Source organism: Vigna umbellata, chromosome 2 (assembly GCF_029865625.1).
Source record: "Vigna umbellata cultivar VRB3 chromosome 2, Vumbellata_1.0, whole genome shotgun sequence".
NCBI classification, from domain to species: Eukaryota; Viridiplantae; Streptophyta; class Magnoliopsida; order Fabales; family Fabaceae; genus Vigna; species Vigna umbellata.
Genome location: NC_142166.1, coordinates 51,403,605 through 51,460,585, shown reverse-complemented (window position 1 = coordinate 51,460,585; position 56,981 = coordinate 51,403,605). Strand labels below are relative to the sequence as shown.

The 56,981-nt window shown below is 29.7% G+C and overlaps 6 protein-coding genes and 1 long non-coding RNA gene across 8 annotated transcripts; 4 read left to right on the top strand and 3 right to left on the bottom strand.

The window, feature by feature from the left end:
* The first annotated feature begins 807 nt into the window (after nt 1-807).
* Nucleotides 808-5,999, top strand: LOC124830283 (lysine histidine transporter-like 8). The gene is made up of 5 exons (XM_047303947.2): nt 808-1,128; nt 1,591-1,724; nt 4,090-4,508; nt 4,612-4,743; nt 4,827-5,999. The coding sequence occupies exons 1-5, from the start codon at nt 818-820 to the stop codon at nt 5,313-5,315; spliced, it is 1,485 nt and encodes a 494-aa protein (XP_047159903.2). The 5' UTR covers nt 808-817; the 3' UTR covers nt 5,316-5,999.
* On the bottom strand, nt 5,911-8,553 carry LOC124830286 (NADH-ubiquinone oxidoreductase chain). The gene is made up of 2 exons (XM_047303949.2): nt 8,269-8,553; nt 5,911-6,408 (listed from the first exon to the last, which is right to left on the bottom strand). The coding sequence occupies exons 1-2, from the start codon at nt 8,382-8,384 to the stop codon at nt 6,201-6,203; spliced, it is 324 nt and encodes a 107-aa protein (XP_047159905.1). The 5' UTR covers nt 8,385-8,553; the 3' UTR covers nt 5,911-6,200.
* Nucleotides 8,554-10,468: 1,915 nt separating this feature from the next.
* LOC124830284 (uncharacterized) lies at nt 10,469-11,302 on the top strand. The gene has a single exon (XM_047303948.2). The coding sequence runs from the start codon at nt 10,585-10,587 to the stop codon at nt 10,909-10,911; it is 327 nt and encodes a 108-aa protein (XP_047159904.1). The 5' UTR covers nt 10,469-10,584; the 3' UTR covers nt 10,912-11,302.
* A 6,669-nt stretch (nt 11,303-17,971) lies between these two features.
* On the top strand, nt 17,972-24,428 carry SKS5 (SKU5 similar 5). The gene is made up of 8 exons (XM_047303951.2): nt 17,972-18,255; nt 18,386-18,495; nt 20,442-20,712; nt 22,686-22,788; nt 22,886-23,231; nt 23,323-23,688; nt 23,776-23,854; nt 23,954-24,428. The coding sequence occupies exons 1-8, from the start codon at nt 18,097-18,099 to the stop codon at nt 24,164-24,166; spliced, it is 1,647 nt and encodes a 548-aa protein (XP_047159907.2). The 5' UTR covers nt 17,972-18,096; the 3' UTR covers nt 24,167-24,428.
* Nucleotides 24,429-25,668: 1,240 nt separating this feature from the next.
* Nucleotides 25,669-30,718, top strand: ECH2 (enoyl-CoA hydratase 2). 2 transcript variants are annotated; one of them, XM_088107410.1, is made up of 12 exons: nt 25,669-25,724; nt 25,817-25,878; nt 25,976-25,998; nt 26,122-26,227; nt 26,740-26,810; nt 26,996-27,068; nt 27,678-27,717; nt 27,898-27,970; nt 28,322-28,472; nt 29,819-29,889; nt 30,126-30,299; nt 30,409-30,718. In XM_088107410.1, exons 2-12 carry the CDS (start codon nt 25,822-25,824, stop codon nt 30,494-30,496), a joined length of 927 nt encoding a protein of 308 aa, XP_087963536.1. In that variant the 5' UTR covers nt 25,669-25,724; nt 25,817-25,821; the 3' UTR covers nt 30,497-30,718. The 2 variants fall into 2 exon arrangements, with proteins under 2 accessions (XP_087963536.1, XP_087963537.1); XM_088107411.1 differs by lacking the exon at nt 25,669-25,724 and having other exon boundaries at nt 25,807-25,878; nt 25,976-26,010; nt 26,740-26,835.
* Nucleotides 30,719-31,736: 1,018 nt separating this feature from the next.
* On the bottom strand, nt 31,737-38,133 carry LOC148204275 (uncharacterized). The gene is made up of 12 exons (XM_088107409.1): nt 37,865-38,133; nt 37,471-37,690; nt 37,188-37,388; nt 37,028-37,098; nt 36,233-36,395; nt 34,818-35,411; nt 34,283-34,663; nt 34,117-34,192; nt 33,982-34,045; nt 32,760-32,895; nt 32,204-32,317; nt 31,737-32,122 (listed from the first exon to the last, which is right to left on the bottom strand). The coding sequence occupies exons 1-12, from the start codon at nt 37,972-37,974 to the stop codon at nt 32,057-32,059; spliced, it is 2,196 nt and encodes a 731-aa protein (XP_087963535.1). The 5' UTR covers nt 37,975-38,133; the 3' UTR covers nt 31,737-32,056.
* Nucleotides 38,134-43,532: 5,399 nt separating this feature from the next.
* LOC148204274 (uncharacterized) lies at nt 43,533-44,872 on the bottom strand. Its single transcript, XR_015784555.1, has 2 exons — nt 44,187-44,872; nt 43,533-43,959 (listed from the first exon to the last, which is right to left on the bottom strand). It is a non-coding gene; the product is annotated as an uncharacterized LOC148204274 (long non-coding RNA).
* Between the last annotated feature and the right edge of the window lie 12,109 nt (nt 44,873-56,981).

Genomic DNA, 56,981 nt, shown 5'->3' with positions numbered 1-56,981 from the left:
CAAAACAGACAACAAAAAGTATTCATCTTTTCCATCACATTTTCCTTCAGCTCATAAATTAATGCCGTTCCAAAGTATTATGATTCTCACTAATTCGTTATATAATCCTTAGCATAAAAAGTTATGTTGGAGATTAAGCAATAGAAACAAAAATCTAGTAAAAGTCTATTACAAATAAGAATAATATATATTTATATAAAATTTTGATTTGATTTGACAACTCAATATCTATTCTACAAATACATTATTATTCAATATGTAATATTTTTTAACAAAATTTGTAAATTTTTTTATACAACTTTTTGAATAAAACATTATATTTTTTTTCACAAAATTTACAAATACTCTCGTACAAGTTTTTTTAACGAAATTATGAAATTTTTAAAACAATTTTTTGGGTAAAATTCTAATTCTCTGCCGCGAGATACAACTATCCAACATTAAATCACGCTAATATTTCTTAAAAACAACTTTTTATATTATAATATTTTTTCCTTGCAATTTTTTTATATGTTCCCACACGATATAATAATATTTAAGTTTTCATACCTTATATATGTAAGATTTTTAAATGAGCAATAATAGATTCAGATACACAAATTTTTACATTCATGTATTATTTTTTTCTTTTATAAACACACAATTAATTTTTTTTATATGTATTCTATCCTTCCAAATGAATATTAATATATTATCGTACCATTGCTTTTTTAAAATAGCAAGTAGAATTGTATATTGGGAACATTTTCAACATATCCTATATATATAAGGGTGGATGCGAACATGAAATAGAACTCAACACAACACACTAATAACGATGGAGGAAGTGGTGGAAACAAAGGTAAGCATCTCAACTCCAGCAGTTGAAGTTTCGAAAACTCCGAAAAGCCCTTTTGCATCTCGTTTCATGAGCACCCCTTTGGCCAGTCCCATGAAGAAAGCCATTGAAAACATGCAAGATTACTTCGGAGAAGTTGGTCGCTTCACCAAGCTCGATCCACAAGATGATTGGCTTCCCATCACCCAATCCAGAAACGGAAACGCATATTACGCTGCGTTTCATGTCCTTTCTTCAGGCATCGGATTTCAGGCCCTTCTTCTTCCCTTCGCCTTCACCACTCTTGGCTGGTACGTATCACTTTCTATCACACTCATCTTCTAAACAACAACCTCGTACTGGAATCACAAGGTCAATTCATAGTTTGGAATCACTTTAGAGATAACGTCAGCTCATAGTTTATAAGTAGGTGTAAAACTTATCTACAAATTAGTTTTGTGGAGTTGAGTTAGACTTAAAATTCATTCTAATATGGTATCAGAACCATGGTTAGAACCTATTCTAATGATATTTATTATTTGTTGAATATATTGTTCTACCTGTTATCGGGCTGCTGTCGGACCAATCATTGAAAATATCTAATCTCACACTCGAGATGTATATACCTTAACTTGAGTAAGGTGTGTTGGAAGTCCCATGTCGACTAAAGATACTAACTTCCAACGAACTTCTTCTTAGTGATACTAACCCGACAGCAGTTGTTGTATCAACAGACATTTTATTAAATTGCATACACCGGTGTGTTGATGCAGGACTTGGGGAATCACGTGTCTCTGTGTGGCTTTTACATGGCAACTCTACACGCTGTGGCTACTGGTTCAGCTTCACGAATCGGAATCAGGGGTGCGCCATAGTAGGTACCTCCGACTAGCTATGGCAGCATTCGGTAGGTTTTTTTTGTCTGTGTATTGTATTATTTATTACGTACAAAGTGATATTGCATGCTTTATGAAATGGAGAAAAATATAATCACCATGGATAATGAAAAGATTAACACAACTTTGACAGAATGTTTACAAAAGTGAAACAAAAACTTACCAATGAAGCAAAATCGTCAACTATTAGCTAATTAAACTGTTATTATTGTTAATGTTTTTGTTAAAATAATTATTATAAAAACTAACAAGATTGGATGAATAAGAAATGATTGGTTGATTGATTAACGAATATTGAACATTTTATATAAATATGTTTCCATTCATAACATGTATGATGTAAAACGATTTTAACTACTTTTTATTATAATTATTTTGAAAATTACCCCTGGAATTATTTCTAATTGATTAACAATGTTTTTTTAGGAGGTAATAGTTGACCTTTTAATTTATTGAGGTTAATTTCCATAAATTGCCCATATAATTTTTTATACCATGTATCATCTAATTAAAATCAAGAAATATAATTTTTAAAATAATTCATCCATAAAATATTCACCAATCATATAAAAATTTAAAATTAAATAATATTGTTTTTACTCTGCACCACATAATATTTGATTTGTATGCGGGGCCATAATTTTGATGCTTATATATCTAATTCTGTCAGGTTTGTTTAGTTGAATGAATTTGGGGAGAGTGATTGAAATGATTTAAAGGTAAATTTTTTTGTTATTTATTTGAGTGGAGTTGGAAGTAAGTAAGAGTGGATTTAGAAATAAATTTTTTTAATTTGTCACATCGATCAAATCTTACACTACTTCTCACAAACTTTACTTCCAAATCCACTCTCACCTACCTTCAAATTTACTCAAATAAATAACAGAAAAATTTACCTTCAAATTTTCAATCATTCTCCTCAAAATCTATTCGAGTGAACAACACCTTAAATAAATAAAATAAAAGGGACAAATGTCACAAAGGTAGTACATGCGTTATTTATTGAGGTAACTTTACATCATATCATCTCCTCCTACAAACAACATTAAAGTTGAATAATGATACAGATGGTGCTTTTCTCTTTTTGGTGTATTATGGACATTCTTATCCACACTTTATCATCATAAGCATTTAGCAAAATTTAAGATTGATTTATTTCACTATTTAGAAAAAAAGTTACGATGTTGTCTAATGGCTATTATTCATCCTAATGTAATATGATGTGTGTATTATTTTATTTGGAGATTTAAAACAATATAAACCACCCAATAATTGACATGAGATGTGTTGGTGAAGAAATATGTGGTCCAAAAATTTGTATTAGTCCTAATAATTAAATCCTATGTGTAAAACTATCTTTTGAAAATTATTTTAATAATAACTTAAAATTATAATCTTTTAAATTTCATAATAAAGAGAATAAATTTAAAAGTCTGTATACTCTTTTTTTATCTATACGTCTCTTTACTTAACCTCAACTTTATCCTTCCTTTTTTCTCTTTCTTCTCTTTATACCCTCTACAAATCCCACTCTTGTTCCCTTTTCCTTCTCTTTTCATCTCTCCTTTTTTTCTTCTTCTCTATTTATCTTTTGTCTTCAATATTTACTAAAGACGTATGAATATGTGTACGAAGTTATTAAATATACAATTTTTTATATGGTTAATACTAAGTAACTTGAATTATTAAATGTTTAAAATCAACTATAATGTTTATTTTTATACATTTAATATTACTCTTTAGAATTTTCAATTATGTTTTCTTAAAAAAATGTAAGTAGAAACGAACTTGTTTATAGAAAATTTTATGCAAAAATTTTCAAATAAAACATTTAAAATTTTAAAGATATGACATAATAATTTAAATCCCAAACACTAGAAATTTTAGAATTTCTTATCAACATGCTCGAAAAATAAATAAACAATTGAAATTACATATAATAATTTATTTTGAAAGTCTCATGTTAATTAAAAATATATAAATAAATGTATATCTTATTTTATAAACTAATTTTATGAAATTGAGTTAATCTTAAAATTTATTTCTTAACCGTTTTATCTATGACTTATATTTTATTGTATTCAGAATTAATTTTCTATAATAAAAGAACCACAAAATTGTTCCTTTATAAGTGTAAGAAGAGACATATGTTGGTAGCTTTTGATAAAACCCGTGTTTGTTGCACTTTTAAGTTGCCCAAGTTGTCTGTTAGGTCAACTGTATGGTTGACCAGCTGTCGTAAAAGCAACTTGAAAAGTATTTTATAGAATATTAGAAAGATAGATGGTTATGGTTATTACTGGTGTAAGTGATTAATTAATGTTGACCAAAATAACGTGGGAAATTGACAAGGAAAAGGGGGAAATGAAACTGCAGGAGTAAAGATGGGAAAAGTATTGGCACTGTTCCCAATAATGTACTTATCTGGTGGGACGTGTGTGACACTGATAATGATCGGTGCAAGCACAATGAAGATATTCTTTCAGATGGTGTTTGGAGAGCCATGCCCCCTCTCACCAATTGAGTGGTATTTGGTGTTTACATGCACAGCCATTTTGCTTGCACAGTTACCAAACCTCAATTCAATTGCAGGGGTTTCCCTCATTGGAGCCGTCACTGCCGTAGGTTACTGTGCTCTTATATTTATATTATCTGTGGTCAAAGGTAGACTTGCTCATGTATCGTATGAGCCACCAAGGGGACAATCAGACACTACCATGGTTTTTAGGGCGTGGAATGCACTTGGGATCATTGCCTTTGCTTTCCGCGGTCACAATCTTGTGCTGGAAATACAGGTAATAATATCTTTATGCCTGCATCCTCGTACATTTTTGTTTTTTCTAGACACTTAAAAGCGTTTAATATTGCTTAGTTGCTTCCCCTAATTCACTTTTGTAGGGAACCATGCCTTCCGACGCTAAGCAACCTTCACGCTTGGCTATGTGGAGAGGTGTAATGTTTGCTTACCTGGTGATCGCTTTGTGTTTGTTCCCCCTTGCCATTGGAGGTTATTGGGCCTATGGAAATTTAGTGAGTGACGTTTTTAAAACGTAATACCTTAAGTTTCTGACTATTTTCACTTGCGACTGACCATTTACGCTCTTTGATTCCAGATACCTACTAATGGAGGGATGTTAGGTGCTTTACACAAATACCACGAACATGATACGTCAAAATTCATCATCGCTTTGACAAGCTTGTTAGTTGTTATAAACAGCCTCACTTCCTTCCAAATCTATGCAATGCCGGTATTTGACAATCTGGAATTTAAATACACCAGCAAGAAGAACAGGCCTTGTCCCCGATGGCTACGGATAGCATTCAGGGGGCTCTTTGGGTGCCTAGCATTTTTTATTGCTGTAACTTTACCATTCTTACCTAGTTTGGCTGGTCTGATTGGAGGGGTTGCTCTACCAATAACCTTAGCTTATCCCTGTTTGATGTGGCTACAGATTAAGAAACCACAGAAACATAGCATAAACTGGTACCTGAACTGGACATTAGGAATTATTGGGATGATTCTGAGCCTTCTGGTTGTCATAGGAGCCATTTGGGGCATAGTAGAACAGGGCATAGAGATCCATTTCTTCAGTCCACAGTAGAAACAGGATATCGTATTATTGTCAATCACAACATTGGAAGTTTAATAGCAAGCATTTGCAAGGGTTTCCTGGACAAGCATGCAGACCGCACAGAGTCGGGGACGATGCTCCTATCAATGATGAAATCGAAAGAATGCTTGACTTGTGGCTACAGGAGTCATGACGCATTCTATTCTAATTGCGCGATATCGTCAATAACGGGTCAATTTGATGTAAAATATGTGGAAATAAAATGTCTTTAATATGCGGAATGATTCAGAAATGAAAAAAAGTCAATATGTGAATCTGCCCATAAGTATCCCATTTAAAATAACAAATTTACCAGGTATTACGTCAGTCAGATAAAGAAATATTTTCACATCAACCTTCCACAGTGGAGTTAACAAGGGTTACATTCTCCACACAAGGCCAAAACCACAGAAATTGTCCTCAAAAGCTAGCAACACTTCGCATCTACCACACCTTGCGCACAATATCAGTGCCAAACGTATCTCGCACATATGTCGTCATTATACAATAACTCATCTGATGGTATTTGAACTTTCAACGTCAAGGGGTCAAAAACTCAATAGTAACTTGCAAGTTGCACTATGTATACAGAAACAAACAGCAAAAAGATATGCCAAATATATATATTGTGACAAGATCCTAGCCTTACTCAGCCACACTGACTCCAACATTGATCTAGATCAACCAATTGGATAAGATTGTGTTGATGTGAAAACATCGATTATATACTTTAGTCAATTTGGTGGAATCAGATGATACACAATCCAGTGATGAATGAGATGCGGGACCAATGGAAATGGTCAAGAATGGCCAAGACCTTACCGGTGAGGCTGTACGAGAATAGGAATATGCCAAATGTCAATACTTGATGCCGTTTTACATTGACAATGGAAGAAGCATCCTTCGTTTCTTTTTCCTTGCGAGTCTTACTTGCTTTGTAATTTTCATGCATAAAAGCAATAGGATTGTGACGCAGACTAAAATAAAAGCAAGTCGGATGTGCTTGAAGTACAGAGAGACTACCGAAAATACCAAGAAGGCTAAAATAATAAGTTCCCATATTACAAAAACCACCACATCCACCCTGCACCGCAAAAGAGAGGAGTCAAAAAACATCATTATTACATATTATGTCATTAAAAAACATTGACAAACTCATAAACCACCTAAAAAGACTGACAATCAGAGAGCATTGACCACAGATATGGTTTTTGCAAACCATGATCATCTATTGACTATAATATGTTTATGAATCAATGAGACACGAACGATGATACAAATGTCTCTTCACAGATATTGTTTATATGTGCTAAATATACGTGATTGTTATTAACAGTAACATATCTTGATTTATTAGAAATCCTTGTATCCTCGTATCTATATCCTATAATGTATTGGGGCTTCCTAGACCTAAACAAATAAGGGGGCCTTATTTTCTCCTTCCTTCCTTGATGAGTGCATGGATTGAGATCTGATAACAAACCAAGATAGAGAGTTAAAGCTAGAATATGAATTGTGTATTTTGTGTTGACCTTTTACATGTTTCCATGTTTTTGTGATTAGAAAATTTACTTGCACATTATTTGCTAGACTAATTAGATACTCACTGGATGGGCCTAATTAGTAGATGAGCCTAATAGTCCTAGGTCCATGGTACAAGCTTTTGCTAAATTTTGTAAACAGTTGTTGACTCGTTTGAAATTGAAACTTATGATTTTTGAAAAATTCTCTCTATGTTCTTGTGGAGAAAAACACTTGTTTTTTTCATCTTTGAATTGTTCATTCAAAGTGGTGAATTTTTCTTTTGCTTATCAATCATTCATGACTGTGATGTCTTCTTCGTCTTCTAATACTTTTCCACATTTTATATGTTCATCACTGCTCTACCCACCCCCACACCGCACATGCAAAAACCATCTCTTCCGAGTAATTGTAAAGGTGAAACATTAATCTGTGATAATGATTTAAGTTACCTTTACAACCTCAACAAACATATACTGATTCTAAAGGCTTGCGAAAGCTATGATATAATAAGCAAATAAATGTGCGATTAGGAATGAAAATGACTTATGAATTTGGAAACATTTTAGAGAAGAGATTGAATAATCATCACCTCTGATTAGTTTAATTGAAAACTGTATACCTGCCATCCTAACCAATTGTGTCAACACTTGGAATTTAATCATAGGGCCTAGACAAGTATTTCAGCATATATAGAGTGAAGATCAAATTCGATAGCATACTAATATTCCCCTTCCCGTGCACATCAAAGCCCCCCAAAGTAACCACTAACTACGCCAATTATTTTCCATCTGTAACCAGTGAATCTGCAAACTACATGAAGTCAATTTTCCCCACCGCCTAATTTCAATACGATTTGTGCCCCTATAAGATATGTCCTCCTTTCAGCATTAGCGAAAAAATAATATGAACCAAAACCTTGTATTTATGTATGTATTACAATATCATTGTCAAGAAAATCTACCCTATTTTATATAACAAGAGTACGAACATACCCAAATCAAGGAATCAATAACAAATGGTCTGTATGGACAAAAAACAAAACAGGTGGGTCTGGGAACAAATTGAATATTAATCCAAACAACCACGCCGAAACGAATCACCCTGTTCCCCACCAATTTTTTTACTTAATAATTATTCCTAATCATATCATATTCACAAGTAGAACAATATCCATCTCGATAAAATATATATATAAACGGGAAATAAGCCAAATCCTGGTGGGGGGTGGGAGGCAAAACATTCCAGCTAAGAAAATGAAAAATGAAAAAAATTAACCTAGCGATATTCATGATCTCGCAATCCCATGAGTACTATAATAAACATGATAAATAAAATGGGGGTTTTGATTAATAACAGGGCAAGGATTCCTAATTTGAAGAAAAAAAAAACATAACTGAAATAAGAATTGGGTAGGGCATACCTGGAACTGGCGATGTTTGAAGAAGTGGAGGAGAAGAACGAGACAGAGGCCCAGTCATGCTTGGATCGAATCTGATACTCGCGTAACTGTTCGGCCAGATTCGATCGCGTTATCATGGTAGCCTCTCTCTCGCTCTCAGGTTCTCCCTCTGTCTCTTCCTCTCGATTTCTCTCTGTGTTTCTCTCTCCTCTTAAACCAAAAAACTCTGATTCTCTCTCTAGAACGAAAACGTCGACTTGTGACTTTTTCAGAGCCAGAAACGAATTCGATTGTAGTTAGAGAGCGAACCAATCATGCATTCCATTTGTTTTAGTTGAGTGTTTCATCCTACACCTCCAACATCTCATCCTGCACCTCCAAAAATTCCATTTTTAACCTTATGACATATGCACCTCCAACTTTTCAAAAAATTTTATTTTTTAATAAATATATTTTTATTTTCTTCTCTCTCTTATTAAAGACACTTTAATAAATACATTTTTATTTTTTCCTCTTTCTTATTAAAGTTCCTCTGCACCATTTTAATAATAATCTAATTTAATTTAAAATTTAAATATTATTTAATATAATTTTATATTTAATAATTATTAAAATATGATTTATATAATAGTTATATTAAATATATAAAAATCAAATAACTAAAATAAAAGTAATAATGATAAAAATAAAAAAATAAAATAATAATAACAATAATATAAAATTTGCTTTAATATATTCAAATATATTAAATTATATTAAAATATTACAATAAATTAAACAGTTATTAAATTTTGAATAAAAACAAAATTTTTAAAAACTTATTTATTGGATACCGTAAAATATGTTAATAGTTTTTTTTTAAAATTTACTAAATATTTAATTTAATTAAAAATAATAATATTATTTATTATATCTTTCTAATTTAATATTATTAAAATATTATTTATATTTTATAATAATTTTATTAAAAAAGTAAAATAAAATAACTAAAATAAAGTTAATAATAATAAAAATAAAAATAGTATTGAAAATCACATAAAAGATACTTAAATATATTATATTATATTAAAATGTTAATTTAATTAAATAATTATTAAAATTTAAATAGAAAATAAATTTAAAATTTCTTAATCGGATATAGAAATCCGATAACGTATGAATCGGATATGGGTATGCGAGAAGTTTTCAAAATTTTGTTTTTTATTTAATTTTAATAATTATTTAATTTAATTTAATAATTTAATATAATTTAACATATTTAAATATATTAAATGTGATTTTAAATATTATTATTATTTTTATTATTATTTTTAGTAATTTTAATAAAACTATTATAAAAATATATATTATATTTTAAATAAAAAACTATCCAATAAATAAGTTTTTAAAAATTTTGTTTTTATTTAAAATTTAATAACTCTTTAATTTATTGTAATATTTTAATATAATTTAATATATTTGAATATATTAAAGCAAATATTATATTATTGTTATTGTTATTTTATTTTTTATTTTTATCATTATTACTTTTATTTTGTTATTTGATTTTTATATATTTAATATAACTATTATTATGATATAAATCATATTTTAATAATTATTAAAATATAAAATTATATTAAATAATATTTAAATTTTAAATTAAATTAGATTATTATTAAAATAGTGCAGAGGAACTTTAATAAGAAAGAGAAAAAAATAAAAATGTATTTATTAAAGTGTTTTTAATAAGAGAGAAAAGAAAATAAAAATATATTTATTAAAAAATAAAATTTTTTGAAAAGTTAGAGGTGCATATGTCAGAAGGTTAAAAATGGAATTTTTGGAGGTGCAGGATGAGATGTTGGAGGTGTAGGATGAAACACTCGTTTTAGTTTTATGTTCCGGGCTTTCAAATTGCCCGCTAAAAGCCCAATTAATAGGCCTAGTAATTAGTTTCTTTACGGCTTTCCATGGCACATTTTATTTTGGGCTTTTTTATTCTCACTCCCTTTTTACTAAGTTCATCTAAAGCAAATAGTTTCTTATCTATCAAGATTAAAACATATTTTGTTTTTTTTTTCCTCTAAACTAAAATGTCATTAAATATTAACTTTGGGGATGAACTTCTTAGAAAAAATCATAAATCACGAGTATAGTTATAGAAGAGTTTATTTACTTTTTTTAAAAATAAAAATGAATTAGTTATTAATTTTTTCTGAGATTTTAAAAAATAGCAAAAAAGCAAGGTTCACTCACAGGTTATTCAGCTTCACACTCCTTGCGATTTGTATTGAGTGAAGAAAAAAGAAGAGAGGTTCCGTTCTGTATCTTTGTTGTAGCGGTGAATTGATAGCCATGGCTTCCTCCTCAGCTTCTCCGACACCGGGCACCGCCGCTGGAAACTCGAAGAAAGGGTTAGGGTTTTTGTCTCACGCGGTGAAACGGAAGGACAGTTTCATTCAATTCTTCGCAATGACGGGAATCCTTCTCCTCAGCATGCGATCTTTAGGGCAGAAATACAAAATCCACAACCTCCAAGAAGATATCCACGTCCTCAGGGACGAGAACGCTTCTCTCTCCGACCGCATCAAAAACATCAAGCGCGACCTCCTTCGAGAAGCTTCTCTTGACTCCTCCGGCCTCTTTGCTTCTCGCCTTCGCTGCCTCTTTTCCGCAGAATGATTGTCCGTAAGTTTTTGCTACTGTTTTTGATCTCTCAACAAACAATTTCAACTGTTTCCGTGCTCTCTTGTAACGAAATTAGACTTGTCAACAATAATAGCCTTTGAAGGTGCCTGTTGCTTTTTAGGAATATACTGCTATGCTTGTCCTATGGTAGTGATTATTGTTGAGGATTTCAAGTGTTTGCTCTTAGAGATTCATATTAAATACAGTGTACTGTGAGAGTGAATAATGAATAGAAGGGATAGACGATTCTTCATATAGCAGTTTCGACATCTATGTTTAGAAATTGTAATCTTCCGTGTAGAACCTGAGCTTAGATGCTAGTTGAATTTGATGATAAGATAACTTTTCCTCTGAAATGAGATTCAGTGGTTATAAGTTTTGTTTATATGTTAAGGGATTTGCTGGAGTGATACTTAATTGTCCTTAGAAGCTAATGCAAACCATTGCACCTTCCAGCACATCTCCACTGCAATACGTATCTTCATTGTATGATAATTCAGGAACAAATCATCAGTGTTGTCCTCAAACTATAACTTTCTCTAATGTAATAAATCGTTTTAAGTAATGTTTGAAATGTTCAAATCTAGCATTTTAGTCTATCTGATAATGTATGTTAGTAAAGTTTATGTTAGGATACAAGTCCCACCACTAAGAATAAAATAAGACATGGGTTTATATATACATAAATAACTCACGAAGAATAAAACAAGACATGGGTTTATATATACATAAGATAACTCACGAAGAATAAAACAAGACATGGGTTTATATATATATATAAGATAACTCTTTGATATGAGACCTTTTAAAGTGATGTTAAAAGCAAATTCGAGAAAACTTGACACAAAGCAAATAATATTTATCAGATGTGGAGATATATGTGTGTTGAACCTCCCTTCAGTTTAAGGGCTAATTTGAATTTTTTTTATTATTTAGGAGGCTAGCTAATAGGATTTGGAATACTTTTTTCTCGACTTAATTAGGGAGTAATGAAAAGAGAGTAATAGTTCAGAGATAAAATTGAGGGATTACTTTATGCATAATCCAATTGCTCCCCAGGTTTGTCCAATGGCAGCACGACGCTCCGTCTACTTTGGCAGTTGCATAATTTATTATTCATTTGATATTGAATCCGCACTCATCCACCATTTACTTGGATTGATTTTGGAAATATCTTGCCTCCTGTGAAAATCACAATCAGTTAAACCAAAGATTCGCAATCTCTCCGTTTCTCTTTGTTCTCTGGATTTGGTTAAACTCTCCTACACAGTGGTGCCTGTTTTTCCTTTGCACAGTGATTTATATAACTACCATGGTAATCCTTGTTTACTTAACCACCAATTTCATTCTTTCATGTGCTTCGTAAAAACCGTTAAGATCAACCGTTAAGTCCTTGCAATGTTTTGATTTCTTCAATGCTTACAATCTCTCCGTCTCTCTATGTTCTCTGGATTTGGTTAAACTCTCATACACAGTGGTGCCTGTTTTTCCTTTGCACAGTTGTTTACATAACTACTACGGTAATCCCTGTTTGCTTAACCACCGATTTCATTCTTTCATGTACTTTGTAAAAACCGTTAAGATCAATTGTAAGCCTGTTCTTATTGGATGAGAATGGCTCCTGAATGGAAAGGAACTCAGTGTCACAATTTCTTTTGAATTGGTCTATAAGACGACCAATGATAAGGTTCTTTTTATAGACTGAGTTTATTTGGACAAATTTCTCAATAAATTCATTCCAAGTGAGAAAAATAGATATGAAACTCTATGTAAGTTAAAATTATCTTAGTGTACAAGCAATTTTGTTTGTTGAAAACATACGAGAAAGTTTCTATATAGGATAAACTATTTTTATTTTCTCATTTTTCTTTATTAGAAGGCGTCTATCTAGAAATTCATTCAAATAGGAATCACAATTACTTTTAAGGTTGGAACTCGTGATCAACATTCTTGTTATAACAATTTTATGGATAAGGTGTTTGTTCAAAATATTTCTTATAATGAGTGGGGCAACCCTCTTCCTTTTAGTTAGGCTAGTTCATTCTCAATTCTAATGATATTGTTAGCCCGATATGTACAGTAATTTGTGAAAGCTTAGAACTATAGATTCTCAAATTTATAATTGCCATCAGGTATTTTCCAAACTTTTGTTAACTAATGCCCTACAGACAACGACTTAGTTTGATAATCTTTTCTATATTATGTGTTTTTGTTTTTATTTAATTAATATTTATTTTTCTACTTGTTAACATGAGTTGTAAGGTCGTTTGAAGCAAAACTCTACTGATATGAAGCCTTCGGCTTGAATTGAACCTACAATGTATTTTAGATAAAGTAATTGAAAAAAAAAATCATAGGAAATTTAAAATCCTATTTATTTTCTATATATTAATTATGTAAAGTCTTTTACATTATCATTCACCTAGATATTGTAATATGTAGTGAGTTCTTGATTTTATTACGTGTCGATAAATATTTTAAAAGTTAAACCTATCATAATTTCTTATTGATTAATAGTATAAAAATATTTATGAATTCTTATTTCTTTCATGGGATTTTTTTTCACGAAAAAAATCCTTTAAACAAATTCGCTACCAAATTCGCCACCAATTTATCTCAGTGAACTTTATTTTATTAACTAATTATCTGAGTGAGTAAACATAGATAACCAATCATCTGAATAGACATCTGCTGTCATGTGGGGTGGTGGTGACAAATGTGGTGGTTGCTTGGAAGTAGGGATTCATAGATTAAAATTTGTTTATTTATATATTAAAAATAAATAAATAAAAGTAAGAAAAGTCATATGAGAAGAAAGACGAGAAGTTAACTTTATTTTTTGGTCTTCATAATGAGCTTATGGAAAAGTTGAGTTAGCCTAAAACATAATATATATATATATATATATATATATATATATATATATATATATATATATGAAATTATAATAAAAAAGCATTATTGTCAGTCACATCTTATTATAATTATTTTACTAATTGTATTCTGAAAATAAATTAAGTTTGAGCAAAATAAGTTACTTGCTAAATTATCTTTAAAATAATAATGTTCATTGATGAATAATTTATTATTAGGTAATTGAAAAATAGAAGAAGAATGTTGCATCTCATAAACAATGTAACTCTAAACAAAATTATGAAATCATCGATACCTAATTTGTTTTTTTCCTAAGAATTACAAGCATTTGGATTCGACTCCTGAGTTGAGATTAAAAAAGATTGAATTCTTGAAAAGAATAATGTCACTAAAAGAAAAGCAAGTTTAATAATTTGTTTTGAGATATGAATATTGGTCTCAAAATTAAAGTTTATAGAGAAAGGTAGTTAAATAAACTAGTAACAACATATGCACTCCGTGATGACAAAAGGGTGAGATAGAGGCAAGTTTTGTTATTCCACACCAATTTTCAAAGATATTTATATTCGAAATTAATAGGTATAAAAATTTTGTTTCACTTTTATCTTTACCAAATAATGAGTATACATGGGTGTTTTTGCTTTTTGCTGTATTTATTTTCTTACTATTTATACGTTAATTAATTAAATGTTATAAAATAATAAAAATTTATTAGAAATACAATATAATATTATCAAATATTCAATATAAAAAAATTATTTTTCAATATCAAATATTTAGACAAAAATTATAATTGTATATATATTTTAAATTAAAGTATCACATCATTTTTTATAATAAAAATATTTATTAAATTTGTAAATATTAATAAAACAAAGTTGATGAAGTTTAAAAATATTTTAAAAAATTACAAAATATATTAGTTTATTTTTTAGATAAATTTTATTATAATAATTGTTTTATTAAAAATTAAAATTATATTTTAGACAAAAATCAAATTAAAAAGCAATTAAATTTAGAAAGAAAAGATTTAACTGATAAAATTAGTAAAATAATTATTTTGAGTTAAGAAATACTTGATAAAATTGAAAACATGATATATACACCAAAAGATAATCTTCTTATGGAATAGTATGGATAACCCAGAAGAGTAGAAGGGATGTGTACATATGATAATGAAAATTAAGTTTAATCAATATTAAAATATTTAATCAATTATATTAAATAATTTAAAAACTGATGAAAAGTATAGGAAAAGGAAATTAAGATATATTTTTATATAATTTCTTTTTATCCATTCATTTAATTTTCCTCTTGACTAGAAAACACAAATTTATTGTTTATTTTCATTTATAATTTTGTTCCATTTTTAAGAAGAATAAAAGTTAAATATAAAATTGTTATTTCTATTTCTCATATATTTATGTTTCATTTTACCCACTTGACAAGTAAATATTGATTTTAGAGTACAGTATTCCTAATATATTAATTTATATTGTCTTTCATGTAAAAGGTAAATGAAATTATTTAATTTTAAATTTAAACTTTTTGTTACTTTAAAAGAATAAGATTTAATTATATTTGTATTTTGTATAGTTAGCTAATCATCCTTTTTAATAACTATACTTAAACTGGTGAAAATACATACGTGTAGTAACTTTTTTATGATAATAAAAGTAATTCAATTATTATTATAAATTAAATATAAATAATTTTTATAATTTTTTACATAAATTTTTTTGTTGATATTTTTTATTATAAATAATTATTGTAGTTTTAAAAATGATTAAATTAAAAAATAAATAAATAACAGTCAGAGTGAAAAAAATTGAATTTGAAAATAAATTACTTAAATTATAAAATTGATAAAATAATTATTTTAATTTTTAAAAAAATCATTACAGGTAAACTTAGAAATAAAATATATAAAAAGAAATTTTCTTTAATAATGGTATAGATAAATCTTAGCATATGTGGTATGTACAATTTCTTTTGGTCAATGTTAGACAATAAAGAGTGAACTGTGTATACATAGAAACTAATAAATTAAAAGGTGTGTAGAAATTAAACTAAATAATTATTTGAAATATATAAACTAAAACATAAATTTCTTAAACTATAATAATTAAAATGTGCAATTAAACCTAATAAAAATACCATACAATAAAAAACTCTTAAAATAAATAATAGTCACAGCCAATATTTTTTTAAATATAAAAAAAATGTGAAAATTAAATAAATAAAAATAGGTTGTTGCTTTCTACCTCCCATCGATAATTACTTTCCAGAAAAAAAAAATCCAAAACTGTTTATCGGAAAGTGAAAGGATGCTAGAAGAATTTTGGAACGTCCAAGAAACAAGGTAAGAAACAGTCAAAATAGCTTTTATGGATATAAAAATGACAGAAATTGCTACATTTCTTCCTGCACCACGGAATTCCTTCCCACATCCAATTTGTGTAACAAAATGACATAAATATTCTCCATTAAAAAACATTTAACACACTTAAATGTAGTTACATTATAATTAAATATATCTGAATGTATCTATTTATAACATTGACACTAGAATTGATATAAAAAATAAATATAATATTATGAGTTTATTCAAATAATTAAATTTTGTAATATTTTTTGTACACTTTAATTGATTTTTTAATTATCCAAGGATTATTTTTAGTAACATAAATTTTATTTCTTTAAAATATTAATTAATTTTGATCAATAATATATAATACATAATTAATAACTAACACACACTTAAATTAGTAAATTTTACATTTATTAATAATAATAATATAATTAAATATATTTGAATGTACCTGTTTATAACATCGACATTAGAATTGATACTTGCTGTAAAAATTAAATATAAAATTCAATATAATGTTATCATTTTAATCAAATTATTAAATTCTGTAATACTTGTCTACACTTTAATTGATTTTAAATATCTAACTATGTTAGTATTATAAATTTTAATTCTTTAAAATATTAATTAATTTTTACAAATAATTATATAATAAATAATTAATAACTAACACCCATCCACACACAAACACAACACACATCATTATATATTTTAATTATAGACTAAATACAATTTTTGAAGATTAAAAATATATTTAATTCATAATAAAATGAAAGAATCATATGTTCTCGTTTCTTTTTTCTTTCTATATAAAACAATAATATTAGAAGTTTTTAGTATATTATTAAAATTTTAATTATCATTTTCCTATTTATTTGTAAATTGAATTTCAACATCTTAAAACAAATTAAATAGATAAAAGAATCATTTATCACAGTATAAATGGTTTACCTATATTACGAAATTCCACGTAAAACTTTACAAATATTTTCTTATTACAATTTTTAATATAATATAAATTATAATTATAATGCACGGAAATCACAATAGAATACATTACTGATATTTCAATGAACATGAATTAGAATCTCATAATTTAAAAAAAAAATCACTATACTAATTGAATTAGTTAATTTTATAGCAAATACAAATTAATTTTGTGTGCCATTGTACAACCTATATTCTATAAAACAAAAGAAAAATCTATTTTTATAAATTTAAAAAACGGAAAAGTTTTGTCATTCCAAACAAACGCATCATCATGAAGTAACAAACAAAATTCTCTGTGACAGATTGACACAAGTAATTATGAGCACACAAACAAAGTAACAAAAACAAACCAAAGCGGTTATCTAAACCAAACAGGACCGCAATTTAAAAGAGGAAATTGTTTAGGACTAATACTCTGCACATGTCTTTGTTCAATTTTCAGTTTAGAACATCCTCCACAAGTAATTATTTGTATGTTTAGTTGGAGGGAAAAAAACCAAAAATTAGGCATAAATTTGAATGAAAAAAGCTTCAAAAGTACGATTAATTCCCTGTTTGTTTTAAGTTTGAACACATCATGTGTGAACCGTGAATACCCACAAAGGAACCATGTGGAAGACAAAACAAAACTGCATGGTTCAACTATAATTAAGGTAGTACGTGGGACCCACCACCGACACTTGCATCCAATTTCCACTCTCTAAAACAAAACCCTTCACTTTTTACATCCACCCAAATTCCCTTCAATTTTTTTCCCTCTCTTATATTTTAACATTTTTCAATTTTCAGGGCTATATATATATATATAGATACACACATGCATCACTCCCACTCTGTACTGCACCTAAATGTGAGCCATCCCTAATCATTTCTGACCCTTTCCCTTTCCTTCAAACTCTGTTTGTCCCTTCATACACTGTGTTCGTAACTAAGAAAGTGCAACAATGCATCTCAATTTGATGGGAAGAGCCTCTGTTGCTGTTCTTCTGTTATCTCTTCTTGCTATTTCTCACTTTCATTTTTCTGGGGCCGAAGACCCTTACAGATTCTTCAACTGGAATGTCACTTATGGCGACATTTTCCCTCTTGGTGTTCGCCAAAGGGTATGTCTCAATCTCAACCTTTTCTGTCACATTTCTTCACACTCTTTTTCTTGTCTTTTACCATCATCAATATCATAAATATGGTTTTGGATCATAATGAGTAATTGACAAATTGAAAAAAAAAAAACAGGGAATCTTAATCAACGGACAATTCCCAGGTCCAGATATTCATTCTGTTACCAACGACAACCTCATCATCAATGTCTTCAATAGTTTGGATGAGCCTTTTCTTCTTTCCTGGTAACTCTCCATCTCTTTCTTCACTCTCTCTGTTTATTCTTTGATCGAACATTTGTGTTTTGTGTTGTGTTTTATTATTAATTAAGATTAAAAAGTGTGGTCGTCTGAGATTTTTTTTAAATATAAAAGAAAAATGTTGATGTTCTTGATGTCGTGATGTTTGGGTCGGTTGCACTTTTATTTAGACGCTTTGGCTGTTTGTTGAGTCATCAGAGTCTTGCTGGAAAGTGGAAACACTGAAATCTGGCATGTGCTGCATCGAATGTGTGGAAGCGGTTCCAGATCTGGCTTCTTTCTCTTGGAAATATACTAATGAAAAGAAAATATTTCAATTGTTCAGAACAAAGGAGAAATGTTTTTAAAAACGTTAAAAATGATCATATTATTTTTGTGAAAAGGACAAAGCCATGTGATTGAGACACTGCGGTACAGTGTCTCAGTAGGAGAGTAAGGGAGAGGACTTATTATTATCTTTTTAGTGTTTAATAATTTTTTCTATGATAAAAATATAAAAAATAGAATATTTTTCATAAAAATATATTTATGTTTTTTTATTTGTATATTTTTTTTTCTCGTCCAGTGAAAGTGGAATGGAAAACCCTTATCATCACAGCCTCAGAGTCAAGTCAAACTTATGATTTGTCTAGAAGAAACTAGGGAAAGAGGTTCAACACATTAATCATGAATAAAGTTTACAAACTTTATGTTTTCAAATAAATTTAAATTAATAAAAGAAAATGCTTTGTAAATAAACGTGTAAAGGAAAGTTTCTGGAATTAGTATTTGAGTTAATTCTACAAAGTACATTTATGAAGTTATTAAATAAGAATTGAAGTGAATACATTTTAATTAACTATAAAGTATATTTGATAAAGAAAATTTTACTGTATCCACTCGTTTAAGTTTGTATCTGCCTAAATTTCCATTTGAAAAAGGAAAATTTTCTTTCATCAATTTTGTATTATTAATAATACTTCATATAAATTGCGGTTTGGATTTTTTCAACGGAGAAAAATCTCCAGAGCTACATTTAGACATAAATCTTGACTTTTGTATTTTGCATTTCTCTAATTACTCATCTTTTGTAAGAAATAAATTATTTTTTTATTAAATAAAAAATTTATTATATAATTTTTTATATTCTATAATTATATAATTCTTAATATTGTAATGTTATGTATCATAATTATATGATTTTTAAATTTTAACATTCTAAAGAAAAAAAAGATAGATTTAATAAATAATCTCAGGAAAAAAATATTATTACAAAAAACAGAGAATGTATTAATGTGATGGCGCGTTTACCTTTTGTAATTAATGGAAGACAACCATTACAACGATGTTCCCTACAAAAAAGCTATTAATGTGATGGTCCTTTTTTCGCTTTGTGAATCCAGTGTGACGTGTTACCTACTGCAAGTTTGTTTCCTAAAATCACGAGCACATGGTTCCCTGCTTTACTTTATTAACTCGGTATTATTTTGAAGTAAATTTAACTTCCATAATTTGCAATAATGAAATGACTTTTAGGGCGTATTCTTTTTTATAACTTGAGAGAGTAAATTTGAGAGGATTTAAAGATAAATTTTTTTATCGTTTATTTGAGTGATTTTAGATGTAAATGAGAGTGAATTTAGAAATAAAATTTGTAAAAATTGGTATAGAATTGTATTGTCGTAAGAAATTAAAAAAATTTATTTCCAAATTTACTCTCATTTACTTTCAAATTCACTTTCATTTACTTTCAAATTCACTCAAATAAACGACAAAAAAGATTTATCTTCAAATCCTCTCAAATTCCCTCAAATTCACTCCTTTAGATCCACTCAAACGAACAAGTTATTAGTGTAGATTTTAATTTTTACTAAACAAGTAGAAATTATTGTTAAATTGTTAAAAAAAGATAATTTTTGTTTAAGAAATAAATAGAGAAAATAATGATGCAGGAATGGGGTTCAGCAGAGAAGAAATTCGTTTGAAGATGGTGTTTTTGGAACAACATGCCCGATTCCACCAGGGAAGAATTTCACTTACATTCTTCAAGTGAAGGATCAAATTGGAAGTTTTTATTACTTTCCATCTCTTGCGTTTCACAAAGCTGCCGGTGGTTTTGGAGGCATCAGGATTCTGAGCAGACCAAGGATTCCGGTGCCATTTTCCGATCCTGCCGGCGATTACACTGTTCTCATTGGAGATTGGTTCAAGTCCAACCACACGGTAACAATTCCTTTTCTCATCCTATCAAATTCAACATTATTAACTTTTTTCACAATTAATACATCTCATGTAAAAAAAAGTAAAAGAAACGTTTATTTGATTAGTGGAAACAAAACAATGTAAAATACTATAAATAAACTTTATTATTATTATTTTATTAGAGTAAAAGAATGGAAGCTTATTATATTTTCAGTAATGTAAAGCGAGAGATTACATAAATAAAGTAAAAATAGTGAAGTTTAGAACTGTTTAGATTAATATTAAAAAAATTAAAAGTGAAATATATTTGTTTAGTACGATAAAAGTCTAAACATTAGTAAAAAATTAACCATGCATTTAATTATATTGTGAACAATGATTATTTAATGTAATTATAAGTAAATAAAAATTTACAATGTAATTGATTATATTCACATATTTTAATGTTTGTGATATTATTAATTATATTTTAAAATACAATTGATTATATATATATTTTTACAAATATCTGTATTTATATAGCTGTTATTTACTCTCTTTTTTTCAATATTTTTATTTCTCAAATTTTAATTTTTCTATTTATTTCTTCACTCTTTTAACTTTTTTTTCCTTGGAATAAACGAGGAAGAGACAATTTTCCGCACCCTTAGCTTAGAAGCAAGGGATTATCCCAACCTACATAAAGCAAAAACATCCATCACCCTGTCTTTCTTTTATTCTGTCTTTCTTGGAGTGAAGGGCAAGGAAAAATTTATTTACTATTATTATAAGGTTATAGAAACTTTTTATTTTTTTAAATATGATATGTATTAAAATTAAAATTAAAAATTTTATGTTAATTTAGTTCGAGAACTTATTTTATTGATTGTAAAAGTAAATGGTATTCTTTTTAATGTGGGTAAAAAAATAACTAAAATTTTTGAATAAGTGTATGCTAAGTTATAAATATGAGACAGAACTCGTGAAGAGTCATAAATAGCTGACATTCATGACTTCGTTGACTTTGTTGGGTGGGAGCTCCTAGCCCTCCCATGCATTGCGTGTTAATAAATACTCATTCATCACATTTTGGAAATCGCAAAGTTGACATCACATTTTTTGGATTGTGTGATAAGAGACAACCTCTTCATTCGGTCACTGAAAATTGACTAGTGCTGATATTGTAAAACCCAATAATTTAAAAGTGGTTGGAGAAATCGAATCGAATTAATCTATTTAAATATTTCATTATTATTTAATTATTATTAATACATATTTTATATTGAAATATTTTTTTTTATTGAATTATAGTTTAATTGAATTCAAACATAGCTGTTATCTAGGAATCCAACAGTAGCCGAGTAGGAAATTTGATGGGGACTTAACCACTAAACGTAAGTCACCATAATCGAAGAAAAGATAAAAGGACAATAGAAAAAGAATAAACTGTTTAACAAATATCAAGCGAATAATTAGTTTCTTATCCCTTGTATTTCTAATAGAAATTAAAGATACTATTAATATGATAGAAATATTTTATGCTTAGTGTTTTTAATTGAGAAACTTTGTTGTAATAATGTCCCCTTGGATACTTCGTACATAAATAAAATAGCCTTAAAGTGGTTGCTTACAAGATTTTAAAACTTTTGAATTATTGATGATAATTTATTTAATTTAAACACTTTTTGTATGAATAAATATTCTACTTATCTATCTGTTTATCTGTCAAGAATTTGGCAAATTTGCTAATTATAATTACATTAAACCAAGTTTGTTTTTCTCTCTGTCTTTTACTAAATTTGTAGAGATTGATTGGGTCGAAACCATTGTGTATTTGATTCAGCTTAAACAAAGTACAAGCTTTTTTCATGTAAAAAAAAGTGGTAGTTTTTGAAATAATTATATATATGATTTTGGGATAACTTGTTTAAAAATCTACAAACTTGTTATGTATATAATGGCTTGCAATTAACTTGAATGATGAAGAAATAAACGATGTTTTGGATTATATGCAGACTCTGAAAGCCCATCTTGATAACGGTAAGAAGCTTCCTTTCCCCGATGGAATACTTATCAATGGTCGTGGACCTAATGGGGTGGCTTTAAACGTTGAACAAGGTACGCTAATAAACCCTTGATACTTGTAAAAAAATAAAATAAAACTTACGATAATCACGAAACATTAAAATATATGTGTTTATGATGTTCACAACAGGAAAAACTTACAGACTCAGAATATCAAATGTGGGGCTGCAACATTCCCTTAACTTTCGCATTCAGAATCACAAAATGAAGCTGGTGGAAGTGGAAGGAACACACACTGTACAAACTACGTACTCCTCTCTTGATGTTCATGTGGGACAATCTTATTCAGTGTTGGTAACTGCAGATCAACCTGCTAAGGACTATTACATTGTGGCTTCCTCACGATTCTCATCCAAGGTTCTCACCACCACTGCAGTTCTTCGCTATAGCAACTCTGCAGGCCCAGTATCAGGCCCACCCCCTGGTGGACCTACGATCCAGGTTGATTGGTCCTTGAATCAGGCCCGCTCAATAAGGTATTTTGTCGCACAAATGATAAAAATATTTAAGTTGGTAGTATAATTATGTGAGTAGTGCTAGTTTTAACTCTGAAACATACTTGTTCAGGACTAACCTTACAGCAAGCGGACCAAGACCGAACCCGCAAGGATCGTATCATTACGGTATGATAAACACGAGCAGGACCATCGTACTAGCGAGTTCTGCTGGTCAAGTGAATGGGAAACAAAGATACGCACTGAACAGCGTGTCTTATGTTGCCCCAGACACCCCTCTCAAGCTCGCAGATTACTTCAAAATCTCTGGTGTTTTCCGCCCCGGAAGCATATCTGACAGACCCACTGGTGGTGGCATCTACCTTGACACATCCGTTTTACAAACTGACTTCAGAGCTTTTGTGGAGATTGTCTTCCAAAACAACGAGAACATCGTTCAAAGCTATCATCTCGATGGCTACTCTTTCTTTGTCGTTGGGTAAGCTCTTGCAACTTTGCATACTCAAATTTAATTAATAATTACCACAATATGTTTTTACTAAAATATGTAAAATCATTTATGCAGCATGGATGGGGGACAGTGGACACCTTCTAGCAGGAACCAGTACAATCTCCACGATGCAGTTTCACGTTGTACCACACAGGTGAGGATGAGCCATGTTCTTTTGTGTAGCATAACATAACAATGTTGTTGTTGATGTATTTTGCTTCTGACTACTTCAATGGTGGTTGATTTTGTTCAGGTGTATCCAATGTCATGGACTGCTATTTATGTTGCCCTTGACAACGTGGGAATGTGGAATTTGAGGTCTGAGTTTTGGGCACGACAATACCTTGGGCAACAGTTATATGTGCGCGTTTATACAGCATCAACCTCAATCAGAGACGAGTTCCCTGTTCCAAAGAATGCAATTCTTTGTGGCAGGGCGAGTGGTAGACACACGCGACCACTCTGATGGGTCCAACCTGGTAGAAGATGCATTGTAGCTTTAGAATATAAAGAGTAATTAACTTGAGTGCTTTCGTTTATTTATGCTAGCTATATATGCTCAAGTGAGATGATGAATATGAATGATTTTACTCCTAAATGACCCCAGCTCGAGGTCACATTAATTCTTTTCCAGAGAGATAGAGAGAGAAATATGTATTATCTTCGATTTTACTTGTGTTGTTGTTCTTGAGGCGAATCTGATTGCAGAAAGTCCGCTTTTATTTACATACACCATTTTAACATTGATAAACAAATTGAGGTCGCGTATTTAGCTGTGATTTTAAAAGTTTTACTAACGTTGTGCATTAAATTAATGTTTTAAACGTTAAAAAAATCTTATGATGCTTTTAGAAAGACTTTTCTAATTTCATTCAATTATTTTCCATTTTAACAGATTTTGGGAATAGAAAAGGAAGTACAAGTTTTACACTAGATAAAAGTTCTTATAAATTTATTATAATAAAATTTTGATTGAAAATTATGTCAATCATCCGTGAGTGAATTGATTTCATATTTTATTGATGTTTTTTATTATAATAAAAGTTTTGAATTGAAAATGATGATAATTTTTTATAAGTGAGTTTGTGTAACGTTTCGACAACTCTTTCCAGAAGGTCACGCTTAATTATAAAGTTTTTATGGTTAGAATCCTTTTAAACTATCTATATATCCTTTAAGCTATCCTTCTTGTGGTGTACAATACATGAAGTACATTCAACAATACAATAAAAGCTAAAGGATTATATATAAACAGTGCATGAAATACAGGCAGAGACATTGAAAGTAGTAAGCAGAACTTATAATAACGGGGAAAAAGAAAACGAAAGAAGGGAACAAGATGAAGATTCATTTTCTAAATAATATTTTTTGAAAAAAAAATCCTATTTATAACAAAAAGGATATAATTTAAGGTTATAACTAGTTAATATAAATGACTAAATCATTCATATGAATAATTATAACAAATCAATGTATAATCATTTATTAATAAAATTAATTAATTTTTTAAATAATTGTGATTTATGGTGTTAATATTAATAACATTTTTTCTTTTATTATTGATTTCTTTTAATTTGCTTACAATTCCATGTCAATTTTATATTTTAAAGTTTTCTCACTGATTTATTTCTTATTCTCTTGTATGTTATTATATTCACCACTACCATAACTATTTGCTACAACTTATAATAAGAACTTTGTTAATAGAAAAGATGACATCTGTAACCATCTCCAGAAATTAAAAACAAAAAATATTTGAATAAATAATCAGCCAAATTCTGTATCCAAATATTTACGAAAAACTATTCACAAAAGCAAAAATTTATGAACAAAAATTTAATTTTAAAATTTTATATCGAAATTTGAACACGATATCTTCGAACTTCACTTGATTTTTTATTTCTAATTATTATGCATTGCGCAATACAAACACGTCACTGTACCATGTCTAAATACATTGTACCAATTTATTAACCTCTTACTTTTCTTTCGTCCATCGATGTTCTTGTGAAAGAAATTGTTAGGTCATTTAATGTAATTTCGCATTTAATATCTCAATATGAACTATACTTATCGATTCTGAGCTTAATTTTGTGTCTCAACTCAATCATTGAAGGCGAGATGGCGAATGCATCACAGTTCGACCCAGAGCTTGCGATTTCTCACAAATTCCCTGATGTAATTTTCCTATCCCTATTTTTTTTTTCATCTACTACTTTTTATTTTCTTTGCGTCGAACTGAATTATGAATTATGAATTTCTGTTATCTCTGCAGACTACATACTCTTATACCGAAAGGTGAGGCGTTTTGTAAGTCAATCTTTCAAGAGAAATTGATATTCAAATGCGCATATTCATGCAATTTAGTTTGACGTAAAAGGAGAATGTGGGAGTGAACATGATCTGATACGTGTTGAACAGGGATGCAGCACTTTATGCCTTAGGTGTAGGAGTGTGTTTATCAGATGCTGTTGACGCTGATGAGCTAAAATATGTTTACAATGAAAATGGTCAGGAGTTTATCAAGGTATAATTTGTTTTAAAACTGTTATCAGTTAATGTTTAGTTTAACCTATTTTTCCCCCCAACGAATGTGCTTTTGTTGATCACACATAGTGAGCTTGTGGGAGAAGGCTTGAGTTTTTTTCTCGCATGATACATCCTTAATAAACGGCGACAGGGTGGAGGGTTAGTTCTATAGCTAGCTTAAGGATTAAAACTCTTTGCAGTCTCAATGAAAAGTTGAAGACCTTAACTCCAGTAGTTACCAAAATAAAGAAATAATGACGATTAGCTTATTTCTTCACCAATGGCAACTGCAAAAATATTGCTAATAATTCACTTTGGTGTTTACCAGAAGACGGTTGGAAGTATATTAGTTTTTTTTTGGTGCACTTAGTAAATGATCGATTTAACACAATTTACTTTGACCCCAAATTAGTGAACACTAAGATTTTGCTACTAGTTCATTTCTGTTTAGGCAGTCTCTGGTGACATATAGTAGTACTTTCTATTCACGCATCATTTTCTGTTTTATAGGTATTGCCTACATTTGCAACTTTGCTTATACGTATTTCTGGGGCGAGTAGTTTCAATCTTCCTGGCTTGGAGTGAGTTCTGCTTACTACTTTCAATGTCTCTGCCTGTACTTCATGTACTGTTTATATATAATCCCTTAGCTTTTATTGTATTGTTGAATGTATAATTTCTTTAATTTTAGCCTCCGTATTCTTTATGTTGACCTTCTTGTTTCTCTGTCTTGATACTTAACAAAAATTAAAACCGTGTGTGCTAGATATGATCCCCGGCTTCTGCTTCATGGACAACAATACATAGAATTATACAAACCTTTTCCTTCCAGCTGTCAGGCAAGGCTTTTTCATTAGAAATTGACATTCTGGACATTTAGATTGAATGGTCCATATATTGTTCCTATTTTGGCTCAATATACCAACACATCCGATAATATTAGCTGAAAAATCAAATTAATGCTAGATGTGAATGAAATTTTACTCGATCAATTATTAGAGCACATAGAATTTCATCTTCAGAATGTACACTGAATTTCAAGTATCTGACAGTGACATAATTTTTACCCATAGGTGAAATAGTTATATTAGCTTGGTGACATTTCATTCCAATGTAACATACAGTAAGAAAACTTATAGAATAACACATTTACTTGAAAAGAATGGCCTTTTGATTTTTGTTTAGTTAATTAGAGAAAAAAAGAATATATGCGAGTAACAGTTGAAGAATCAATTCTGTATATATCTGATATGTAAGTTGTTTTGGATTAACTTTAATATGAGCAGACCTCTAATTTCTCCCTATCTCCCTCGGGATCTTTAAAATTGTGATACTTAAAATAGTTCTTCGTGATTTTCATCAGCATGCTAAGGTTTACTTTATCTATTATTATAATTTTCTCTCTATTTCTTTGTGGATAGAATCATGATATATTATTCTTGTTACAGATACACAATAAAATCAGTCTTGCAGGATTACATGATAAAGGTTGAATATCAAAATCTGCTTATACTTAGTGATTCCTTGTGTGTGTGTGGGGGGGGGGGGGGGGGGGGGGGCGGGGTGGTTTATTCTGCAGTCTCACTTTCACATCCTTGGAAAATGTATATCTTTATGCACGTTTATTAATTTTGTTTCCCCTTAAAGATTGAATGTCTTTAATTTCAGGTAAAGCAGCAATTTTGGAGATTGAAACAAAAAGCTATGAGAAAGATTCTGGTGATTTATTATGCATGAACAGGTAATCTGTTAGGCATGGAAGTAATGAGAGGGTTAGGAAGAAATTTAAAGATAAAAGTAGTAAAGTTGTTAGTTGTTAGGGGGGAGACTTTCCTGGAAAGTCTATACATTGTTATCTTGTGGGATGTTGAGGGACAGTTTCTTGGAGTTGATGTTTGTGACAGGGAGAACCTTTGGAAGCTTCGGCTTATATTGTGTGTAAAGTGAAGTGAATAATACACTGCAAGGCTTTATCTTTGCTTCGTTTTCTGTCTTGTTCTTTCATCACTATTTCTAGGTTCCTAACATAATCCTGAAAACATTCTTTATAATGCTTTGTTATCATCACACTCAACTATCAAGTTGCTTGCAGGACAACTGTCTTTCTACGTGGTGCTGGTGGTTTCTCAAAGTCATCTAAGCCATTTTCTTATACAAACTACCCTTCAAATCAGACTTCAGCTGTGAAAATTCCTGAAAGTATACCATTTTCGGTGTTTGAGGATCGTACCCAACCATCTCAGGCATGTTATAACTATGCAATATAGTTTGGAACACATTGGATTTTTCATTAATCACCCTGCATCCCTTTTTTGGCCCTTCCATCATCAACTTACCCACATACAATGATCCCTTTAATATAAATTGCATGACATGTTTTCCCACGCATCTAAACATTGACGTTGATTCAGCATGTCAGCTTCTAGCCATGTGCCTTAGATATTTTATTGTTCATGTCTTTGGCTACATCAGTCATTCGAATGCCCTGAAGTGTAATGATTGCAGTAAAGCAATAGAGGAATCAGTCAATTGAGCTAATAGAACAATGTGATATGTATTTTAAAAGTCCAACTTATACCAAATGATTTTGAATTTTGAAAAGGAATTCCTTTGTTCCTCGCATTTGTAATGTCTAAAAAGGATTAATATTTCATGCAGGTTTGCATGTAAGATTCTATTTCTTTGGTTATGGTAGTTTTGCACACACTATTAAATATGTCTTTCATTAACACATATTCCATAACCTGTATGCTGTCAATGCAATTTTTTAACAGACAGAAGTTACATCTAATTCTATATCTTCTTGCTAATAAGTTATCCAACCGATTAATAACTCGTGGCTTACAGTGATGGTTTGACAGATAGTCTTCCAGCAGCTGAGTTGTCATAGGAAGAAAACTTGGGTGGTCATGGGTTTTCTGTGGTCAGGTTGTTTAGGAGTGTTCTGGCTGTCTGGGTATGGTATGGTAGTGTAGTGGAGGTTGGGGTAACTTGGGAAGAGAGTTGGCCTCTGCATGGTACCAGTGATCTGGGTTCTGTGGCTTACAGGTGTTAGGACTCTGACATTAGAGATATCATATTTCATGTTTCATAAGAACTAGAGACATAAGAACTAGGTAGCTTTTCTCCAAACTACTTTTTTATTTTTATTCATTAAAAGCGAGCTTACATTTCAGAGCTTCTATTAAAAGAATGTTTAACCTAACTCCTTTAAGAAGAGAAACTAAAAACTTCTGCCAAATATTGTGTCAGAATAAGGATAGGACATGAGAAGTGTATGTGTTAGAAGAAATAAAAACTGATAGGATGGTTAAGGAGGTTTGATGTTCAATCGATACACTCAGTTGGCTGAGGGGGTGCGGGTGGGGGTAATTAGGACTCAAGTGTTGAACGCACAACAATTGTAAGTGAAGAGAGTGCGAGTATTCTTATCCTATCTTCCATTCTTCTCTCTCTACTGTCTATTCTTCACTATTCTAGCTCTCTGTTGAGATTCTTGAATCCATGGAACCCGAACACATCTTTGAAAACTTTTGATATGACTCTTTAGAAATTCTACACAGATTCTGAATGTTCTTCACTTTGGCAGGCATTGCTCTATAGGCTATCTGGTGACCATAATCCTCTGCATTCAGATCCCATCATTGCAAAGGTTGCCGGGTTAGTACTCTATCCTGTATTCTGAATGCCGGCAGAGTGTCAAATACTTTAAATTTCTAAGTAGATTGCTTCGCTTTCCCCCTTTTCCCAGTTGAAGCTGGGTTTTGTGCTTCGGTGAATGAGAATTTTCCTCCCCTTTCAGCCATGGAACTTTTCATTGACTTGTTAATTTTCCTTCATATGTTGCATTCAATTGTTCGGCTGATCTAATTCTGATTTTTAACTTATTGCCAAAGATTCTCGCAGCCAATATTGCATGGACTGTGCACATTAGGGTTTGCAGTTAGGGCAATCATCAAATGCATATGCAGAGGAGACCAAGATTTGATAAAAAGCATAGCGGGCAGATTTCTTCTACATGTCTACCCTGGTGAAACTCTGGTTACTGAGATGTGGCTTGAAGGCTTAAGGTTGAATCAGTCTGCTTTATTCATAACCTTTTTTTCTTGCATTATCCACTTACAACTATTCAAAAATCTTGGGGAATTGCTATAGTGATTGAAAATTGAAATTGTGCAGGGTAATTTATCGGACTAAGGTGAAAGAGCGCAAGCGAACAGTCCTTTCTGGGTTCGTAGATCTGCGTGGTTTAACTTCATCACTATGAAAGAATTGAATTATGTGTTAGGTTCATAATACTGGCAGAGGGTTTGCCATTAAGAATCTGTCCAATAAACTAATGATGCATTTTAGACAGATGATTAAAATTTAAAAATGGGTATTTATGTAGAATAGTAAGGTGTTTTTTGCATGAACTTAACATGTAGGTGAAATTGATTGAATATAAAACAGTCCGTAACTGGAACTTAGTTGTAATGTTACCTCTCAATTCATTCGTGCCACTGTTCTAACATTCAGTAGTAGTCTAAGCTTTTGCCTGTTTAAAGAAATAATGGTTTTTTAGTATTTTTTATAACTTCCATTTTTTTTTCATATGGCTTTGAGCTTTTTATTCTGAAGTATTCTTTTTAAGAAAAAGGAACTTGAATATGATTTCAGTTAAAAAAGCATTATCGTCTTTTAATTGCGATTTTTTTATCTCGTCGACCGACCTTTTTGTTACGATTCCCTTATTTTTTTTCAGCCATGCGAGGGTTTTTTTATTTGTGTTTCAAAATTTATTAGTTTTTAAGTGACTCTTGTATGACAAAAAACTATATATCAAGCAATACTAAGTGACAACAATTCTCATTTTAAAAATGTCGATCTTTAAATATAAATCATATAATTCCGAATGATGGTCAAGATGAAAAATATATTTGGTAATCACATGGTTACTTAAAAAATCAAGGATATTTACTTACTTTGGATCATTGAAATATAATATAACAATTTACACTTATAGTTCATGTTTCTTATAATAATTATGTTTTTCATTAATAAAATAAAATCAGTTGTCTTCAATGACGAAGCTGGAAAATAGAAAGTGTGTGGTATCAAACATTGACCAAGATAATATATGCACGACGCATTGGACGACCCAAATAAGGCTCAGTTGTGGGTTTAGGGGCTGTGTAACTTTCCCTCGGTCATCAACCCCTAGTCCAAGGAACAAAATAGGAACAAAGGGATGACTCAAAAATACGTAAAACACAATTAGACATGTTTTGTTAGATCAATTCCAACCTTGACTGAGGACCTTGAACTAGTCGTTTTCTTTTTCACTTGGGGTACTTTGTAGTTTTGAAGAACATAACAATTTAAGAGTTACTTCAGGATCTTCTTAAAGTACTGGTTAAACACATTAAGGGCATCAAGTGGCATTTGTCTTTACTTTTTATATGGCATTATAAACATACAACGCAAAACTTTTTAAAAGCTTTTATTATGAAATAAAAACAAAAAGCTTAACAAAGAGTAAAAGAGCTGCTATAATAATAACCTTAATTCCTTGTATACCGTACAAAATCCTTAAGAATGAATATCTAGGAAACAAATATTTTTGCAGACTTTAGTGAACCTAATGCCAATTAAATAATTGACAAATCCATTGGGGCGTAGCATTAGTAACTTGCAATATAACACCCATTGACCATTTCTCTTACAATATCATGTTCAAGGTATTTGGTTGGTAGAAGTGAAGAATAGAGCAACAAAATGGTTTAAGGGTATCATCTGAGAAATAATCCGTTAAAATTGTTCTCTCTAACCTATGACCGAGTGGTTTCTATTCAATCCAATGTGCTTCTAACATTCTAGCCATAAAACTGTACCGGTCAGCAGCTTCATCAATCTGGCAAATATATATCAAACTTGAGACGTGATATAACAAAATTGAGAGAAGGGAAAATCAACCAGGATCCGAAATCGTTACCATTTTCTGTGTTGGACGTCCAGCACCATGTCCAGACTTGCAGTCAATGCGACCAATTATAGGGTTTGTCTGGAGACTTTGTTCCAAACTCGTACAGAGGACATGCTGCATGGTCTGAAAAATATTGAAATCCTGGTAGTGTTAGAAAGGAAAGGAAAGAAAAAAAGTTGTAGGTGCTATCAACGTGAGTTTCTTGCCCATCCAGTAGTCAAATGAGAGTGAAACATATATGCATAAAAAAATTGACAATTAATTGAGTTTGTTTAAACAAATTTCTCCATAAACATAACAAAGAGATTTTTTTCTCATGAACTAAAATCAACTTGCATTAGCAATCTCATCAATTTCTCTAAAAAAGACTTTATTGTTAATGCATAAACTAATTTTAGCAAACGTAGATATCTATTTTATATTTTCTTCTCCTAGAATGTTTTGGAGAGAACATTAACTAGACCAATCTTCAAACCACTTATTTTGTACTTTGCAACACAATTTTATAAATAGAAGTTAACTTGTGTCTACAATCTGAATGTGAATTCATAAGAAGCAGACCCACCGCTAATAACTTCAACGTGTGCAGTGGCACAACACGATCATCATGATCAGCTGTCAACAGCATGGTTGATGGGTACTGAATAGACTGATCAGTATGCTGTTCCCATGGTCTCCTGACATTATGTAGTGGAGAGTATCTACAACAGTGGATAATAGAAACAATCATTTTCAATACACAAGTTACATATCCAACATTAGGAAATCACAGGAGTTCATTAAGCAACCTATTCTACCACATTTTTTTTATTCTATCCCCTTTTACATAAAATAATATTTAGTATTTACCTTCTCTTCAAGATCCTTGTATAAAATACAGAAAAAAATTGAAAATACCAAACTTCAACAAACCAGGAAGAAAATATATATATATATATGGTGCTTGAAATGTTGGGAGTTAAAAACACACCACACCAACATAGAAAATAGGAATCCCCCAACAGAACTATCAATAACTGGGGCAAAATGCATAGCTTTATGCTCTGTACCTATCAAGACAACTTCAGCTTCAGGACCAAAGAATAACATGCTGTGTGTCACACACACACACACACACACACACATATATATATATATATATATTTTTATATTTATATATATATTTATATTTATAGAGTTCCGTATTCTTTTCTCTTATATTCATCTATGATAACCAACCTATCTAATGACAAAGGCACGAGGAAACAACGTCATCCTATATGAAAGTATGTCATAGATCTAAATCTAATGTAATGCCACTATCTCTTCAGTAAATCATAACTAGCTTTTCAAAACAGGAGGTGCGTGTGATGTGGTCTATGTGTAGTTTATGACTTCTAAGGAAGAAAAGATCGATCAACTGGATCTGAAGTTATATAATAAAAAATATTTGAAATTACAGAACTAGTGATAGTATGATACTAGTCCAACAAAGGGTTTGTCAATAAGAAAAGTGGTGGGGTCAGGTGGTGTGCACCTAAATTATGATTAATTTATCCATGCCCATCAAATAAGTATTTCTGAAATGCCACATTTCAACAACCTATCATCAGCCCTTTTAAATTGTCTAAATGTAACCCCACTAACCCCACTAACGCCACACTTCCACCACCATCTCCATCAGTACACTACGTTATCATGAGATGTATGTGATTTCAAAAAATTTGCCACAAAAAATAAACAAACTAAATTTTGGTGATTTCATGTTTTCATACATAGCTGATATTTTAAGATAGGATAAAACTTACTTGATTAGCCAATGAAACTCTTCTTCCTTTTCTGAACAACCATAATCTGAGGTCCACGCATGACCTGGATAACTAGTCTTCATTAATATGTGAGAGTTAAAAAAAAAATACTGGAAATAACAGATTTAAAGAAACCTATGGTAAATTTGTGGAACCGTAGCATGTCCATAACACCAACATGAGCTAGAGCGCAACCAAATAAATCGGGTCTCTGTACAGAGAAGTAAGAATATAACAAACAGAGAGATGTTAAATGAAAAGGTACAGAAGAAAAAATCAGAAGACAGCAAATGAACTGGACCTGATTTATACAAGCACCAACAAGAAGTCCACCATTGCTTCCACCTTCAATACATAACTTTTTGGGTTGAGTATAACCCGTAGATACAAGGTATTCTGCTGCGGAAATAAAGTCATCAAAGCAATTCTGCTTCCTTGCAAGCGAGCCTGCTTTGTGCCATTCCTCCCCATATTCTCCACCACCACGAATATTTGCTATGCAGAAAACAACACCTAAATGTCTCGTGATTACAATGCGACTGACACTGAAATATGGTGTAATGCTGATGTTAAAACCACCATATCCGTATAATAAACATGGATGTGAACCATCCAAAATAATATCCCTTTTCGCAACAATGAACACTGGGATTTTGGTAGCATCTTTACTACTCACGAAATCCTGAAATGTAGCAATTACATCAAAGAATTAGAAGAATCAAGTTGAGCAACAAGAATACATGCAGAATTTTATTTCAAAACTGCCAATTTAAGTAAGGTGAAACTAAAAATTAGATAAAACGAAACAGTATTATTAGAAAATATATTTTTCTTACCTGTTTAACATGAAATTCAGATCGATCAAACCCTGGGACAACAATTTCACGAAATATTCTCATATCAGGAATCTCTGTTCCCAAGTTACACTGGTAGATGATACCAGGAGTTAAAAAACTTGTAAAGCTAATGAAAACCACACTATCTTCACGCCGCCCGGAAACTTCAGAAACTGAGCCAATGTCAATTGGTAATTGGTGCAGAAAGGAACCTGTTTTTAAGTCTCTAACTTGCAGAACATACTTTACATCACTCAAGTAACTCACTATCAGTTGGTTGCCGTTTACAGCACATGCTGACTCAAGTACATCTTTTTCTGACTCTTGGACGACATCAATCCAAGTAGTTGGTTCTTTCAAATCCACTCGGACTAATTTATATTTTGGAGCATCTTTATTAGTTAAAAATGTAAACACAGTATCATCATTCGCAATGGCTTCATATTGTGCATCAAAGTTATCAATAAGTTTGACAAATGGGAGGAGGGGATTTCCATTCCGAAAGCTTTCCAGCCCATTAGGAATTTTGGACAAGTCAGAGTAGTAAAGTTTGTTGACTGGATCGCACCCTTCTGAAATATTGAGAAGAATGTACTACACAATCAGCAAAAACCAAGAGCCATGTTCGTGATAAATATAAAGTCATGTTCATGTAATTCACTGTAGTCTTGTCAAGCAATAGATGAAAATAAAATCATACTATACTACACTACATTTTTTTTCTTGCAAAGTTGTGAAATTGATGACTTTTCCTACAACCTTCTCTGATGCTATGTGTCAACATAGATTCTCATTAGGTATATAAAATGTACATATTAATGAGTTGCTTACCTTTTTATGATATTTAAGTAAGATTTGAAAAGCAACAGAATAAAGCTCCAGGTTTGTAAGATGAGATGCTTCAAGAAAGAAAAATGCATATTGAGCAAAAACATTTTATCATAGAAATATTTCATACTTGCTATCATTGAAAATAAAAACATTATCGTTTTAGTCCCTATAAAAATTGTTTCATTTTAGGTCCTAAAAATTACAAAGTCATGCAGTTTTGGTCCTTCCTTAGTGAAGAACTAAGACCATATCATTTTTTTTATAAAAAGTATGGATTACAAATTAATAAAATATTATAGAAACTAAAACTGTCCCAATTTCAAATACTAGAAACATATTTAAGCCAAATGGAAACCGGGCAAAGCAATATTGTAAAGATCCAGGCTTTCTAATCAATGCTAAATCGGGTAAATAGATACCTTCTAAAAAATATGGAAGGCATGGGCATTAAACATGAAGCATCAGTAGCATTAACATTAGAAAAATTTGCTAAGGTATTAATTGCACATTTCTTATATTATGCGCATATAAAAAGAATACAGATAATGTCACATAATTATAAAGCAATGACAAAAATAAAGCACCTGGCCATCATCAGTAACACCTCCTCCAAACGAATATTTGGGGTTTTCAGGATCTCTCCAGCACAAAATATCTTCTGATTGATCTGTACCCAGAAAATGGTAATAGAGCTGATGATGAAGGTTAGCATTTGTTTCAGTCCCAGCATGTTCTACTTCTCTATCTCTACAGTGTAAAAGCAGAGAATTAAATTCATGTTTTATGCAAGATAAACTGAATCGACCCCATTGTCATTCATCACCACATTTGTAGAAAAATCACTCTTGACAAAGAAAAGAAAATTCACGATTGTTTACTCTGCGTTTTTTTATAATTTGCATATTTGTAGTTGAAGAGCAATAGCAAATTAGGATAACCAACTCCCGCCGTCTATCTTCGTTAATGCCCAACAGATTCTATCAAATTGTAACGAACATGTGGCATTTTGAAACTCAAAAACCTCTGCAACTGATAGCATGGTTGGACTCACATTACATTATCTAGAAACATATTTAAATATAAACTAACGCGATTTCACGTAAACATTCATAAGTTTAGTTCAACAATAAGAAATTTATTCTGCATCCACAATTGAATATGAGTTGAAACAACTTTAAATAAAGTTTAGCATTAGTTAACAAAATTATACTGAGTTTCACTACTAAGTTGCCTTTAAAATTAAAAATAAATCGCATCTTTTTTCAAAATCAATTCTACTCAATCAAATTCATTCAAAATTTGCTATCCCAATCACACACCGAGAAAAACCAAATCCTGTTCTTCCAGTAAAAAAAATGTGATAATACGAGATCACTTACTTTGGTGCTGGATAGCGGCTATAAAAGAAACCTTTGTTGTCATGCGTCCAACTAATTGAGGAGAACTTTACCTGAAACATATAATATATACCATTACAACCATCGGTAGATCATTTCTATACCTGTTTTTTTTTTTATAACGGCACAACATGATACTCACCCACAGTAAAGTATCGGGCTCAACATTTCTGTCGTCAATCCGCAGCACTTTTATAGTCGTCCAATCGCTACCGCTTGAACTAAGCGCATAAGCCAAGTATTTGCCATCTTCACTTACTGACAGAGTACTCAGCGACACAGTTCCGTCTTCACTGAAGCCATTGGGATCGAGTAACACCTCTGCCTCACCCTCCAAACTCTCCTGAAATAGTTCAATGTATAATTGAATCCGAGAAACTTTAAAACAAACAAACATTGAACGCGTAATAAATTAGCTACCAAACCTGCACATAAAGGATATCTTGTGCCTGAAGCCCAGTGTTGTGAAAGTAGAAGTACTTATCAGCTCGTCTAAACGGCGCGTGGTAACGAGGATGGTCAAAAAGCTTCGTTATCGCTTCCCTAAGCTTGTCTCTCGTTTCGCATTTTTGAAGAACCGAATCCGTCAGTTTAACCTGTTCCTGTACGAACTCTTTCACTTCTTCCGCATCAGGGTCTTCGAGCCTTAAACCAAAATAGATAAATTAGAATAGACTAAATGCATATAAAGACATTTGGAGGAAATTTGTCTCTATAATTTCCATACCGATGTTTTATAACTTTTTGGAATTAATTGGAAGTGTAGAGAAAAACTAATCCAAATAGAGCAACAATAACAATTGAATTTGATTTGAGTACCATCGGTAAGGATCGGCAATTTTGACGCCATGGTAATCTTCAAGGACGGTGTCGTCTCTGCGAGCAGGAGGATATTGCAGAGAGATATTTAGGGCAGAAAGAGAAGTCATGGTAGGACGGATTAAGAACTGAAATGGCAATTGTCAACTTGGTGTGGAGCTAAACACTCCGAGATTTGGAACCAGTACTCGCTGATTCTTCGGGAATATCTAGGACTCACCCTTAATTCTATCGGTGTTGTTGATCCAAATCAAACAGAAGTCATGGTACAAGTTTTGTAATGCTGTTAATATTTGTTTATCTATGGCAATGTATTAAGGAATTATTTTATATACTTTTTTTTACTTTATATTTGAAGTAATCATTGTTTTAAATTAAAATCAAAATTTTATTATTTTATAGATTAAAGTAGTTATTTTATTATTTTATTTTTTAAGAACTATTTTTCAATTTAAATGATTATTTATAATAAAGATATTTTACAATAATAATTTATATAAATCATTAATTTTTATAATTATTCATAGTAAAAATTATTTTATAACTTGATAAATTTTTATTAGAATAAAAAATAAATAACACACATACACAATATTATGTTTCCACTGATTATTCATTAATAACAAACACATATTCATAATACGTATAATATTTAATTAATGAATTTGATAATATTAAAAAAATTAAAGAGTTATTTACCATTATTTTTTAGAACTAATTAATTAAAAATAAATAGTATTATTTAAATAGTGAATAGTTGTTTACCATTATTTTCTACAACTAATTAATTAAAAATAAATAGTATTATTTAAACAGTGATTTCACTATCTTAAAGTAACGAATTATAAAAATTACAACTAATACTATCAATACTAACAATAATATCGATATTTACTAAAAATAAATCGTTAGTTGCATACAGTGATATGTAAGTTCAAAAATTTATATATAAATAGTGCTATATACGAATTACATACATATAAAAATCCATACATAAAATTATAAATAATATTACATGTGAATTTATCTGTATATAATCACCTAACAGAGTAATACTCAAAGCTTGTATTAGTGACATACCTTGACATATATATATATAAAAGAAATATTGAAAGACGAAAGCATGTAAACATCAAAGAACACTTAAACCTCAAATAAACATTTCATATTTATACATTAATATTGTTTACATAAACATAATCTCAATTATATAACAATACATGGTAACAAAGAGTTATACAAATAAGCTCTAAACATGCATAATGCTAATAATCATGATCATCATTTCATTTATGGTTGATATTCTCGTTTGAACATCATTGTTTGGCTAATTTTTTTGCTTATTATTTTCGACTGAAAAAACTGTTGTGCAGTTACGGTTACGCGAAACATGATAAAACTTTGAAATTGAAAATTCATTTGTCAAATCTACTGCTTTGCTAATTGGGTTTGAAGTTAAATAAAGTTCCCTGCATTTGGTTACTAGTTACATATCTATCATATGTAACTAATATTAATAATAATAATATTAAAAAATAAATATTTAAATATAAATTTATTTGTTTTGAATTATAAAATATAGACTAATGGACTAGTATTGTATAATAAAACAATATTATCATATAATTAAAATTTATAATAAAACTTTGAGTTATATGTTATATTAAAATAAAATGTGTATGCATATCTCATTGTTAACGTAGGTATATTATGTAATATAATCCTACCAAATAAATACAACATGAAGTTCATGTTATAATGTTTAATAGAAAGGCATGTACATAATAGATATAAACAACTTAAAAGAAATAGAAATGTTAAAAATGTATTGGACTATGGAATAATTAAGAGGAAAATAAGAAGTTGAACTTAAAATATTCTAAATAAAAGTAACATGGAAAATTATTTGTTATTTTTCTATCTATTTCTATAAGAGAGGTTTAAAACTAAACTATCCCAATTTAAAATCAAAGAAGAAAAATCTTAATGTTGGTATATTTGAATTTCTAACAGTTCATTATATATTTCAATTTATACTTATCATTTTCCAGTTATGTTTATTTTTTATAAATGTAAGTAAATTGAATTTGATTGTATTTTCATTTACACAAATCTCAGCATTTATTAATTATAATTACTTGTTGGAAATTTAGTGTTATATTGTTGTAATTAACTTTTAGTACAAAACTAATTTAGTATTATGTTGTAATTTTATAAGTTAACTTTTAAAACAACAATAGTTCAAATTTTTTTCTTTACATAATTAATTTCAGTTCAAATAGGGATGGTTAATATTTTTTATTTGGATAAGTTAAAAGTAATGAATGTATGTCTTTCCAATGCTTATTGTTAATTAAGTCAAGCTTTGGAAGTAACACTAATTAATTACTTCAGTTATCATAACAGGGCCGAGGTCAGGTTGCACTGCCCCACACATCCTTAGTTCTCATAATAGTAACAAACACATATTGATCTTTTGTTTACTTGAATGTATTTGGAAGAGAGTGACTGAGTGGATTTGAGAGATTTCAAAATAATATTTTTTTTATTTGAGTGAGATAAGTGAGAATTAGTGTAGGATTTGATTAATGTAACAAATTAAAAAAATTTACTTCCAAATTCACTCTCACCTACCTCTAAATCCACTCAAATAAACAACAAACAAATTTATTTTCAAATCCTCTCAAATCTATTCAATCATTGTCCCCCAAATTCATTCAAGTAAACAAAGCCTAAATGCTCACAAGTGAATAAGATCCAAACAAATGGACGTAATGACACACTATTCATACTTCATTGAGAAGAGGGTATAAAAAGAACTAATAAAATTAAGAAAAATTATAATTGGACCAACGGAGGAAAATTTAACACTATTAGTAATAGAAAAACCAACCATGTTTTTCTAGTAATGGTTCCACCATATATTTCAACACAGAAATGCTTCCTCTGGGAGAGAAAAAAAAATGGAAAGAAAAAGATGAAAAAAAAATCAAGGTCAATAAAAAATAATTTTTTATTTATTAGTCATTATTACATAATTTAAACCAATCTTTCAAAGAATACCACAAAATAGTATGAAATACATTAAATAGAAGAAAAGAAAGAAAAATAGTAAAAAAATTATTCATGAATATTTGGGATAATATTTTTAACGATTAGTAGTAATTGGGTATTCTCTATTATTTTTTTGGACAGTTTTGTGTAAACCAGGCTTTAGTTTGGTCTTTAATAATAAAATCAACATTTTCATAATCTCAATACAATGAAATCAATTGAAATTAATCCATTAAAAAATACGAAAGTTAATATCAGTTGTCTTCTACTTCTAATTTTAGCTCTCTAAATATCATGTTACACTCGTTTAATCAGTTTAAAATACATCCTTACCTCACCATTTCATTTTACTAATTTCTTCCTTCTATATTTGTATACCATAATAACTTTCATTCCAAAAACAGTGTATCCAAACTCATTTCTCTCACTAAGATGTCAAACTATGAGACAGAAACATAGAGATCATCCAATAGTAAGTTATAAACATATAAAAATAAAAATCACACCACGGATTTATGAATATAACAAATGATAATCAGATAACTGATTTATGTTTTATTCTATGCTCAGTTTTAAGTTTTATGCATTTTACTATGAACTAAACGAAACCCTTACTTAATTTCAAAATATTTTCATACTCATGTATAGTGTGTAAACAGTTCAATATGTTATTTTTAAAAATTTTACATCAACTAAAGATATAATTTATAATATAAATTTATAATATATAAATTTATAATATATAAATTTATAATATATAAATTTATAATATATAAATTTATAATATATAAATTTATAATATAAAAGTGAGAGGTCACTACATCTTACAAATTAATTTTATAAAGTTAAATTATACTTAAAAACTCATTTTTTAATATCATATCAACCCATGGTTAAAATCTATTCTAACCATTTCTATACATTGCGTGAAACAAATGCATTGAAAGGCCTGTCTTGACTAACAAATTCTTTCTTCAAATTAAGAAAGCATAGTAGTATTTTTAGCTTTTATGAAATTTTACTTATTTAATTAACATTTGGAAGGCTGTCATTTTATGTTGAAAATACAAACCCTAAAACCTCACAGGATAAAAAGCTGTGCCTAATAATAACATCAGGGTGGAAGAGGCAAGACCCTTTACAGGTTACAAACACACGTAACTATTTTTATACTTTTTCATGGTCCACTTCGCTTGGAAGAAGGGCCTATTCAAACAGTACTCATTTACCTCTTCACACGATTCTTTTTCCTTACCCTTTGAACTTGAAACATAACTGTTTTGTATGAACAAACGGAACGGAACAGAATAGATGGTTAGAGTAAAATATGATGAGAAAGAATTCAGAGGTCAAAAGAGACATGTGGAATAGTGGAGTAATAATGAGATGGTCCCATAATTAAGGCTAATTCCCAGCACTCTGCAAGGAGTACACTTGTACCAATTTAAATTGAAGGATTTAGTCGTACAAAAAGTTGGCTCCAAAACACATACTATGTTCATAGGCTATATCTACTATGAACATTGCATAACTAGCTCCTACCATAGCTGCTAGCTGTTGGGATGCAACAGCAGCGACTCAAACCTATCCCGCATCTTTGAGGGGCCAGCCACTATTTCAGACAGACTCACTCTGCTGTCGTGAATTTTTACACTACCCAATCACATTTCCTATCACATTCATCATTACCTTCCATTTCACATTTTAATACTTTATTTTAATATAAAACATAGACATAGGTGTACTAACAAAATCAGTTCTTGAATTATGTTTAATGCAGTCTCCTCAGACCTTCTCTTAACTTAGCATAAAACAGAAGTCAAATTCTAAAAAGGTGGAAAAGGAGATAAACAATCATGCTTATAGGCACCTAGGATGAAAATTTTAATCACAAAGACTACACATCATTTCATAATATATATATATATATATATACACATATATTGTCTAAAGATATTTATCACTTTCAGTCAAACTGTACCAGGCAGAGTATCCATTTTCAAGCTTCCTATTGATAGAAAGGTGTAGCGCTGACTGATCTATTATTAGACTTTTAAAAAGTTGAAAAACCTAATATCATTTCAAGGCAAGGCAAGAGGAGAGAACAAAACAGAAGGTACCGAGTGTTGCAAGTAACCTAGTATTATTTGGCTACTCAGCTTTCTTCCAAGACGTAGTGCTGTGGTTTTGAATTTATCTACCCGCAAAAATGTGCTTACTTTTCCTTTCAATTAGTGGGTATATATATATATATATATATATATATATATATATATATATATATATATATATATATATATATATATAAAGGTGGTAATGTCAGAGTTTTCAATCATAAGAGGGCTCGTGTAACTTTGTAAAAAAGTATAGTGTATTCAGTAATAGAGGGGGCAATAGGGAAGGGTCAGTCATAAAAATTAATGCCAGCGGTTAAAGTACCATCTAATATCTATAGTCTGTGCTGCCTGCAGCTGGATATGCAAATCAAAATCATCAGGACCAAAGCGATACCAATTTTTTCCCTTACAAATAGACAATGGGAACACAGACAGTGAAGATCATGCATGCAGCCATCCTCAGTGCAGTTCGCATAAAATAATCAAATAACCAGAGCCAAATAATTAAATCATGGATTCAAAAGTGAACTAAAAGTAAAATATGAACAAAACATTTCTGCATGCACTCCTACAAAAGTATTGATAGTTATGGAAACTACAGTTATGGAAACTACAGATCCTAGCAATGAAGCTTCTGCCATCAAAAATAGAAATTCCCACTAATCCTAGAGGATTGCAGATTTACAAACTGTGTAACCTCTAACCCTAGATCCAGTAATTTCAAACAACTGCAAAAACACAATGAAAAAAACAAAGACAAAAACATAGGCTAAGGCATCAATGCCATGGGAAACTCGTAGGGTATACTGAGACCCACAGAAAAGCAGCTAGATTTGTTGGGTTTCGACTTTCCAACACTTGGAGAAAGTAGAACAAGGTTCTATATCCTTCATTTCTGACCCCGAGTGTCCTGCAAGATTAAAACTTCAGAGACAAAAACACAGCGTAATGTTAATAAAACCAACACCAAACCAAAAAAAGAAAGTTAAAATTAAACTGATATTCTTCATGTAAATAGCTGGAGACAATATCCTACAGGAGCCTTTATCAGACATGTAAAAATCCAGCATGTGTGTGTAGATGTCACATAAAACCAAACATGAGACTAGAAAAAAACGAGGAAGAAGGATGGTGGGGTTATGTTTACCTACCATGTTATGCTAATTAACAGTAAAAAGAACACTGGAGGGATTTGAGAATTGAAAAAGATATATCACGAAAGGCTTTACAAAGAGCAGCCAACACAGCTCTGTTGGCAGTATGTCCACCTCCTCGTAGGAGTGAAAGGTGTAAGAGAAAGAAACATACATCAAGTGGAGGTGGACAGAATGCCAAGAAACTCTGCAAGCACCCCTTTGTTAAACCCGTGTGAAGAAGTGAAGAGAGACAGAAAGAGAGAGAGAGATGCAACATGAGATGAAGCACAGCACAAGCAAAGCGAATGAAGAGAAAGTCTGTGGTGTGGCCTATTTAAGATGTGATGGAGCATGAGAATAAATAAGAGAGAGAAGAGGGTGAAGGAGGAGGTGGCCTTGATTATTGTTTAATTAATTAATTATTAATTAATGAGAGAGAACAGAGATGAGACTGAAAAAGATTTGATAAGCAATGAGATTGGATGGTTCATTCTTCCTGATCCTGAAGGAGAAGGGCATATTTAGAAAGATCAAAGGTAGGATCATCATGGTTGTTCTCTTCTTCCCTCGTTCTTGATGAAAATCACTCTTTCTATTTCTTCTTCCTCTCTTTTCCTTTCACATCCTCGATTCTGATGCCCACAAAACAATAAACACACTTGGATCTGTCTCACCAAGCTCTCTCTTTCGACACTTGGACATTTTTTTCCCTCGATGCTTTTCATAAATTATTACAGCTCATACTTATGGTTTGAGCTTTTATTGTTGTATCAAAATGAATAAATAATACTTTTTTATTATTGCGCGTCTGAAAATGTTTAAATAACCATACTTTAATATTAAACTTACAAATATAATTTGGTTATAATTGAATGCAACAGGTTAGAGGGTCTTTACATGCTTCAGTTTATGGTTATGAACAAAGACTGAATAGCTGCAAATACTAAAGTGGAGTCCATGAAGTGTAAACAAGCTTAAAGAAGAATATATCTAAAAGGGGGCTATACCTATGTTATTATAGGCTAAGGAATGAAATATGTAGAAGCAGGTGAAGAATGGTTACCTACCTGTCAACCAGATTTAGGTGTGCTTGTAGTTAAAAATCCATTGTGAAGAATTTTGACTTTAAATCTACATTAATGAAAGTTATTAAATTCATTAATATATGCTTATATGAGAAAGAGAGATAATATTATTGGTATGTTTGATTTTCTGTTGAGTGGTTTTTAAACATTGGTTTTACATTTTCTAAGCACAAGGAGATGTGAGCAAATACATTGATTCAAATTTTCATTTAGATAAAAAAAACTACATTCATGTACAAAATTTTTCTAAAATTTCTTTCTCACCTAAGGCAAATGGAAGAGATGTGAAACCTTTGCTACAATATTCACATGATTGATTTACTAGAAAAGCCTTTCCTTATCTTGAAGAGGTTACAATGCATTTTCAATACAATTATGTTAACATTTGATAAATGTACAATGGAATATAATTTTATATTTTTTAATAGTAAGTAATATTTTATTAATATACTTGTTTCTATATCATGAAAATAAAAATATAAAATTAAAATAATTAATTTAAATTTCAATATTTTATAAAGTAATAGTATATTTAATGTATTTTATTTTATATATAAATTTATTATTAATATTTTTTAATTAAATTTATCTAACTTTAGTTTTAAATATCAGTTTTAAATAAATTTATTTTATTTTAAAAAATTAATTATATACATTTCAATTATTAATAACTAGTAATCAAAATACTGGAAACAATGAAATCTAAAACTTGATTATAAAACAATGAAACTTAAAACTAATCTCTAAAATTAATGAAATTCAAAATTAATCCTTAAAAAGTAAAGTTCTTCTTTTACATTGTCTTTCACATGAATATAACTAATAATATCGGTTATATAATAAGAGGGCTTATATGATATCTCCAAGTATTATGGTTGCTACTCATTTATCACAGTAGTTATTTAACTTCACACATTACATAAAATCTCAACTATTACCTTAATTTTCAAGTGCGTGTCATGTAGAGAGGATGAGAATAAAGACAGAATTACGATATTGATTGGAAAAATATATTTAATATATTCCTGTATTAATACAATAGTCAAAATCAATAGACAAAAAAAATGCAGATTTTATCATTTTTTTAATTCTTAAAGAAAAAACAAAACTACAATAGTAAAACCTAGAATACAGGACATATGTGTATAAGGGTTGGTTTTATAAAAAAGACACAGTTAGATTAACATGAATAATTTATATTAGCTAATTTTTTACAGTAAATAAAATGGTTTAGTTTAGTTGGTTTTTGCTGGGAAAAAAGAGATAGAAATTAAGTTTATCTTTTTATTTCATTGATGTAGTAAGGACCTACCTTCCTTCCACTACTTAAGAATCCAAGGTATCATATCTTCTCTTCAACTCAACCAAATGACTTTCAAAAAATCAAGTAAAAAAGAAAAAACTTTTGACCTAGAAAATTAGAGGATGATAGAAAATGTTAAGTTGATTGAAAAAATAGTGAGTGACACAGCAGAGGAAGTATGATTTAATGTTTCCTTTTTGTCGTGTGAAACGTCGCACTCATCACGCCCACAACCACAAAGCCACGCTCTTGGCTTAGAAAAACTCACTCGTCCAAACCCCAATATAATGAATCACAACAACAAACTCCCACACAAATAATTACCATTACCATCTTCTTCTTCTTTTTCTATGCTACTTGTGTGTGTGCATGCATTTATGACACCAACCCATTTTACTTCCCTTATTTATTGTTTCAAATCTAACCCTCCAACCATAATTTAATACCTTCTTTCACCCTTTGGAAGTTCAAACAAGAAACCCAGAAGATATCAGGATCCGTTCTTCCCACCACCATGACATGACCATCACTTTTTCTCCTCTTTCTCTCTCTTTCTGAATCACTGTCAGACACAGCTATGATTAAATCATTGGAACAATGCAAAATTATTAACACCAGCTTCTCTTACTATTTACTATTACATCACACCTCAATGCACCCTTTTTCCTTCTTTTCTTGCTAACCAAATTCAACTCACTGCATTGTTCAACTCCCCCTACCTTCTTCATTTCAACTACTGTTCTATTTCGTTGCTTCTTCTGACCAAACAAATAATTTTGATAGATAAGATCAAATTTTTAATAGAGAAACTAATTAACTTTATTTTCTTTCCCACTTTAGTGGACAAGAAATTGTCAGGGTTGATTTACATGGAAATTGAAAAGTTATTTGAAGAACTAAAAAAATCAAGATAATTTAGACCAACAGGCGTGGTGATACTGAACTAAGTCAATGTTAAAATAGGATATTTTTTTAACAATATTTTAATATTATTTTAATATTTTAATATTATTTTATTAATTTAAAATTATTTTATAATTAATAATAATAATCATAATCATTAATTTGGACCAATTACATATGATACGTTATTAAAATATTGTGAAAAATATTATTATCATTAAAACATGAGTTTCTTTCGATTCTCCTTTCTAGTTTGGATTCTTCCTGTAAGAAAAACGAAAGAGTAATACTAAAATTGCCTTCATACATACTCACAGTTAATCAAATTTAAAAGTTTTTATACTGATAATTCTCACATGTGATCATATCTGACTGATCAAATTTTTAACTTTTTTTTTACAAAAGTTACATTGTGTTTTATTCTATCTTAACTTTAAGTAAAAATAAAGAATGCTTGACAATAAATACTAATATAAACTGTTAAAATAAAATTCCATTATAATGGGAGAATAGTATTAATATGCCATCAATATAATGGTTTATTTTATACTAATATCAAAACAATAGTTTTCACCAAAAAAAATGCATCTCAACTCGTTTTCTAAATGCACAATTATTTTTTAACCTGACTCGTTCGTACAGGTGAAAACAAAAGTTAAAAGGATCATTTTGGTAAAACTTAAATATGTATTTTAAATTTTTAATAACAATTTAACATATACATAAATAAAAATTATAATAAACACATCATCGTTTAAAAATTAATATTACTTTTTTAATTTTATTTTTTATTTTATAAAATAGATCGATCCAACTAAACTTGTTTAGATTGCAAGTGAAAAGTAATCCAATTCAAAATAGGTAATTTTTTTTAGCTTCATGTAATTATTTTTAGAGATTTTTCGACCTGCTAGACCAACTTTACTTTAACATTTATAGTAATAATCAATTTTAAACTATTAGTTAGGTAAATTTAAGAATGGATGAATGGAAGAGAGAAAGAAGAAAAAGAAAGAAAGGCACTGAGCACATGACAGAAAAGATATATAAAGTTTAGAAGTTGATTAAGATAATTAATATTTTGGTATACACAATTTTTTTACATTTGATATTATTATTTTTATTTATTTTCTTCTTTTATAAAAGATATAAAAATTAATTTTTTATGATTATTTTTTTGTAATAACACTGATGAAATTGACTTATGAGATGCAGAAGAAACAACTTTGTAGTCCACTTTGAGTTTAACCTTTCAGAAAAGTACATGCGCTTTGCTCCCTGCTTCAGTGTCAACTTTTATTCTTCTTTCTCTTCTTTTGTTTATTGAAAGGCATTTTTAAGAGATGGTGCAACTGTGGGGACTAAATTTCAGGTATAAAAGTTACCATGGCGCAAACCAAAAGGAAGAAAAAGGCTGTTTCTCTTTTATCTTACCTTTTGCTGCATCAATTTTTTACTTTTGGAAAATATTAACAATGGAATTATTCTAAAGTACTACTCATTGAGCTATAAAATATGCAGATTTGGTTTATTAGTAGTCTAATTGAACATCAAACAAATATTAGGCATACTTGAAACTACTCAATTTTCCAGAACTCGATGCATAGGAATCCACTATTCTTCATGATTATGAAACATTGTTATCCTAAATAAAATGCTATCATGTTCTTCGATTTATACGTAAAAAGTTTTCGGACAATGATATGTCATGTTCTGCCTATTCAAATAATGTAACTTTTGGGCCAATTACTTTCTCCTAAATAAAGGCCCAAATACTGTACGTGCATTTGTGGGACCCTTCACTTTAAACTACTGTTAGCCTCGACATAGTTTAGGTTGCTTTTGCTAGCTGTATAGTTTACTTGCAAGAAATTTAAGGATAAGATTTGTAACATAGATAAACTTTTTTACATGTAAATTAAAAAAAGTAAAGTTAGTACGATATAATCTTTTAGGAATTAAGTTATGAATGTTCTAACCAAAACTTTGTAAAATCTTTTAATTAGTTTTGTCATTTTTTTTAAAGAACTATTACTATGGATAATTGATTACTTTGGGAGTTTTGACAATGATTTAATTTGTAATTAACATCTAATATTAGACCGTATAGACCATTCCATGCATTTCAAAGTGAAGTTGGTCAATTTTTCATCAATAGTATTATTCTAAAATCTTCAAAATAATATTAAAGTCATTAATATAAACTCAACATAATTAACAAAAGTAAAGCATACTTATGGGACATTGAGTCCTAATTGAACTGTCTTAATCAAACTCTGAAATCTATAAATATAAAAATAAGGTAAGAATATAAATAATTACATTTATGAATATTTAATACTTAAGCGTCAAAATATCTTTAATATGTATTCATTTGGTTTGAACTTTTTAAGTGAAAAACAAAAAAGTATTACAAGAAGAACGACAATTAAAACAAAATAAATAACATAAAATATAAAAAAATAACTTTCGATCCGAAACAAATACTAAATCATTTACTTGTATATAACACGAAATTATAAGAAAGTCGTATTAGGATTTTATTATTCAAATATTCTTTTCATCGAAAGTATCATATTTTTATTGTTTTTTCCGTAAACAAATTTTAACTTAGATTGGTCCTAATTAAAGAGGCACTTACATGGTTTTTAAATCAATCTCGAGAATTTTCATGCTAGTTTATTGAAACTTGTTTGATCGGTTTGGCTTTGCAAATAAAGAAACTTTCAACCTTCCTTTTGCCTTATCTTTCCCATCAAGTTCACTTTCATCACTGAAATGGATACAACCATTTATGCACACACAAAGCAAACACTTTTTGCTTGATACTGAACAAAAAAACTAATAAAAACCAAAGCTTAAATTTTTTACCAATCTTCCCAGCAACTTTCATCATCTTTGCACTTTCCATTTTCAACATCTAAAAACTTTTCCATTAATTTCTGTAACAGAACCCTAAAATGTAAATAAATTACAGTAATTGGAAGAATCGCGAAAAATTATGGGGCAGAAAATAGAAATATAATTTTTCATCTGAAAACTTCTTAAATAAGAATTAAAGGAATCGAACATAATACATAAAATGAACTTAAAATATTGCTGAATATATTTAAAGAAGACTGATAGAAATACTCATTCTTTCTCAGTATTCTGCTTGGGCTTTAACAACCACAGACCTTGTTCCATTTCTTTACTTTGGGCTTTTCTTCTGTCTCGTGTGAATTGTTGTTTTTTTTTTAGTGTCTGGGTAGTTCATGGTACAACTGCGTATTCTCATTAGTCATATGCCAGCGAAAATTCAGAAGTTAAAACATTGGGTGTTACTCCCTCCACCACCACAACTTGCTTCTTCCACCACCCCATTCCCCTTTTATCCTTTTCTTTATTTTTAATCCCTATTTTACCCTTATTAAAATTTTAGGGTTAATATTATTTAAAATCTCACGTACATTCATTCTCTTTATCATTCTTCCCTCTTTCTCTTTATTATTTTTCCCAGGTTATCTCTTACGTTCCACTATCTTTGGGTTGTCTCTCATGTTCCACTTCTTCTTCTCTTTTATAGAATTGTGACGTGAGAGTGTAGTGGACTTTGTATTTAGTAAGATTGAAAGTGGGGAAAGCAATTCGTCTTCAGCCGTGACTGTTGTGGTGTTTCAAGGTGCTGGTTCAAAGGCGTGAGAGGACGTGAAGGTGCGTAATAAAACCCTAAAATATAAACCTTATAATCTTTAAACGAATGTGAGCATCCGTCAACGGATCCGTTTTTCCTTAAATGGATGTTGACATCCGTTTTTCCTTAAACGGATGTTGACATCCGTTTTCCCTTAAACGGATGCTCACATCCGTTTAAAGATTACGGTTTATATTTTACAGTTTTTTTATATTAATTTTGAAGATATTTAAATAATATAATTTATATTTTTTGATATAATATTTTTGAATATATTTTGATGTGTTTTAATAATGTATTTTTGAGGATCTTTATTTTTATTAGTATATATTTAGATTTTTTTTTATTTTGCACGTTATATATAGTTAGGGTTTTTGTATAATATATATTTTTATATATGACTTTTTGTATTTTTTAATAATTTTATAATTATATAAAAAGTTATTTATTAGTTTAATTATAAAAGTAAATAATTAGGATTAAAAAGGAAAAAGGTTATTTTTGTAATTATAAAAGGTTAGTTTTGTAATTCAAAAAATATTTAATAGAATTGGGGAGGTGGAGGGAGAAAATGTGGTGGTGGAGGGAGTAACACCCTAAAACATTTATGTCTCTGTTATTAAATCAATGTTGCTACAATTTTGATTAACGTTTACATATTTGTATTAATCATTTGATTTGTATTTTTTTGTTAAATTTTATATGTATAAATACAAATTTTCCTATAAGTAACAAGACACAAATCTTTTATGCTATCTTTTTTCTCAATGCTATCAGTTTTATTTTATAATGGTCTCCATATTTTCTATAATAAGAGACAAAAACAATTAAAAACGGTTAAAAAAGTAGTTATCGTAACTTTTTATACATAGGTTCTATAATAATTATCACACTAAAAACATTTACCATAATACTAAAAAATAGAAAGGGCCGAAATAAACAAATGTTTATTTAAATTTTACTTCCCTTGTTTTTGGATGGAAATAGAAAATATTAAATTTAAATTTCGTTCATTTTAACTTATTTAAAATTTTATTGAATAAACAATTTTAATTTTAATTTTTTCTGATAAAATATTTTAACTAACACCAAATACAAAAAAAAAGGAACGTTGACTCATTGTGTTTTAGAAAATAAATAAATATCTTAATTAATATTTTTAAAAACAATAGTAAAATCGAGACAAATTCAATAATGATGAAAAATTAGCTTATAATTTAGGATCGGTGATACTTTATATTCATAATAAAAAAATTAACCTTGGAAATTAATAGAAAATTATCTTTAAATATTAAATAATTATATAGCACAATAAGTTGGTCCATATAAACTTATGTTGAGGAATGACATCACAATCATGGTACTTAAATATATATATATATATATATATATATATATATATATATATATATATATATATATATATTTATGTATGTATGTATATGTATGTATGTATTGTAACATTTTAAAAAATGTTATAGAAGAAAAGTGATTTTTATAATAAATATTTGATTATTTTATTATAATTTTTTTAGTATAAATAGAAATAAGTTAAATTGAGTTTCGTTTTATAAAAATTATTATTTCTAAAGAGTAAAACCTTTTTCTCTTATATCTTTTTAAATTTTTACCTTATTTGTTTGAAGATTTTAATATATTATAGGTTTTCAGAAGACAAAAATTTATCTTTCTATTCGATTAATATGTCAGATAAAGTTTATATTTTGTTTCTTTTAAAGTCTTTTATCTTTTTTAGTTGCATGTGTAGCTTTTGTAGTTGCATATAATGTTTAAGAATTCTAGACAAATCTTTATTAGGACAATCAAAATAGAATCATATAATTTGTTTGATTTTTTTTATACAAGTATTAAAATATATTTAAATATTTATATTGAGTTCTAAATTATGTAAAATTCATTAAGAAGAGCATAACTTACGAAGTTAAAGATGCAAGAGAAGCTTCATTCGTTAGACGAGTGAATATTTCGCTATAGTATTTTAATTAAAAGTTAGAAAAATATCACTCACTAAACGAGATGAGATACACTATACAAATTTATAAAAATTGTTTTCATTGATCTTATTCACTAAGCGAACAAGATACTTCATTAACAAAATTTTGGAAAATATTTTTCTAATATTTATTCATTAAACGAACTTTGATATCGTTTGACAAGAAAAGATTTCTCATTATAAGTTATTTTATTTATTTTGAGAAAAGTTAATATTTGAAATATTTAAAAAATGAATTTAAGTGATGAGTAATCATTGAAAAGAAATTCCAATTTATGTAATTAGAAGTATGTTGATAAACAGAGGTTAAATACTTATATTTACTTATTTTAAAAAAAGTGGTATTGTATAAACACGAATTACTCATGTAAGTTTCTTAAAAAAAAATTATATTTGAATAAAATTGAATAAAAGTGAATAAAAGTTGCACAAGTTCTGTCATCTAAATATAAGTTACTCATGAGTGTATATACTTTTTTTAAATTATGATAAAATTAGATAACAATTGTATTACATTGATCAAATTTCCTAATTCTAGAAGTAATAATGTATCTTTGCTAATTTTTAATTTTGATGATGCATAATTAATTGCGCTACTCAAATTGATCATATTTTTAATGATAGAAAACCCTACTAATACAATATTCTGTGTAGTGAAAAATATGGGAACAAAATCTGTGCATAAATCAGAATATTTATACTTCGAGAATAATATTTTGAATGATTTGGGGACTATAATAACAGTTATTTAGTCTCCATTTGTTTTATTGCCGCCAATTTTTTTCTGCAATTTCAATTAATAGACATCTAATTAAAAGAAAAACTCATCCACTCCAATATCAGTGGATAAGGTTGGAGAGCTTCTGGTATTTCCTTAATTATCTAATACTTAAAATAGTTCTTTATACTTCTTAAATGCACCACATGGAAGTTGATATTTTCTTTAATACTTTTAGTGTAAACTATTTAATTAGCATTACTTTAGTTACAACAGCTATTCTCACTTACACACAAAAAAATATTATATATATATATAGTTAATTTAAGAGTAAAAAGTTGCTTTTATAACTAAAATAATATACTTTTATCAAATTATATATAACAATGGTTAGATATAATAAAATCTGTTTGACTGGTCAATTAATTATTTAGTTAAATTGATAAAGAAATATTGATATTGGGAGTAGGAAGTGATAAACCACCCAGTGCAGGTGACAGATGGACGGCTGAAACGTTAAATTGAATGGATAAGATATTAACGTGACCAACAAATAGGATAAATTCTGGATGGGTATTCTAAGACTATTTTGTTATCAATTTTTTAGATTATCCAAATGTTTTGTTTTTGGTTGGAGTACAGCATGCATGAACAGGGCTTGCTTAATTTCACTCTTGGTTTGTGGAACTTTGAATTCAAAATTGTTTTGTTGAATAAAATAATATAGACAAATTCGTTCTTCTTCATTAGTTAATTAATTATCTACAGAACTCGGGTTATTTTTAGTCCACATATTCATTTACCAAACAATGATCAAACAATGATAAGATAATAATAATCATTTCTGGAGTGAAAGATAGTAATATTGATTAAATGTACATGAGTTTGAAAATTAACTTCATAAAATCTTATTATAATTTATCATAACTTTGAGCATAACTTCAAAAATTATTTGAAAGTCACACTTTGGCTAAAAGTAAAAAAAATAATTATAATTTATTTCTAACCAATATTTTGGCGAGAGTCCATAAAATTTAGGGTTATGAAGGAGACAAATGTCTCCAAATAAATAGATCAAGTATTGCACGAGTACATAAATAGAAAATTTAAACAAAGATAGTCTCATTATTTTCAGACTATGTATCTCTCTAAAACATAATTCTCTACCTTTCCTCTCTCTTCTCTCTAGATTTTCTCACTGAAGACTCATCAAGTCGGTGATTAGAAGCTTCCTAGACGATTCAGACGTCAAGAGCTTCCTATCTAACCGATCAATTGTGTTTAGAACTGGTAAGTTACGTTCTCTGGTTTTAGCGAGTTCTGATTTTTTGTTACATACAAAGAACCATCCTGTTGCATGTGCTCCATATTCTTTTTCTTCCTTTTCTGATTTCATTGTGGTTTTACGCTTGGTCCTCTTTCACCAATCGGTGGTTCATAGGTGTTCTTAGGATTCTTTTGCGGATCAAACAAATTTGTTGGATGTGTAGAAGTTGTTCGGTTCTGTTAAAGGTAAGGGAAAGTTATTTAATTCAATTATGATTCTTTGTTTTGAATGTTGGCTTGGGTGTTTGGTGTTCTGTATATATATTTGGTTGAGATGAATTATAAATGTGGTTGTATGTTTGTCTGTATGGTGAATGGATGATAAAGGGTGTAAACTGGGTTGATATAGGGTTTGATCTTCAATCTGCAACATTCTGCGTAGTTTATGTGTTTGAAACTGAGAGTCATTATTGACCGTTCGGTTTTTCATTTGGGTATTCGGTCTGAACTGGATTCTTCTTCTGTAGAGAATTTCAGTTAATGACCGATCGATTTTTCTCCTAGTATACTATTAAATAAGTGTTCGGTCTAAGTATAGATTCCTCTTTGTGATTAGCTTAGTTAAGATATTCTATAATACTTAAAGTCGTAGAAATTATATTTATTCTTTATTGAAAATAAGTGTTAAGTAATTGTATTATATATATATATATATATATATATATATATATATATATATATATTCATTCATTTTGGTATAAGCTCAGTAGTGCTCGGTCTTAAACCAGACATTCGGTCTCAGTAGTGCTCGGTTTTAAACCAAGCGCTCGGTCTCATCAAAATACTCAATTACACCATTTTTGGAATAAAAGTGTTCGACCCTAGTTTGTAGTGTTCAGTTTAAACTATTAGGTCTCGAATAAAAGCTTTCATCATTTTTGATTAGGTTTAATTATATGTATTCTATAGTATTCCATACATTCTTTGAGTTTGGTTTAGTAAAGACCTTTCGGTCATACTTGTTGAGTAGCTAGTAAACGTTCCGTATTATCGTAAGTGTTAGGCTTCTGATGAGTCTTATCCTATATGGACCGTTAGGTCCTGTTCTGTGAATAAGTGAAAGACCGCTCGGTCTTACGCTAAGTGTTCTGTTAGATTATTCAAAAAAGTATTCTCTCGTTCGATCTTGCTTCTAAGATGGAAGTTATTTCTTTCATTGTTGTTCTAAGATGGGATCTTGTTTTCAGTGTTCAGTCTGATTGTATTGATGATGAAATATGATGATATTTAAAATGTGATATGAATGGAATAGTATGGATGTGAAAGAGTATTCCAGGGAGGAATATCTCAGGATTTGTTATGGAATGGTAAAGTATGAATGTGGTCATGCTAAGGTGGCGTTTATCCTGATATTCTATGATTACTCATTCTGAAGTAGAGAGGAGTAAATCATGTGTGAGAATGGCAGGAGGTCCTAGTCCATAAGGTTAAGATGAGCGAAGTATAATGGACTAACCCCGGGTGGCAGCTGTTGAGGGCATCCCAGTTACTACATCACCCGGGTGCAAAAACGTTGTAGCTACACAAATTTCATACAGTCCGGACAGTCAGAGTAAAGTGGTCAGTCATTGCATGCATTGATGTATGATTATGGTTGGAAATGCATGATTGGTTGTTGCATGATTGACTATTGAATTATATTAGATTTATGTGAAATATATGTTTTACTAAATTAATTAAATTACATAAGCTTATCCTATTTCCTGTCTTGTCTTTATTGTCTGTTTGGCCGTCATTTCCTGTTGCAATGATCATCCTGTGGATGTGAGCAGAAGGGGAAGAGTATCT

What these genes read in the sequence shown, in the direction of transcription:
- LOC124830283 (XM_047303947.2), top strand. Translation starts at nt 818, where the DNA reads ATGGAGGAAGTGGTGGAAACAAAGGTAAGCATCTCAACTCCAGCAGTT. An exon ending in GCCTTCACCACTCTTGGCTG is followed by an intron (nt 1,129 to 1,590) that starts GTACGTATCACT and finishes GTGTTGATGCAG; the next exon opens with GACTTGGGGAATCACGTGTC. An exon ending in ATTGGGCCTATGGAAATTTA is followed by an intron (nt 4,744 to 4,826) that starts GTGAGTGACGTT and finishes CTTTGATTCCAG; the next exon opens with ATACCTACTAATGGAGGGAT.
- LOC124830286 (XM_047303949.2), bottom strand. Translation starts at nt 8,384, where the DNA reads ATGATAACGCGATCGAATCTGGCCGAACAGTTACGCGAGTATCAGATT. An exon ending in TCAAACATCGCCAGTTCCAG is followed by an intron (nt 6,409 to 8,268) that starts GTATGCCCTACC and finishes TTTGCGGTGCAG; the next exon opens with GGTGGATGTGGTGGTTTTTG.
- LOC124830284 (XM_047303948.2), top strand. Translation starts at nt 10,585, where the DNA reads ATGGCTTCCTCCTCAGCTTCTCCGACACCGGGCACCGCCGCTGGAAAC.
- SKS5 (XM_047303951.2), top strand. Translation starts at nt 18,097, where the DNA reads ATGCATCTCAATTTGATGGGAAGAGCCTCTGTTGCTGTTCTTCTGTTA. An exon ending in CTCTTGGTGTTCGCCAAAGG is followed by an intron (nt 18,256 to 18,385) that starts GTATGTCTCAAT and finishes AAAAAAAAACAG; the next exon opens with GGAATCTTAATCAACGGACA. An exon ending in GGTTCAAGTCCAACCACACG is followed by an intron (nt 20,713 to 22,685) that starts GTAACAATTCCT and finishes GATTATATGCAG; the next exon opens with ACTCTGAAAGCCCATCTTGA.
- ECH2 (XM_088107410.1), top strand. Translation starts at nt 25,822, where the DNA reads ATGGCGAATGCATCACAGTTCGACCCAGAGCTTGCGATTTCTCACAAA. An exon ending in TGCAGGATTACATGATAAAG is followed by an intron (nt 27,718 to 27,897) that starts GTTGAATATCAA and finishes CTTTAATTTCAG; the next exon opens with GTAAAGCAGCAATTTTGGAG. An exon ending in ATCATTGCAAAGGTTGCCGG is followed by an intron (nt 29,890 to 30,125) that starts GTTAGTACTCTA and finishes TTATTGCCAAAG; the next exon opens with ATTCTCGCAGCCAATATTGC.
- LOC148204275 (XM_088107409.1), bottom strand. Translation starts at nt 37,974, where the DNA reads ATGACTTCTCTTTCTGCCCTAAATATCTCTCTGCAATATCCTCCTGCT. An exon ending in AGCCCGATACTTTACTGTGG is followed by an intron (nt 37,099 to 37,187) that starts GTGAGTATCATG and finishes TATATGTTTCAG; the next exon opens with GTAAAGTTCTCCTCAATTAG. An exon ending in CTGAATTTCATGTTAAACAG is followed by an intron (nt 34,664 to 34,817) that starts GTAAGAAAAATA and finishes GCTACATTTCAG; the next exon opens with GATTTCGTGAGTAGTAAAGA.